The sequence below is a fragment of the Orbicella franksi genome, chromosome 6 (assembly GCF_964199315.1).
Source record: "Orbicella franksi chromosome 6, jaOrbFran1.1, whole genome shotgun sequence".
Lineage (NCBI taxonomy): Eukaryota > Metazoa > Cnidaria > Anthozoa > Scleractinia > Merulinidae > Orbicella > Orbicella franksi.
This window is the reverse complement of record NC_138150.1, coordinates 2446440-2515779: the sequence shown is the minus strand read 5'-3', so window position 1 is coordinate 2515779 and position 69340 is coordinate 2446440. Positions and strand designations below refer to the sequence as shown.

The 69340-nt window shown below is 39.0% G+C and overlaps 9 protein-coding genes and 1 long non-coding RNA gene across 10 annotated transcripts in view; 6 read left to right on the top strand and 4 right to left on the bottom strand.

The window, feature by feature from the left end:
• LOC145489849 (tryptophanase-like) overlaps positions 1-254 on the top strand; it is a 2627-nt gene extending 2373 nt beyond the window's left edge. Inside the window, exon 3 of the mRNA XM_081468908.1 lies at positions 15-254. Coding sequence (XP_081325034.1) covers positions 15-174 — 160 coding nt within the window. The 3' untranslated portion in view covers positions 175-254. The remainder of the gene's footprint in view (positions 1-14) is intronic.
• A 611-nt stretch (positions 255-865) lies between these two features.
• LOC145489837 (tryptophanase-like) lies at positions 866-8273 on the top strand. Its single transcript, XM_081468896.1, has 5 exons — positions 866-3104; positions 3768-3919; positions 5946-7098; positions 7808-7952; positions 8027-8273. The coding sequence occupies exons 2-5, from the start codon at positions 3842-3844 to the stop codon at positions 8262-8264; spliced, it is 1614 nt and encodes a 537-aa protein (XP_081325022.1). The 5' UTR covers positions 866-3104; positions 3768-3841; the 3' UTR covers positions 8265-8273.
• Positions 8274-9159: 886 nt separating this feature from the next.
• Positions 9160-18486, bottom strand: LOC145489838 (tryptophanase-like). The gene is made up of 3 exons (XM_081468897.1): positions 16797-18486; positions 13237-14595; positions 9160-11365 (listed from the first exon to the last, which is right to left on the bottom strand). The coding sequence occupies exons 2-3, from the start codon at positions 14568-14570 to the stop codon at positions 11131-11133; spliced, it is 1569 nt and encodes a 522-aa protein (XP_081325023.1). The 5' UTR covers positions 14571-14595; positions 16797-18486; the 3' UTR covers positions 9160-11130.
• On the top strand, positions 14794-16803 carry LOC145489848 (uncharacterized). The gene is made up of 2 exons (XR_014049633.1): positions 14794-15568; positions 16136-16803. It is a non-coding gene; the product is annotated as an uncharacterized LOC145489848 (long non-coding RNA).
• Positions 18487-21368: 2882 nt separating the features above from the next.
• On the bottom strand, positions 21369-31355 carry LOC145489839 (protein kinase C and casein kinase substrate in neurons protein 2-like). The gene is made up of 4 exons (XM_081468898.1): positions 29949-31355; positions 27249-27369; positions 22916-23049; positions 21369-22680 (listed from the first exon to the last, which is right to left on the bottom strand). The coding sequence occupies exons 1-4, from the start codon at positions 30749-30751 to the stop codon at positions 22407-22409; spliced, it is 1332 nt and encodes a 443-aa protein (XP_081325024.1). The 5' UTR covers positions 30752-31355; the 3' UTR covers positions 21369-22406.
• Positions 31356-31931: 576 nt separating this feature from the next.
• On the top strand, positions 31932-36210 carry LOC145489833 (uncharacterized). Its single transcript, XM_081468888.1, has one exon. The coding sequence runs from the start codon at positions 32183-32185 to the stop codon at positions 35000-35002; it is 2820 nt and encodes a 939-aa protein (XP_081325014.1). The 5' UTR covers positions 31932-32182; the 3' UTR covers positions 35003-36210.
• Positions 36211-38784: 2574 nt separating this feature from the next.
• LOC145489830 (apoptotic protease-activating factor 1-like) lies at positions 38785-54944 on the top strand. The gene is made up of 21 exons (XM_081468886.1): positions 38785-39208; positions 40261-40584; positions 41684-42570; positions 43064-43256; positions 43731-43924; positions 44322-44506; positions 44601-44730; positions 45016-45141; positions 45742-45867; positions 46021-46146; positions 47050-47175; positions 47568-47690; positions 47801-47926; positions 48808-48927; positions 49115-49240; positions 49753-49878; positions 50449-50577; positions 50740-50868; positions 51709-51834; positions 51947-52066; positions 52462-54944. The coding sequence occupies exons 1-21, from the start codon at positions 38887-38889 to the stop codon at positions 52612-52614; spliced, it is 4017 nt and encodes a 1338-aa protein (XP_081325012.1). The 5' UTR covers positions 38785-38886; the 3' UTR covers positions 52615-54944.
• Positions 54945-55724: 780 nt separating this feature from the next.
• Positions 55725-58447, bottom strand: LOC145489844 (small ribosomal subunit protein eS10-like). Its single transcript, XM_081468903.1, has 6 exons — positions 58386-58447; positions 57941-58085; positions 57245-57317; positions 56907-57008; positions 56251-56372; positions 55725-55854 (listed from the first exon to the last, which is right to left on the bottom strand). The coding sequence occupies exons 2-6, from the start codon at positions 58082-58084 to the stop codon at positions 55777-55779; spliced, it is 519 nt and encodes a 172-aa protein (XP_081325029.1). The 5' UTR covers position 58085; positions 58386-58447; the 3' UTR covers positions 55725-55776.
• Positions 58448-58541: 94 nt separating this feature from the next.
• Positions 58542-60870, bottom strand: LOC145489843 (ARL14 effector protein-like). Its single transcript, XM_081468901.1, has one exon. It carries the CDS (start codon positions 60724-60726, stop codon positions 60166-60168), a length of 561 nt encoding a protein of 186 aa, XP_081325027.1. The 5' UTR covers positions 60727-60870; the 3' UTR covers positions 58542-60165.
• Positions 60871-68302: 7432 nt separating this feature from the next.
• The window catches only part of LOC145489846 (uncharacterized), a 1051-nt gene continuing 13 nt past the window's right edge, over positions 68303-69340 (top strand). Inside the window, exons 1-3 of the mRNA XM_081468905.1 lie at positions 68303-68400; positions 68500-68556; positions 68691-69340. The exon at positions 68691-69340 is cut by the window's right edge and continues 13 nt beyond it. Coding sequence (XP_081325031.1) covers positions 68365-68400; positions 68500-68556; positions 68691-68945 — 348 coding nt within the window. The 5' untranslated portion in view covers positions 68303-68364 and the 3' untranslated portion in view covers positions 68946-69340. The remainder of the gene's footprint in view (positions 68401-68499; positions 68557-68690) is intronic.

The following is a 69340-nucleotide window of genomic DNA, read 5'->3' as shown; positions in this document are numbered from 1 at the left end:
CTATTATTTCATAGGTACGTCGCCGAAGTGTTGGAATACGTTAACAGATACAAAAAGGCGGTCAGCGGATATAGAATCACGTGGGCCCCTGCTGTGTTACGTCATTTTAGCGCTCACCTGGAGCCCGTTCTCCCACTGCAAAGGAGGGGTAAAAGGAGACTGGAGGAGGATTAGATGACGTAGAGGAATTCTTATAGAGCCTGCGCGAGAGATTGTACATACATACTTTATTTGATCAGTAGGTCGAACTTATAAAGCCGATGTGGACCTACTATAGCTAAATAATAAGTAAACAGTAATAAGTACGATAATAATAATAATAACAATAACAATGATAAAGAATATAATAATTAATAACATATGATTAAATTTCTTTAGGTCTTCGTCAGAATTAGCCGTTTAATTACTGCTTCGTTATCTGTACATATATCAGCCTTGTGTGTCGAGAAGCTGTCGCCTGTCATCCTGTACAAATTTGTTTAGTATAATACATTTCCTCAGATCGAGACAGCACCTTGAGTTCAGCCCGCTAAAATAACACAAAGATCAGTTTGGTTGAATATTTAGCTGTGATCGCCAAGCATTCTGTCATGTGATGGGTAAATAAAAATTAAACAACCTACATTAAAAAGGGTCTTCGTCTATAAATGTGTTGTAACTTAAAATAAACTTGAAAGTGCCAAAATTATCCTTTAACGAATGCTTCTCCAGCTCTTCCAACATCCTCGTGTGCCCGAGCCCTCTGCAGACCACAGAAATGCGTTCTCCATTGCTTTTGTAAACCTTAAAGATAACTCAACATCATCTTGTCACTGGTGCAATTTGCCCACGGAATTTGTCAGTTCACTCAGTATCAACTTAAGGATAACTAAAGAATGTATTGCACAGCACGTGAAGCTGGTAACAATTCTTGCGCTTCAAAAAGAAGATCCTTTCCTTTGAGTGAAGCGGGAGGGGAGGGGAGAACAGGGATGTGATCCGAACTTCCCGTACCCTTTGTGAACAAACCTTGAAGTTGTTGCACTGGTAACAATGCTCGTGCTCCACTTGAATTAGAAGATACCGTTGTTCCTTTGAACGAGGAGGGTGGGGAGGGGGGGAAAGTGATGTCCTTTCCTTCGTGACGGCTACTGCCTCTTTCTGCGCTGTTTCTGTGGCAACGCCTTGTTGCAAAATGTGTTCCAATCTCTCCATGTTCCCAACAACCACGTGCACACCACGTTAAATCCCGTTTCTCGCCAGGAGCAATTTAATTTTTTTCCCAGCCTTTCGGGGATCTCCTTTCTTCCGAGCCGCTTTCCGCATGTCTCCTATTCTTCTGAGTTTCCTCATCCCCCCTCCCTTCCCTCCCTGTTTCCACTTTGTCCTCAGTCTGTTAATAACCTGGGTACTGGGTACTGGGTACTGGGTACATAAAAAGCACGTCCCAATGTAAAATTCTCATTGTACCTGAAGAAGGCTGGTTTGGCCAGCCGAAATATAGTAAACCTTCAAAAAATCATCCTACGTTGTGTCGGTTTTTGCTTTTGTATTCTTCATTTTATATGTGAAGCCGATGAGATCACTATTGATCCAACGTATACCAGCAGGATCATCGTTCAGGTTTATAAACCTGAACGTATACCATTTATAACTACCTTCAATCCATCACTTCCTCACATCTCTAACATCATCAAAAAAACATTACAATTTGTTGCTCTCTTCTAACCGCTGCAAAAACGTTTTTCAGCATTTGCCTGTTGTAGCCTTCAGACGCTCCCCTAGCCTTCGTGACTTACTAGTTACAGCTAAACTCTCTTCTAATTCTTCTAATCCCCAACTCCCTTCTGGTTCTTTCTGTTGTGGCAAAAACCGTGCTACTTGTCCCTACATTTCTCACGGACTTACTACATATACCTTTTCTACCGGGGGAACGCGCCCCATCTTGAAAATCTAACCTGACCTGTGACACTAAAAACCTCATCTACATGATTCAATGTAATCACTGTAATTTACAATACATAGGAGAGACGAAACGAAAATTAAAAGAACGATTTAATGAACACCGCCGTACCATAGATAACCCCAACAACAAATCTAAACCTACTACAGCCGCCGAACATTTTCTGTTCTCCTCTAACCACACTGCTAACGACATGCAATTAATTCTCATCGAAGAAATCTTTTCGAACCGAGACTCTATTCGTGTAAGGCCAGGGAAGCTTTTTAATTCAAAAAGGCAGAACAATTGAGCCTGATGGTCTTAACATCGGTGAGGAAACATATTAATTGTTTCCATTTGTTTTCTTTTATTGTGTTCTTTTATTATGTTCTTTTATTTTACCGTATGCTTATCTTTAATTTACACTGTCGGTTAGTTTTACGTATTTCCGGTATTACGAAAATATCGGCTACATAAAAAACACGTCCCAAAGTAAAATTCTCATTGTACCTGAAGAAGGCTGATTTGGCCAGCCGAAATATAGTACACCTTCAAAAAAATCATCCTACGTTGTGTCGCTTTTTGCGTTTGTATTCTCCACTAATTTTAGGATGTACGTTACACAGTAAAAGAGATGTATGCTCTTTCTCTTAAAAAGGAGTCGGTTTGTTTTTTGTTCTTAATATTAAGTTCTAAATAGCTTTAATTTGTCTTCCTTTGATTCGAAATTCCTAGAAAGTTCTTGGACAGTGAGAGATTTATGAGAAGCACTCTGTAATTAATTTACTACTTGACTTGAATTGGAATAAACCAAAGACGAGGCGTGCTTTAAAAACTTCCTTTTGACAGTCTAAGAAAACTTCCGCCGCTCTGCTGGACCCGCAAACGTTTCTTGAGCTTTCAAGTTGAGCAATTGCAATGAAAAGCAAATAAATGACAAAAGACTTCGTCTTAGGTGTTGTGCAAACGCAAACAGAAAAATTAACGTGTCGTGTGTACCTTTCCCTGGCGGTGATCTTACGCAAGCTTCCTGTTTGAGTGTTGAGTAATATTTTGACAAGGGAAACGCTCTATTGTCAAGAGAAGTGTTTAAAATTGCTACAACAAGGCGCGGTGGATTCTTAGTGACAACGTCGTGGTGTTCAGTTGGTTCTTGGTTGTCAGGAAAACGCACTTACAACAGGTACTAACTGAAAATGTTCTTTTACCTTAAAATAAGTTGCAAATTCGACATGAAGGATTATGCTCGCTCAAGTTTAAGAGTGAGCTACCTTAAAGTCGTGGATGTTAAATAACCTAACTTGAGTGACAGATTGTAGTTTTTAAGCTATCTGCAACATACAGTGATTGAAAATGGAAACTTACGCGCCCTCAAAAGCTTCCTTTTCTAAGAAACACCAAAGTATTAGTTTGCATTTTGTCTTCCGGATAAAGTTATTCTGAAGCAAAATGAGTCGCGTTGCATGCATGCAATGTATAAATATTTCTCTCAAACCACTTTGCTTAGAGTTTCTCTTGATCTATGAGAATGAAGTGTGAAGTAAAAATATCGCGTTAACATTTCACCGAAATTAACATGATTTGTTGCGCAGTGTAAAAGTTGGTGTATTAGCGTAATATTTGTAAAACGTTCATTCAAAATCGTCTTGAAATCGCTAATAATTACATGAAAGTTGTTACGTAATCTTTTAGAGCTTTTTAAACCTCGCTGAACGCACCTGGTGCAAAACTTTATTATTACCGTGAAAATAACAAATAAGTTATGAAATATCCCTGTGACAATCTCGTTCATTTTTCCGTCTATTAGTGAATTTAAAGAACAACATTAATTATTTTCCCTTAACAGAATTCTTCCGGTGTTTAACTAAGGCTGGGACAGAGCTGCAAGCAAATATATTGACAACCAGCAGAAAAAAAAAAATGCGAGAACTCATTTTGCAGGGTGGAGACGTATTGAAGTTTGAGGAGGAAAATCGCAGCGGAAAAACAGATACAGAGGTAAGCGATGCTTTTCAGTTACATGGCGTTAAAGTTTACCGTTTACAATCTTTTCTGTTATGTAAGAATATTGTTTTCCCTGCCCAAGCTGAATATTCTTAATATTCTTATCTTTCTGCCAATTTTAGGCTGAAAATATTCTTGTGAATAACCTTAGATTATAGCGTATGACATTTTCGTTTATCTTTCCTATCATGGCTTTGCAGAGACGCACATAACTTCTTGCAGAAATGTTATTAGCATTGAACATAGGGGTAGTGCTGCTGTCGTTCTGTTTTTTCTGTTTTGCCGTTTAGAGAAAAGAATATTATTATGCGGTTTAGTTAAAAAAATATAATTGTATTGTATTTACAAATTTTCAACACACAAAATTACATTCTGTTCTAAATCTCAGCCTTAGGTTTACTGATATTTCTTAAAGTATTCATAACATTTCACAAATTTCAGTCTCGTTATTCATATAACATATATTCCTATAAAAAAGAGTATGTAATGCGTAGAGTCCAAAGAGATTAATGTCTTCCTGCACTCTCTGACAGGCTAAGCACCTTTTTTGAACTTGGTGATATTCTGTTATTCAATGATTTGTAAATCACTTCAGAATTGTCTTCCTTCCTTTCCAGTTTCCAGTTGCGCTTCACTTTACTAAAAGAAATACACTTTTTTGCTCTAGCTTTTTCACTGCTGTAAAACGGTAATCATGGTGGGCAAAAAAGCGGATTGCTTTGATGAATAATTGCAAAATGTTTCAAAGTTTCCTCTATTTGGCTGAGAACAAACATTTACGTAATTCAAACGAAAACGAAGACCTTAGAAATTTGGGTTAGGGCCAATCCGTTAGTGCAACTTAAAGTTTAAGTTCTGCTGTTTTTTTTTTCCAATGACAATTGGGTCTACCATTTGCATTGGTCTTCCAGACGTTTTTTTTTTGTGCGTGTCAAATGAATTTATCCGAAATATACACATAGTTATTTTTCTTTAGGAAAACCAACATGACCAACATCGACGTTACTAAAAAGACTTTGCAAAGTTGAGCTTAATTTGAACCAGCTACTTAAATTGTAAGGCCCCGGGATTTTAGGAGAAAAAAATTCCACAAAAGGTATATGTTGTCGATCAGTCTTCACTTTTCTTCACTGCCCTAAATCACTGTTCGGTTTCAATCTAAGTTTGCCTACATGTGATTACCTAAATGTGCCAATAATTTGTAAAATCATTTTTTGTTTACTTGGCTTTGCATTTTATTTGACTTTTTTATTGGTTAGAAAAACTCGTGCAACGTGCTGCCAATCAATTCCAAGATGTCCAAGTTGTTGCCTCTCCGGCCCTGAAACAGGTGCAAAACTCGTGCAAAACTAGATCTGTATGAAGCAGCAACTAGGATGTTTCAATTCTTCTCGCGTCTGCCACCGGCCACACAGTTCCCGCGCTATTTTTCAGGTACATGTTTACCCGCACCTTCCGCTTTCCCGCGCTTTCCAACTCTTAATCGTTTTCCCATGAAAGAGATTGGTCGTTTGGCCACACGCGCGCGTGCCTAACTGGTTGCACGTTATCCCGCACGTGTCGCCGCTTGCACGTTTCTCTATTTACCAAGGTAGCGTCCACACGACGCCGGAGAAACTTGAAAACGCAGCTTTATTTCAACGACTAGGCCTACCGTCCACACTAATCCGTCACGAAAACGGAGCCTTACGAAAGTGCTTTTCAAACCGGAGAAATTCGAAAACGCCGTCTTTGCGTTTTAATGTGGACAGAAAACATTTTGAATAGGAAACTTTTCGAAAACGACTGGGCTACGATAACTGGGATATTTTCCTGTCCGGGTTTTCCTCAAACACAGATCCAAAATGAGCGGTGATTGTTGCGTTCTTAAATTCCTCCGTCGTAGTGTGTGTGGAAAACATTTGATGCGTTTTCAGAGTGAAACCTCAGTTTTCAAATTCCTCCGGCGTAGTGTGGACGAGGTCTCACACCAAATCATCCCCTGTTAAAATTAATACCTCGGTTTTTATGTACCTGATAGAATTCATTACCGATGGAGTTAAAAGAGCACAGCTTCAAAACGTTTTTTGAGCCATTCAGAATCAAAGCCGTTGAGAGGATACAACACACAACTAGAGCACAACGTATCCAACGTCTTCAAGAAGCAAACTACAATCCGTTTATGTTGAACTCCGAAGACATCATCATTGACTTGTTGACAGATTCTGGCACCGGCGCCATGAGCTCTGACCAGTGGGCCGCCATTATGATCGGTGACGAGTCATATGCTGGCTCGCCAAGCTACCGGAAGTTGGAGAGAGTCGTAAAGGATATCTTCGGCTTCCGGCACGTGATTCCCACGCACCAAGGCCGTGCTGCAGAGCGCATTTTATTTCAGTGCAGCCTAAAAGAAGGTGACTTGGTGCCAAACAACGCACACTTTGACACAACTCAAGCAAACGTGGAAAAATGTGGAGCAAAAGCGGTGAATTTTCCAGTTCCTGAAGCTCTGGATCCTAGCAAAAGGGTTCCATTCAGGGGAAACATGGATGTTAATAAACTGAAAGAGCTGCTGTTGAGCGAACGAAAAGACAATGTTACCATGGTTATGATCACGATAACAAATAACGCCATTGGAGGAGAGCCTGTCAGTATGGAGAACATTAAAATGGTCTCCAAGCTTTGCCATCATCATGGAATTCCGCTTTTCCTTGATGCCTGCCGTTTTGCGGAGAACGCGTGGTTTATCAAAACGCGCGAGGAAGGCTACGCGCATCGCACGCCGCTCCAAATCGCGCGCGAGATGTTTTCCTACGCCGACGGCTGTACTATGTCTGCCAAGAAAGATGGTCTCGTGAATATTGGCGGATTCCTGGCCATGAACGACGAAGATCTCGCAGATAAGTGCCGTCGGGAGTTGATCATATCCGAGGGGTTTCTCACTTACGGTGGGTTGGCCGGGAGAGATCTGGAGGCGATGGCAGTGGGATTGCGCGAGGTTTTAGAGGAAGACTATCTCCGATATCAAGTGGGGTTTGTCAAAATGCTTGCAGATTTGCTGAGGGAGCACCGCATTCCTGCTTTAACTCCTCCAGGTGGGCATGCAGTGTACATTGATGCAGCCGCCATGTTGCCGCACATTCCCAAGGAGCAGTTCCCTGCATGGGCTCTTGGTTGTGCCCTTTATGTAGAAGGTAAGATGATAAAGACTGTGGTGTAAAGGCTTGATCATGAGCTGTACAATTTCTTTAAATGTTGAGTGGTAAAACTGAGGCCTTCTTTCTTCCTCTTACACCTTACCTTACTTCGTGAGCGCGTCATGTTATAATTGATTTTTTCGAACAATTTCTTTTCCTCCTGAAGATATATCAATTCTAAAAAGACAAAAGTTTCGGTGATCTTGTAAAAATCACATTCGCAAAATGTGTACATTTGAACTTGCAAAAGTTTAAGTGTTCTGCGTTTTTTTAGTTGCTATTTACATTAAGCACTTAATGACTGGCCCCAAGGGAAACAGTGGGTTTTGTTTCCCTGAGACCCTCAATATTCCCCGCGGCGAAGCCCGCTGACACACAAATTTGGCGCGGTTTCAAGGAGCACGACCTGGTCACGTGCGAATCGTAAGTCTAAGTTGTTGTTTCCCTAGGGTGTTAGTGAGTTTTGACCAAAGGCACGTGACACGTTCTCCTCCGATCGAAAAACGTATTTGAGTTGCGAGGTACAACAACAGAAATTGTTACCTACCTCTGAAAACATAACTTTGAAGACGACATTATGACACTTGAAAAGAAAAGTAATTTCAATGCGCGCATATTGCTACCAGCGTCGGTAGAACATTTTCTGAAATACTTATGAAATTAATGATAATTTTTCTAGCAAAATATGCTGTTACTTCTTTTCCAGGTGGAATCCGCTGTGGTGAGTTGGGGGGTGTGATGCACGGCAAAGACCCTCAGAATCTGGAAGACGACAACGAATTTGAAGATGAAAACGGAGAGCTTCTTCGCCTTGCAATTCCACGAAGGACATATACTGAATCACACATGAAGTAGGTACTTCATAAGCCAATCCAAGTATCCTTGGTATATGTCAATCAGCTGACCATCATGTCTTTTTTCACAGGTACGTTGCCGAAGTTTTGGAGTACGTTTACAGGCACAAAAAGAAGGTCAGCGGATATAGGATCACGTGGGCCCCTGCTGTGTTACGTCATTTCAGCGCTCATCTGGAACCCATTCCCCTGAGTGAAACCAAAGAGGAGGTGGGACGAGAAGACGAGGACGAGATCGACGACATGGAAGACTTCATTTCGCGCGTGCGTGGAATGTCGTTCCGTCGGCAGTCATTTCAGTTTCTTTGACATTATAAGAAAGCGTGTATATAATACAGGGATTACTGCCAACATATACAACAATCAGTAAAAAACACTCTCGAGTGTAGCCTTCAAACAATTCAGTGCGAGGCTAGTAGTAGAAAAGTGACTTGTGCACATCAGTCACCGCAGTTTACTTTAATCTTTCTTTGCTTTGAGCTGTACGTAAACGCTCAAATTAAACAACAAACTACTTATTTAATAAACCTCTTACGTTTCATTCGCGTCACACTGAATAATATCTTTGAAATAACTTGACGGGTTGGGGCAAGTCGTTTAATTGGTTCCCTACTGGTGTATGTATCGAATCAGTAGAGCCAAGTGAAATCCAATCTTTGTAATAACTTGACGGGTTGAGGTGAGTCGCTTGATTGGGTCCCTGCTGGTGTATGAATCGAATCAGTAGGACCAAGTGAAATACGATCTCCTCTGCTTATCGTCAGCACCGCCCATGCCCTGGGTCGTAAGGTTTTGTCAAGTCAGTAAATATTGTTGTGCTCGTTAGCGACGGGACAACCGAAGAAACTCGCCGATTTACGACAATGCTTTATCAAACTTTTTAAGTAGTATTTACGCGAACTACGATTGGTTTGCAAACCAAATAGAATTTGTCTCTCTTTAGCACAGGCTTTTCGCTTCTATATATACCGTTACCTAGAAAGTTCCCGCGAGGTTAGAGTGGAAAAAAGGCACTCCCATAGAAGTTTCGGGGGATTCTGGCCGCAAATTTGATAGAACCCCTAACTGGTTGCACAATTATGTTTTTTTGTGGGTGTGTATTGAAGACTGCTGACCAAGCAAAGACCCTACGACCCGAGCCCTGCGATGTGTCCAAAATGTTGCAACTGCAAACACTTGAAATGGAAGAGCCAAAACGGTATCAAAACAGGATGTTTGATCCCTAAAAGGTTCCACAAGCGTCCTTGTTTCTGTGATATAGAGAGTTGAACTCTGAGGTACATATATACCGGATCAGTTTCACACTTTCGACATCTTCGTCAAAGCAAATCGTTCTTTACAGTTCAGTCTATAGAGAGGCCCCATTAGGGGCTTGAGGACCCGAGCATCCCACATCCCGTTATTTTCATTATTTTTTTAAATTTTTTTTGGCCTAAATATCCCTAAATATTCATTAAAGATGATTTCCAGTCCCTATTGCGCACTGTCGAGAATTTGTTTACGTTTTTTTGTTTTGTTTCACGTATGACGTCACAAAATGTGAACATTTCGCAACTACTTACATGAAGTAAATTCAAAGTTTCTAACTTAATATCCCATTTTATCCTGGTTTTATCTGATCTAAATATCCCATATTCCATTATTTTTCCCCTAACATCCCGTCTCCCGTCCATTTTTTACCTTAACATTCCGTATCCCGAAGTCCCTAATAGGGCCTCTATAGAATTATCATCCTTCCCAAAGGTTGATGGTTAATTGACATTTCTTGGTAATAGCTTATTCATGGTTCGCTTCCAAATCCAAGTTAAAACAAATCAAATGGAACAATTTTCTTCATTTATAAAAATCATCTTTAAAAATATATTATTTCTAATGTCTTTAATTCTTCTTGGTGTCCTGGCCTTTTCCTTGCATGTTAGCTGCACGAGGATTGCGCTTTTCAGCGTATCATTTTGATCAGTTATGTATGCTACCAAAGCCTGATTTAACCCTTAGGTAGGATGACGCACGTTTAAATAAATCAAAAACGTGCATCGCGTCAGCTCAAAAGTAACGCATTCTCTTACCAAGAACTGACCACCTGTCCTTTTTAGCCGGCGGGGCACTGGCACGAGATAAAGGTGGCTCTGGAGACCCATAATAGGATTGGTTAGATTCTTAGACTAATATTAAAGCTGGTTTCCTTCCTGACAGTATCGCTGCTTGATATATGACTGAAAACGTTTGATCACAGGCTCACAGAACCTTCAGGTACCGTAAAATCCTGGGCTTAGAAAACTTCATAGGGGGTTTTGGGTGGGCTTCTATCTGGGGGCGCATATAAGCGGAATACAAAAAATGTTTCACAACGACGGGATAAAACGTATGTGAGAAACGAATTAAAGCTAACATGCCATTACATTTAGAGCTATTACCCTATTACCCTATAACTTTCGATTAAAAATCTTGATGTTCGTAAAGAAAACGCAAAAGGAACGCAGGGGGTCTTATATCCGGAATAATATCTTTGTTAACAAATACAAGGGCTTATATCCGGGGGGGGCTTGTGACCAGGGGGGGCTTTAACGTGGGATTTTACGGTAGTTTAAAACCGGTTTTCGAGGAGTATTTTTTTTTAGTAAAGTTCAATAAAGGCAATCACACTTCCGGCCAAAATTTTAATTCTTCTTAAAATTCCGTTTATCGAAATGGTAGGAAGGTGCTGTAATAAAACAGTTTTGATTAGAGACCAACCATTTGATAAGTTCGGCAAAGAAACCAGCGTTGAATTAGTGAAAATCTCAGTCCAAAAATGAAGCCAATCAACTTGATGTGTCTCCAGAGTAACCTTTTCCTCGTGCCAAAGCCTTGGCAGCTAACAGCTCGTGCCAAGGCCTTTTCGGCTAACAGGGACAGGGGGACCCTGGGGAAGAGAATGAAGAGTAACCATTTTCATGACTGCTAGCAAAAGTTATTCACAGTCAAAACATCGATCTCATCTTTCTCTTTGTTTCCTTTCGCAGCGGTTATTCTTTTCCTCAGAACTGTTGCTAACAGAACTATTCAAATAACAGCAACGGAGACGACACTTTATCTGGCACGGTTTTCTTTTGGACTTTAACCGAGCTTATACACAACAACGTAAGAAAAAGATGACAGCCTAGGACTCTTTTGTAATTGATTCCTCTTAAATTAATTAACTAAATTGCATTGCAGAGTTTTTTCTACTGCGTAACACCTGACCGCTGGATACCTTTACAGCTGACGGATGGCGTTCTCGATTCGCTTCCTCCACGGAAGGCCTTGACGGGGTAGGAATGGGCTCCAGATGAGCAGTGAAGTGACGTAGCATGGCCGGTTCCCACGTGATTTGATAACCACAAACTTTTGACCGGTTCTTGTACAAATGCGCACAGACTTCCGCAACGTACCTAAAAATAGTATACAATAATTATTTTTAATTTTGACTGGAATAGATGTACCAAATTTTGGTCAGAGATTGAGGGGCGAAAGTAATGAAGAGATTACTTTGGTTTTGGTTTAGGTTTTGGCTTTGCCACGGTTTGAGATTGGCTGAGTAGTCTAGTTGGTAAGTAGAGCGGTTTTAAGTTAAGTGTGGTAAAACCAATACCAAACTAATCACTCTAGCCAATCACAAAGGACATAGAAAATACAGTGAACCAATCAAAGCTCGAAGTAATTATATGTAGCTAATGCAAAGCGCGGGAAAACGTGTGTGAGCGAGTTACCATTGATTTTGGTTTTACTTCTGATTAGATGAAAAAGTGGCGCGAGTTTTTTAAGCCAATCGTGTAGCGCAGTAAAGGACGGTGCCTACTAACTACAAAGGTTTTTGCGCCAGGTTAGGACCACGCGGGAAAAGTAGATCTTTGCAAGGGCTATTGGAATCCACAAAGAAAAAAGGGGGTAGCCACACTTTTTTTCGAGATAATTAGCCTTGAATCTCAACAAAAATGCTGACATTAGCATTTTCTGAAAAAAAGATGGAAAGGATATTTCTTCACAGATTTCCTTTGAATTCGCCTTTACAAACAGAAAAGCAAACACGTTTATCAAGATCTTAAACCTGCATGGTAAATGGTAACATAAAAACCATTTTTGGTTTGTTTTTAATAACAAAATCGTTGCAACAGCGCTTTTAGCGTCTCTGACAGCCTTCCTCTGGTTCAGCCAAAATACAGTCTAAATACCTTTTGCTCACAACCGGAAACTAATCACGTGTTGAACAGGCTTGCCACTTCCATTTCATAACATAAAATGTGGGGGTAACCACGCGTTTTTTAAAGTTATTGATCTTTTTTGAAAACTTTTACGGTGCCCGCTACATTTTTTCCTGTCACCTCCCCTGTAAGTAAAACATTTGCGTTTTTCGCACTTGTTTTGTGCGCGCACTACGCCATCTGCAGGTACATGTTTACAGTTGGATTTCAGTGTAATTTTCGACAGATTACAGATAGGTTTTCAGCTGGAAGACGTTAACATTTAGTGGTTTGCGATATGCTGCTATCTTGGTGTTCCTGGTCACGGTAGAAAAAATTTTGCTTTCTAAACTATTACTTTTCGACACTCAGATGAAAACCGCTCTAATTGGTTTGGTTTTGGTTTTACGACACTCAATTGAAGTTAAATTAAATCTTAGAATAAAATACATATAGTCGAACCCGAGGCCTTGGCACTATCGAAAGACTAGCAACCAGAAACAGTGGGTATTTTTTTAGAATATATGCTGATTTTCAAAACAGTTACTGGAAATTAACCATTTCATATATGCCCTGTGGAATAGATTGCGCTGCAGTTTTAGAGTTTGCTTTATGATACACAAAAGAACGTCCCACAAAAAAGAAAACCTTTTCGGTCAATCACCTATCCGCCAGTCTGAAAGCACAGTCGAGCAATTTTTAACGTCTAATTCGATTACGTGGTTTACAACTGTATATTGCGTTGTTTTATATCTATTTCATAGTGAATAACTTGCTACATTTATCGATTACTAGTGTTACGTTGCATCCCAATTGTTAAAATAAGATCCCCCAAAACACACAAACTGAAATCGTCAATCCATAAAATTAAACCCCCGCAAAAACTATTTTGTACCACGCCAAAGAAAATACAGTGGAAACACAATAAATGCGACACACGCGTGGCGCACGATATAAAGGTTGGGTGTAATACCATCGAATATACAACGGCTTTCCTGTATTCTGATTGGCCGTATTTTCTATGGCATGGTATAAATCACAGTATGTTGAGAGCAGATTACTCAGTGTTCACTGCAACTAACCTCATGTGAGATTCAGTGTAGGTACGACGAGGAATAGCCAAGCGAAACAACTCCTCATGTTCCTCTTCTTCAGATTCAAACACCTCATCATTCTCAACAGTATCATCTTCGTTTTCTGCATTTTCTCCCTCAGAGGAGGTCCCCACGCCATTTCCGGGCCTTCCTAACATCACCCCACCAACTTCCGCCCCTCGAATGCCACCCTCGACATAAAGAGCGCAGCCGAGAGCCCACGCGGGAAACTTTTCCCGGGGTATGTGAGGAAGCATCGCGCCAGCGTCGATGTACACCGCGTGACCGCCGGGTGGCGTGACAATTGGGACTTGGTTCTGCACGAGTAAGTCCGCCAAAAATTTGACGAATCCGACTTGATACCTTAAGTACTCCTCTTCTACGACCTCGTTCAATCCGACGGCGATCGCTTCAAGATCCCTCCCGGCAAGCCCGCCATAAGTTGTAAACCCCTCGGTGATCAAGAGTTCCTTGCGGCATTTCGCGGCGAGTTCGCCGTCGTTCATTGCCAAAAATCCCCCGATGTTAGCCAGCCCGTCTTTTTTAGCTGACATGGTGCAGCCGTCACCGTAGGAGAAAATTTCTCGCGCAATCTCTTTAGGCGTGCGATTGGCGTATCCCTCTTCTTTGATCTTGATGAACCAGGCGTTTTCAGCAAAACGGCAAGCATCGAAGAAAAGTGGAATTCCATGAGCTCGGCAGAGTTTTGAAACCGCTTTGATGTTCTCCATGCTCACGGGCTCGCCTCCCACCATGTTATTTGTTATGGTGATCATGACCAGCGGAATCCTGGCTCGACAAGTGGACAGTTTTTCCTCAAGCTTCTCGACATTCATGTTCCCTTTAAATGGAACATCTTTACTTGGCTCCATTGCTTCAGGTGTCAAAAAATTGATTGCCTTGCCTCCTTGCGCTTCAATGTTGGCCAAAGTGGTGGCAAAATGGGCGTTGTTAGGCACCATATCTCCTTCTGCCACAGAGCACCGGAAAAGAATGCGCTCAGCGGCGCGACCCTGGTGTGTAGGGATCACGTGACGGTATCCAAAGATCTCCTTGACAACTTGCTCAAACTTCCGGTAACTCGGGGAGCCTGCATACGATTCGTCCCCAAGCATGACGGCGGCCCATTGTTGCGAACTCATCGCCCCAGTCCCCGAATCTGTTAGCAGGTCAATCATGATGTTCTCCGAGTCCAAGAGGTACAAGTTGTAGTTGGCTTGTTTCAGGCACTTGATTCTCTCGTCTCGCGTTGTTTGTTTGATTTTCTCCACAGATTTGATCCTGAACGGCTCGTAAAACGTCGTAAATTTGTGCTCTTGCATGATGCTGAAGGATGCTTTCTTCAAACTGAAACAAAATAAATAATAAACTGCTTAAATTGTGTGTATAACTGCGATGATCAATCACGTCTTAATGAAAATAAATAAAATTACATACAGTCAAACCTCCCGGAAGCGACCACCCAAAATGTCAAGCTTAGGTGGTCGCTTAGGAGAGATGGTCGCTTACGAGAGCTTAGACCATTTTGGCACAAAATTTTGCCTCATTAGCATATGGTAACTGCAGAGACTTACCATATGTTTTAAACGTTTTAATTCACATGAAAAGTCAATTTCAAGAAAAACATTTGATACTTTCCATTGCGAAATTTCCGTCTCCTGTACTTTCTAGGAATGCGATAATGTTACAACACTTTAAATCCAATTTCCACTCTATTATCTGTCAAGGGGTCGCTTACAGGACGTTAAAAACAAAAGACCATTTCAAACTTTTAGTTCTGAAAGTGGTCGCAGTCGCTTACGAGAGGGGTCGCTTACAAGAGGTTCCAAATATAGTGATTTGACTTGAAAACTTTTGTTATTTTGGAAAACTGGTCGCTGAGGAGAGGTGGTCGCTTACGAGAGGTGGTCGCAACCGGAGGTTGGACTGTATGGATCGATCTTCACTGATATTGAAATGTCAGTGCTTTGTGACTACAGTGCCAGCCTGTTAGGTTTTCAATGATTCCAAACTAGCTTTCGAAAACCTCACAAAATTAAGTCGTGACGTCACTGTTAACGATAGAGTCCAGGCTACCCTTCCACGCCAGAGAACGCTTAGGGTCCAAGTTGAAATGTTCTCAGTCTTAGAGAAAAGAGACTATGATCACAGTTTCTTGTTAGAGCTAAGACTGACGAAGTTGAAGAATGGATTGTGGCACCGAACCGAGGCTTGAGCGTAATGTTAGTTAATGTTCTTTACGACAGGCATTTCCCTCACTCTACTGGTTGAACATGCGCAGAAAAGATGGCGTGAACTTTGTCGGTCCAGAATGCAAGAGGTAATAAATAATTATGTTATTTGGCTCCTATTTTGACCATTCAGTGACACGTACTCTATAACTCGGTAGTTTTGTATTTGGTCTATCTTGTTTACATTGTCTCGTGTAATTTCATGAAAGATTTTTTGAACTGTTTCCTTTTTGAATACTGAACGAGGTAAAGCTTCGCGCCTCAACGAGGGTAGAGTGGGTGAAGCGAGGGTAGGGTGGGTGAAACGAACACTAGTACAAGAGGTAAACAGGTTTATTTCGTCAAAAGCTTCATAATATAGCTGATTAATACTGCTTTTTATCTATAGATATTTGGTTTTTTACTGCTTTTACTAGACTCCATTTAAGAAGAGGTATGCAAACAAACAAACAAAAAACAAGAAACTCAACTCAAACCCTGGACTGAAACCAAACAAAACAAATTTTAAAAAAAATTTCACAGTGAGTTGGTCATTTTGGGGTTAAGCATTTGAAGTATTTGCTGGAGGTCAAGAATTATTACCGAATCTGCTTATACAGCTTATCGAATGGCATCCTTTTATCAGAAAATCTTTTTCTTTTGCATTTTACCTGCAGAATTCTCAGAACGAAAGCTAAACAAGAGTCATTTCAAAAGAACGGAAGTGCTTCAAACGGAAGTAGACCTATCCCAGTTGGGATCCAATTAGAGACAATGGCATACCATGCATTTATGTCTTTATAATGATTGTCATTTGTGAGGGTTAAAGCAAACAATGGCTCTTGTTGCCGATGAAAAGCACACCGCCGCTGTTTTTTCAACTTTCACTTACCGGTAGCTTTTACGACATTGCGCAATAATTACTGGATAGTTTCGAACGTTATTGTTTAAAAAACATGACACTGGCAAGTTCTTTGTCTCTCTTCAAAGAGTGATCCACTGTTGAAATATTGGGAAGGTTTACAAACCGGGACCGAAGAAGATGTCTACTTCATCGAACTCCCGGGATTCAACTCTATATGTTGTCTTTCTGAACTGATTTTTGCGTCTTCATAGAAACCCTTCATAGTTACAGTATTACGTCATCTATATGTCAAATTGGAAGGAGCAGTAAAGCTTATAATGTTTCAGCTGCATTGATAGAATGGTGTTTATATAAAAAGGACAAACAAGCAAATACAACAGTATATATGAACGTAAAAGGCATATACCGTGTTTCGGGGGGTCGTCGATCTCAGCGGAGGACAATCAAAATTATGATATTAGAAGTTTTCCTACCTTAGTACAAGCTACAACGCTAGCTTTACCTTCAATGACCTGGCTAGTTTCTTTCCAAACCGGAATCTCTTTCACAATACCGCTTGTCTGTAAATTGAGCGCGCATTGAGTGTATTTATAAATATCACATGTGGCTCACATGACGAAAACCAGTCTTCTGGGAATACCCTTCATTCATCATACTGTTGCCATTACGTCGACAGAGTCACGCACGAGTAGTACGAGTAACCACAGGGTGAAATTTCAGGGGTAGTTGTGACTCGCTTTCCCTGAGGGATACTCCTTTATATGGGCTATATTTGGGTGTGTGGGACCCCAAAGGATACGGTTAATCTTTTGAGCTTTTTTTAGTCAGAAAAAGGGCCTAGATTTTGATGTTTTTCACTCTAGCCTGGCATTGGGTGTGTTGTCTACAAGGAACTATTTTTTCCGCGTCAACATTGGCAAATTTGTAGCCCTTCTCAAATGTTACGCTAATGAAAGCCAGTTCTGGTTAGCAGCGGTCTTGCACAAGAGCAGCGTTGTAGTTTTAAAGTTCTAAAATTGGGTATTAATTTTTTTGCTCAGGTCTCAAATAGGGTACGTGCTTCAAGGTTTGGGCCGCACACCGTGGTCCAACAAAACTTTGGGAAGTACTCTCTCCCCCCTGAACGAAGTATGATTTTCTTTACCCCGAAAAATTCCTCTACTAAGCCTTTGTCCAGGAGGCTTTTTTAGTAACCTTATTTTCGATTCAAAAGTATATGGGTTCCCTTACCTGCAAAAGTCTGGCGCTCGTTGAGCGAGGGGAGAATCGCGGGAAAGGCTGACTACGTTTTTATTATCTACACGAGCATAAACTATCTTCCGAGCATAACTTTCTTAAGACCCTCTTAGCAAAGCTGGCTGGCATTAATAGCTATATTTAAATATATTTATCAGGAACATAACTTGTCCAAGCGCCCGACGATCGGTAATGACGAGAGCAAGGAGTCCATTAGTTTGTGGACTCCACTCCTGCAAGAGAGCAGTCCTTGGCTGGCACCTAACGTACGACGCAGGCAAACAAGGTCATATGAAAAGAAGAGCGATTCGTCGTCGCTGTGTTTTCACGTTGAGTCTTCAACCAAGAGCCTGAACACACAGTGATCCAACAGACAATGCTCCTTACCTCATACTCAAGGCAAAAACAGGCAGAGGCGTGAAGAGGGTTTGCAAAAGCCCATACCCTCGCACCCCGTATCCTACCGCGTAACGAGGTTCCCAATAGGTCCTAATAGGGAGTTAAGAAACCAGGACGCGACACCGACGACAACGTCGATTGAAAATGATATTATATTTTATAATTACCTACGAATCTCGCGATACTCTAAAGTCATTTTCCATCACGATATTGAATCTCGGACAGGGCGAAACATTTGAAATAAAAATTAAAAAATTAGCCTTCGCGGTTCACATTCTCTGGACAACGAAGAATTTGGTCATTTCACCAGGTTGTTGTTTTGTAGAGGACGGTAAAGAAATGTACCAAGAATTATAACGCACGGGCACAGCCATTGTTCATCATTAAACCTTTTGTTTAGCGACGTTCCCGTTGCCGTTGCCGTTACCGTCGTGGTTTTCGTAAACTCCCTATTAATAAACTCTACCTAGAGTAAATTTGCCAGCCGCAAAGTAACGGAATCCCCAATATTTGATACGCCCAACAATTTGCACCGCCCTGCTGTTTTATTCTTGTGTAGCTCCTTATTGTGAGAAGAGAAAAACTTCGGAAGTGTCTTTGCTAAAACTCGACATTAACACTCCTATACTAATACTTACACTATAAGTATTCTGGAGTATCAAGCCATTAGTACAAGCAGGTCTACTTCACTACGAAATCTTTGTACAATTTTGTGTATCATTTTGAGTATTATTAGTATTTTTTTCACTTCTTTCCAGCAATGATCAGCCACCAACACCATGTATTTTTCAAGAGGACACATATTACTTCACTTAAAGGACGTTCGCGCGGAAACTTTCCAGTCGATAGATTTTTTTTTGAATTTTTACTGCAGTCAGTCAAAAATTGGGGGTCACCAACTTCGGGTCAGACGGAGATAAAGCTTGTGGAGAACTTCCCTGATTTTGAAAAATTGTTGCATGTAATTCAGCATGGTCTATAGGGGTTTATACTTAAAAATATCGAAGGTGAGTCAACTGAGGGAAACTATCTTACTCATATTTTGTAGAAGTGGGTCTGTTTCGTAAATAATTCCAAACGATGCCAACGTTTCCACAAAACTTAACCCTTCAAGAGAAATTTGAAACCGCCGCACAGATAAACGAAGAGCTAAAAATAACGGAATTCGATGGAGCATTTTGCAAAAAATTCAAACGTCTAATCCATAGATTTTCTTCATTTTTTCGCTAAACGTAGAAAATCGGTAGAGAAAATGATCCATCAAAAGAAAAATAGGGGTCACCGAACGTCCAAGATCGTTAAATCCAGGTAAAGCTATAGAAATGGCCATCTGCCCTAGCGTTGTTGATTTGACTTTTTTTTAATACAAGGCTGCTATTGGAAAGCTTGCTTAAGTATCCACTAGAAATGTTAATTTTAGCTGCAGAACTTGTAATAATGTGTCAAATCATTATGTTTAGAACAGACAAACAAACAAACAAGTCCAATTAGTTTTTGGAATGAAAGATTCTCTCTCATCATAACGACACCCTAATCTTGCACCCAGAACTCACTTTGTTTGATGCTTGGCTGCGCATCTTGTAGTGCGATTTTGATCATTGAATGTTAAAAAGCGCAATATAAATTAATAAATTATTATCATTGTTATTACTATTATTAGTATTATTATTTTTTATTATCAACAGCGAAGCGCATCGTTCGAATTCTCCTCAATTCTCCATTCCGTTTCTCGTCTAAAAATCTTGTGATTTTCAGTATCTTATTTTTCGGCAGTCAAGTGCAGTCAGACCTGTATTAAGCGGACACCTTCGGGAATAATTATAATAATTGATGTAATGATAATTAATATTAGTATAAATCTACTAGCGTTCTATCACGAATGTCGTTCTCCGATTGGCTAGGCTACTCTCTATCTATTCTGTGATAGATAGTGAGTAGCATCGCAGTGTACCCTTGTTAACAAAATGACGGCCGCTTCTCGGCGTTTTCGAAATGTTTGTGAATAGGATTTAGATAAAGTTTTGCACGGCTAGTAGATTTATAATGGTAATTGAACTGAGTGAAGTGCACATACGAGAGATTTCAAAATCGCTACGACTGCGAAAGCATTATACTTTGGTCAGCGGATTCACAGTCTAGCTCTCATCCCAGTCCATCCCAGTGAGTAAACTACGAGTGGTCCCTCTTTCGCTTAGTCCGTCGTGCGTGACGCGAAAGAAAACCGCGAGAAAAAATTGACCGCATGAAATCCTGGGGCGAGACGTGCTTCTCGCTTCCAGGAGTTCGCCCGGCCACTTTTTTTATTGCAGTTTTCTTTCGTGTCACGCACGACGGACTAAACGAAAGAGAGTGAGGGACTCCCATATAAAAAGAACATGGGTGCTCGTGAATTTTAAAACGAACCCCTTAGAGGTACCAAGGTCCTGTTTAGTGGGCGTGGCCTGACATATTTTTGTCCACCCCTAAGAGGAAGGTCTTTTATCGATGAGTTTTGGATTCGCGGTGTAAATGAGACACATTATGACTCAGCTGATTGTCAAATATCTCCCGTCATAGCTTTTTCGTCTCAGGTACAGCGAAAGTCCCGCTGTGGAAATTTTGGGGCTGAACACCCTAAGGGATACCAAAAATGCTTTTTTAATCCTAAAAGATACGGCAAGCACCCCTGTCCTTTTTTATGGGAGTTCCCTTGGTTTCTCATCCCTCATCCATAACTACAACTTGGATTTTCCAATTTAAAAAGAAACCAATCAAAGAATATCAGTGCAGGACTTGTTATTCTACGGTACTCAATAACCAGTACATGATTTACATTTCAGAAGCTTGTTCATGTGGGGTTCCAAATCACAAATAAACAAATTACAGAAAAATCACATTTTCAGCATAGCCCATTAAACTCTAATCCACACCAAATGTATTACAAGTTTCTTACAAGCTTCTATGCTGCAGCTATAGTCTCTTTTAAATTTCATTTCACTTGAATAGTGTAACATGGTGCTGCTCAAAACAACACAGTTGTATAAAAAACTATATTTCTATAATACTGTATATATATTTATGTATTGATCCATCTAGTGGAGCAAAAATAACAGAGGACACTTGGTTAATTATCAACTTGAAGCTGTCAAAGGAGGTCATTCCAAAAAGCTTACTTTTTTGTCTTCGCCTAAAGCAAGTTAACATTAAGCTTTTCCACTCACCGCAGTTTCAGCCTCTGAAGTGCCACTATCCTGAAGAAATTCGTGTCGAAAGAAGCCATTTTGGAGACCGCCATTTTGAACTGTGCTTGGCAGCCAGGCTGTGTTTATGTGACGTCATTCCATCCTACTCGAAATTGGCAGGAAGGAGAAAAACCTGCAAATGGCTTTGCATCCCTCTCAAGGTCAGAAAAACGTATTTTTTTACTATCTTCACTGCTATCATTTTCGGAGTTGGAGCACGTTTGGCTCAAAATAATACGGATCAAGAGCAGCCATAATCCAGAGTGGTAGTTAAAAGGCTTGTCGGAGGCCATTTGGACAAAATCTGTTGGACAGAATGACGTCACGAAAACGCAGCCTGGCTGCAGAGTACTGTTCAAAATGGCGGCAACAATGTCGAAATTTGCGCTCCTTTGGAGACGTATTTCATAAGGAAACCTGCACTTTAGAGGCTGAAACTTTGGTGAGTGGCTAAACTTAGTGTGAGGTTTTTATCAGCGTTGACAAAACCTATACGGTTTTTGGAGTGACCTTTTCCTTTAAAGGTATGTTAACTACCATAGTGAATTTGAAAAAATTTGCAAAAACTTTTGCTTCATAGACACCCAAAACTTCAGCTTTATAATTCATTACCATAATAATTATTAATTTACCTTTATCAATTTCAAGTTGTAAATAATATACGTGACCAAAGTATTTCACTTGCCCTCTACCGAAACACAACAATTTCACCAGAAACCAACATTGTCTCAGGGCTCTGCTGATGCATAACCCTACACATGGAGTGAATTTTGAAATATTGGCAGAATTTTCCCTTATGCTCCTGGAAACAAGACTGTTCCTTAACTTAGTTCCCCAAAATGGAGGATTGTTTTGAATCTCTTATTTGTAATCTAGATTTCTAACATAGAACCTAATAATATTTACAAGCTAGCAAATTCGTTCTTGCACCCAAATTAATTTCAAATATGTTCCTTTTCATATGACCACTACAGTGTACATTGGTCATATAGATTTATCGACTATTCACTACGATTTGTCCAATCAATCAAGTTTTTCTGATTCCGTCAGAGACTTGATACTTAAACTGTATACACCTTAACTAAATTAATGGCTTTGACCTACGCTACCAGGATTACATCATTGAAGGGTGGAATCACTTGGTCATCAGCCAAGACTAAGCTTACAAGCTAAGTTAAACTTCAGCCTTGGAGAACAAGACCACAGTGCCAGCAAAAGAACTGCTTTCTATAGTGGTTCCACATACGACCCTGGAAAATGTCCAACTCTACCCTGAAATCTTCCCTGACACCACCCTTGGTCATCCTGCGAAGATAACTGCGTGAGAACGTCCCCTTCTTTGAAGTTGAGTTCATCCTCTTCCACTCCCTGAAAGTCGTACAAAGCCCTGACAGGAATGCCAGCATCCTCAATTGGAGGAGGCTCAATATCCCACTCATCTTTTGCCGATGGATCACTAAAGTCTTCACTTGTTGTTGTAGTGTAATTGTTGAATGGATTACTATAAATGAAAACAGAGACAATGACAATGAAAAGTTGTGCTGCTCAATGAAGCTTTGTAAACAAACATCTTATCTCTCTCATCTTGATCTAACAGTGGAGTTTACTTTGATTCTACAGAAAGTTATTTGTAAAGAGTTGCAAGCCCTTTCTAGGCATCTTTTTAATAACGATAATGTGTATTTCATCATAAACTTAAGTTGGATTATTGGTAGGTTCTGTTTAAATAAACTTACATCTCATTTTGATGAGAGTAGTCAGTGTTGTCGTCAACATGATTCTGATTAGCTGGATAACTGGGTGGTGCTGATGCTTGCTCATGGCTGCGTGAGGACAATGTCCGTTTGACAGGTGGAATCTCATTGTACTCCTGAAAAACAGGTTAAATTGTTGCAATTAATGTGTATCATGTAAGACATTGGGAGCATCATAAATGATAATGGTTAGAATTGTTTTAAACCAACTCTAGCAAACAAACAAACACACAAACAAGCAGGCAGGCATACAAACACAAACATAGTATTACTTCAACATGGCAGGGTTATAAAGTCCTGTACAGGAAATACCCAGGGGCAAACTTCAGAATGATGGTTGAAAAGAACAGCTAAGTTTAAACTACCAGGACAGGCAGGTTTGAAAAATGACCAGTTTTGAATGTGCAATGCATTTATCATTATTTTCTTGATTAAATGTTTGGTCTCCAAGAAGAAGCTGAAAATGGTCGTCTCAAATATGTATTTAATGCATAATAAGCTGAAGGCAATAACACCAGGGTGTATGGCTGCCAACAATAAACATAGGCACACAAGACGTGCAAGAGTTATTTTTTTCTGTGAAGTTTTGTAGATAGAAGCATTCATGGTACAGTAATGATTTGGTTAATTTGACAAGTTTTTTTGGTTGCGATGTTACATCGGTCATGGTAAGATAACTAAATAGTAAGCCATAAAATGTTTGACTGAACAAACTACAGTAATCTGACATGTCTCCAGATCAATGTAGTTATCATCTTATTTTCTAACGGGCAATTTGATTCGCTCTTTGATACAACCCGCACTGTGATTGCTGTGACACCCGCACATGCATAACTCCCTCGCTCACCGATCACATAACCCTTCCAACCCCCAAGAGAAATTTTTGCTCAAAAATACTCAAGTTAATTTAGAGACTTTTTCGCATTTTACACAAGTCGTAAGTTTACCTTTTTACACAACACAACACAACACAATTTCACCGAAAAAAGAAAGAAAGAGAAAAAAAAATCTCTGACACGTTGAAAGTCTGATTTAATTAAATGCACTTTAACTTGGTGCCACGCAGTCTTCAAAGAACATTTGAACAGTTGTCATACTTTTTCCCTTAAAAAATATCGGGCTGAAATGAATGTCATCAAATAAAACTATTAAACCGCTACTGCAGAGACGTAAAAACCGTCCAGAAACAAAACCTTCTTTTTTGTTTAATATCCTGGAAACAGTAGCCGATAACTTGTCAGCTCTAATTGAATTTACTCCCATATAAAAAACAAAAGTGTTAAGTTACCATTTGTTACTAAAGATAGCAAACATCTCGTGGGAAAGAGTGATGACGATTCGTCCGCTCTAATTGAATTTACTCCCTTGTGAAAAACAAGAGTGTCACATTACACTTTGCAACTAAAAACCAAAAATGTCTCGTTATATTTGCATGCAACAAGAACAAAACAATTGTTACCCGCACTTACTATTGTAAACGTTAGAACTGTTTCAAATCTAAAGTCTCGTCCCCTCTAAAGCAAGTCCTAAGAACTAGACGCGACGATTCGTGACCTCTAATTGAATTTACTCCTTGTGAAAAACAAAAGTATCAAGTTACCTTTGTAACTAAAAATAAAAATATCTCGTTGCATTTGCATACTACTAACTCACGAACTGTTTCAAACCTCAAGGCTCATCTCGTTCATTTAACTAAAATCCTCAGCCTAACCCACAGAAAATGTCGAAGTAAACCCAATATATGAATACTTCCTCCTCTTTTATAGAAGAATAAATATGGCCGTTCTGAACTCTATTGGGATCAAATCTTCTCACATACCATTTACCTTTACAACAAGAAATTTGATTGGCTGTTTATAGTAGATCCAATCTGATTGGTGTGACATACATACATCTCTCACTCACTCACTTACTCACTCACTCACTCACCCATTGACCCGTCCATAACATACCCGACGCGCCGACTAAGAGGTATTTTTTTTACAAAAAAATAACTCAATAAATGAAAACCCTCGCTTAACAAAATTCGGTGCTTAAATAGGTCCTGCAAAAGTCAAATAAATGCGAGGTCCACCTGACTGAGTTTTAAATCTATGCAAGGAGCATTTAACGGATAAGACAAGTAAGGGAGGTTCCCTGCAGGACCACGAGAAATTCTGTTGCAAAGTGGTAGAAGTCAACTTATCCAGTGACAATAACACTGTCAGTGGTTTCAGTGAGAGCCAGGCACCATGAAAATGGACTGCCTGTAAGGATGATTTTGCCTACCTGGGGCTCCTTTCTCGAAAGCCCCAGAAACTTTTTGGGTGCGCAAAGCCATTTTTGTTAATCCATATTTAAAGACAGAGAGGTGTATATACCTGAAACTTCTTGTATGAAGAGAACCTCTGTTCATATTAAGAATATGTGCATAAAACAGCTCTGAAGACATGAGGTTTGAGATTTTGCCAAGGCTTTTCAGGTGCGAAAACTTTTCGGGACCTTCGAGAAACAGGCCCCTTGTTTGACCATCTAGAGAAAGGTTTTTCTTGAAAAGAAGTTCAGTTCAAAAAGGTTTCCCTGCCTGTGAAAACCAGTTGCCTTCCCTCTAAAATCATTTATGACACGCCTTCACTATCAGTAATGAATAAAATTTAACCTAATCTAAAAGCATGCACTTCCTTCTCCCTAATTTACTGTAGTAAACTTACTCTACCAGTCTCTCACCTGGCCTAACTCTGTGTGCCTGCTATTCTCCACTTTACCAAATTCTAACACTCCATTACTCTGTGAACTCTGGTCTGACAGTTGGTTTTCCTGTGAGCTAAAATCACTAGCTATCTGGTTTCTGACTGACACATCCAGTATTTCATAGTAAACTACCTCTGTGCTACTGTTACTACGTATACTTTCTACAGGTTCCATGGTGGGTGAAAAGTTTCCATCTTGTGGTTGCTCTCCAGTATTCACAACATTGTTAATCCCCGCATTGCAACTAACTCTTGAATCAATGCTATAGTATAAAACTCTTTCATCAAGGCAGTCATCTGGGTTAAAACTAATAAGACTATCAGCATCAGCAGTTTCACTCTTCCTGACAGAGTCATGTTCCACATCAAAATGCACCATTTCTAATTTATTAAATGGTTCTGCAGAGCTTGGCACTCCAGCCAGAAACAATGTGTCAAGTTTTGTTTGTTCTGCTGGACTTTTTCCGAACAGTGCTTTTCTCTTACGTAACTTTTGATTTGCATGTTTCCTTGCCTACACATGGATAAAGCAATAACAATGGTAATCGTTATGGGTAAAGGAATAAGAAAAGTAACAAGCTAATTTTAAAATCTGTAAAGAACTCTTTTAATTTTAAAGTGAGGGGTCTTGGGAAACGTTTGGTCAAAATCTCATCATCTGGCTCAACATTTCAATGGCTCCTACTATGAGGAAGCACTGATAAGTGGCCTATCAAGGCTGTTCCAATAACTTGTCACCAAAGCCTCTTGCATTGAGCTTGCTGACAGCTGGCTTATTTGCTTGTTCAATCTTCCCACTAGGACTGTATTATGATACTAAATACTAATTAACCTCTACATATAACGTCCATGCTACTACAGTCATAAACTGACAACTGCCTGATTTTAAACTAGACTAATTTTAACTTCTAATGTCATGCAAATATAGTGTAATTCAACTTAGTGACATACAATGTCACAACTCTCTCAAACTATCAGCATTAAGATCAGAAGAAACCTAGCATTTCCAAATGGGTTTGTAGTCAATTAAATTTCAAATATCTTAATTCCAACTGCAGTGTCTTGCAGGCTTGATTTGAATCAAAGGATGCCTTGCTGACAGTAGTATAATGAAAATCAATATAATCTATCAATAAGGTGATATTCAGCTGTAACTGCCACTTTAGTCTTAATTCCCATATCAACAGTGCTTTTGGAACAGCAGTGTAAAACCCTTAACAATGCTGTTGAATTGATCATTGCTAAAAATGGCAACAACATGATAAAATAAGTAAGATTGCCCAGTTTGAGACCACTGCTGTCAAACTGGAAAATAATATGTAAATACATTTCTGAATCGTATATCACAAGCCTTGCTATCAAGTTTATTTTTCCTCTACATGTATGCTCTTCCATTTCTGGCATTTCTTTTATTCCATGACCTAATTTTATAATAATTATTGACAAGGTCATGTGACATGTCCGGTTGATTGCAGCTGGTACATTATTCTAAAGCGGTTGAAGATAAAAGTCCAGAATTAAAATGTTGAATTTAAACCTGGAAACAAAGGAAAGGTGATTAGTCAAAATAGAAGACATTCATGTACCTCAAACATAGGCCAATTCTGAGGCATGCCTGTGCCATGGTGACGTGACCACCAGTCCAGATCAGATTGTGCGTCTGCTTTCTGGAATGTTAGGCCCATGCTGACAAAAATACCTGAAAATCTGCAATTTAAGACAAGGGTATTATACCATGACTTATTAACCAAGTGAGAAGGAAAGATGTGAAAATATTTACCACAAGGTCTGATGTGCCTACCAGGGGCAGCAAAGTCCTTGAGCCAAGACAATTCTTGTCCAGAGCGACCTTACTCAGTCAATAAGTAATTTGTCATAAAATCTTTGCTGAGCTTGATCTGGATGGAAGTAGCATTTTTTTGTGAAAATTTTTTGGTGAAGGCTCTGAACTGCAGACACTAAATGAATTTTCAATGTGTACGGGGCTGGGTGGCGTTTCCAGGCCAGCTAATGTCAACCTGTCTGGGCCTATATGCATCAATTCACATAATGTTTTTGTATGAGTTTGTGTGGGTGGGACTGAATGATCACTACTAATAATTCATATAACTCATTTAGCCCAAATAGTAGGTTGAAATCCTCAATGGATATTTGGGTGCTCAACAGTTAGACTACAGCAGTGGATAATAACAGAAGTAAAGAACTGGATTCTAAGTTGCTCAAAAATAAGGATCAACTAACCCAGTTCTTAACTTCTATTATGTTTAAGCCCATATATATGTACAGTACTTTCAGTAAGAACTGGCATCTGGCAGAGCTTTGGCAGGAATTTTGTTACAAATCACAAGGTATATCATGTTTCCAGAATGGTGTTGTGTTCTTTTGTTAACCGCGCGGCCATGGGCTGAGCGCAGTTCATAATCTACCTGTGGTTTATTATTTTTATTTTTTATTTTTTTGTCGGTGACCAGACCCAAGCTCCCTCTCGGCCAAATTTTGAGTCACCCAACGTGTGATGTTTATTTGCTAAAAGCTGTTAAAACATTAATACACGGACAATTTTACGGATATTGTTTTCTTTGTTGTAGGTAAAATATATCTTCTTTTGGTTTTATCGAAGCGTTGGATTCAAACGGAATAATAAATATGCTAAAAAAGGTATTACATCACCCATGGAATGCGTTGATGTTGCAGCTTTCACTTTCGATAGGTGACAAATAAGATTGTGTTTACTTTGCAAGTTTATTTTGCCAGAGGTGACGGTCATTAATTTATTTGCAATTTTGTGAGTATTTCTTGTGGTTTTAGGCAAATGAAGGAAATTCTTTGGCTGTTTCATCACAGAGAGGTCATAAATTGGGAGGAAAATTAAATATTTGCAAGTCAAGTAAAGAACTTGTCAGAACACGCAAGGGTTATGTCATTGGTAGGGAAATAACCACCGTACTAAAGATAGCCGCGGACAAAGCAATTCGTGAATTATGTGACTCGTGTGACTTCTTTGCTAGCCCTTTACTCAAGGGAAAAAACAATTAAATTTAATCGTGACTTTTAAGAAAGAAAGCTGTTGTTAATAGTGTTCGTATCTTCATGGCCATACATATCCCGAAGAAAGTTTCTGATTAAGACTATTACGTCATCGGAGATTTCACAACAGCTACGACTGATGGTGCAATAATACAGTTTGTGTTGATCAAGTGATGTGGTGTCTACAGTAATTAATGAATCATCAAGGATTGCTTTTGAATGTGCACTGCGTTGCGACTGTAGTGCTAAGAAAACAGTTAAATTTAAAAGCGCGGTTATAAGATCTAACAGATCTTCTTGTTTCCACCTGGGCCTTATAACATCCTCACATACATTTCCAATTTTAGGAGCTACCTCCCTTAAAATTATATAATAATTGAGACAGAATGTTCTACAACTGAAAAGGCACTTCAGTAATCTTCAGAACATCTTTGGAGTTCTCCAGGTATAGTTTGGTCTTTCCCTAATGCAGCATTCATCAGAGAGAAAGGAGAGGGCTATAACAGCTTGCTATCTAGAAGGCCAATTTTGAAAAACTGTGAACATTAGGCTGATTTAGCAAGAGAACGGCAACGTCACTTGATGATGGCACGCGCAGTACAAATACCCAAATATGGTCAAATTAGAACAGAATCCAGGTTATTTCGCGCACCCTGCAGTCGTCATCTGACCATATTTGGGTATTTGTACTGCGCGCGCCGTCGTCAAGTGATGTTCCTGTTCTCTTGCTAAATCAGCCTATTATTGAATCGAATACCTGCTGCAACTCTGGGCAGGGGCCAGATTTCAATGAAAGCACTGTGTGTACAGTAATCTGATTGGTCAGTTTTGTTTAAGCGGGCCCAGTTACTGTTGTAGCTACACTGTAATTTCTTCCTAAAGGTTAAATAGAGGAGGGGATTATTAACTAAAGAATTAACCTTATAGATAGTCATTTTTAGCATTTTACTTATCAGCGCTGAATAAACTGTACTTCAATAGATTCATTCATGCAGAAACGCGAAAAAAAAAAATCAAACTTGATGTTTGAAACCTTTTTTGAGCCTCTGCTTTACAGGGGAACATTTGCTAATTGTTTGTACAATAATCAGGTCGTAAAACAGATTAACGACACTTGTAAAACATGTATGAAAATTGAATTAAAAGTACATCATTAATACAAAGCGTGCAGGATCATCCAAACATAACAAATGATCCGACACATTCCTAAAATAAACGAAAATTTGACAATAGGAAATTGCTTTTGTTCAAATACTTACTCAGGGCTTTGCGATATATCCAGGCATCTATGATATTGAACAAGCGTTTCTCTAAAAAACACAAGTCGTTTGTCTTCGTTTTCCTGGCACTTCTCGAACTCTTGGATCATATCCCGTTCATATTGAGGATTGTAACCAGTTATTTCGTCTAGACGTAATTCGTACTTTTCCCTGCATTTCTCCATTTCTCGTTTCGCTTTTTCCGTAGCGTCTTGCAGCTTTTTCAGTTTTTCAGCTATTTTCGGATCTGTGTCGTTATTACTCGCTTCGCTCTCCAACCTCTGAGCCTGTTCTGTGTTTCGCGAGGCATTATGAAATGCCTTTTTCGACCGTTCGACCTTGGCCAGTCGCTTTGCCCAAGGCTTTTGAGCCTTTGCAAATCCTTCTTCAGCCTCTTTCGTTTCCTTCCACTGAAAGATTCCCTTGTGGTAATTTTCATTCTTCCACTTTTTTATGGCCTCGTGCACTTCATCCATGAGTTTATCACGACACAGTATGTGAATCTCTGCTCTTGACTCCGCTTCGGTCACAGTGCCTCGCATGGCAGCTTCCATCGTACCATATTCTGGACCGTTTCTTATACACTCTTCCCATTTCTTGGACCAAGCCTTCAATTTGAACGCGTATTTTGCTTCAATTTCGGCTCTTTCCGTCACAAGTTTCATGAATTCGTCGCATAATTTTGCACCATCGTCTATGCGCTTGACTGTTCGCTTGAAATTTCCCACGTCCCAGAAACTATCACTAGCAGCGCTGTACTGAAGGTTCTCGTCGGAACCTCGAGGAGTTCCTCTCATAGACATAGCAGTCCTTAAAACACGAATTTCACTATCTCGAGCTCACGTATACACTCACATTTTCAGTTTATTCAACGAATAGTTTGTATTTTGAAGGTGTGGAGAAGTGTGATTTGCATCCGCATGGATCCGCATGCGCAAAAGTTTGTTTGTAACGCTGGCAAGGAAACGCGGGCATTTTGGCTATTCAAGCACTTTGAAAATTCCCGGTTCTAAATAAATTTTTGGTTTTACGCCAGCAAGGAGGAATACCTAAAGTAAAAGTGTCAACTGGAAAAACTGGATGATTTTAAGAGAGCGTAGAAATATGGTGGGAAGGGAACTGTGAAGAAGGGGTTGGGGTAAGGGGGGAGGGAGCTTCCTAAGTTATCCAGTGAGAGGACCTATAAAGGTGCTTTATCCCAAGGTTTTGGGGAGATTTCGCTGCATAAATCCAAGCCGATATAAAATGCCGGCAAGATTTTTTCTTCCAATGATTGCCAACACATTTAAGTTTGTGATTTCTATCTTTGATATTGAACCTCATGTCATGACCCGGCCAGTTGGCTATTGGTTCTCACTTTCTGAGGACGCTCACGGCAAGCGGCTTGTGATACCTGATATAACCGCCATCGATAAAACGTTTCCATTCATAACGAAACTCAGATAGAAAACAAAGACAATCAACCGCACTTTAATATGCGTGAACTTTTTATTGAGCCGCCGTAGCCCGAGGGAATCAAGGTTTGGAAATTTCATGCAGTTACAAACGTTCACAGACATTGCTCTGGTCTGCTCTCTGCATTGAGCTTCTGGAAAGAGATATCGCAAAAGATCACGCAAAATCGCATTATCATGATCGAAGTATGTGAACATCCGGTCCGGGCGAGCTGATAACAAATAGTCCGTTACTTCGGGATGTCAAAGCAGTCATCCAAGTGGAAAATATCACGCTCCAACGTCACATAACTTCGGCACGTTTGATTCGCTTACAAGAAATTCGAGCGATCGATGAAAAAGTTATGATTCCTATGACGAGAGAAAACATAAACTTAAAAAAACACTGAGACGACAGCAGGTTTCAAAAAAATATTTTTCATAACCAGTTTTCCTGTTACATTACATTTCTTAGACATGTGACAGAACCACTGCCAGTCAACAAGCCCGTCACACCCGGTATGAAACCGAGGCTCGTCTCTTCCCGAGGTTTCAAAAGTTTGATTGACTGATTCCCAATATGGCCACCTAGACGCCAAAATCGTCTATTTTCAAGTCCTTTGTACTTCGAATTCGCACCCAATAAGCAAACAGCAGTTCTTCAAAGATTTGTCTTTTGATTTGTACGAATAAGAAACGCGTAAGTTTGGTCGAAAGACCTTTAGTTTATCGCGTGACGTAGTCCTGCTTTCTGGCGTGTTTATACTTTGGATGGTTTGATATGCGATATCTTGTGCAAAAATGAATAGCGAAGCTAATGACAGTACGGATGCAACAGTGAGTAACGAGGAGACAGACACACTGGAATCCATCGCAGAAACATCGGGGGAGAGTCGAACTGAAAGAATTCGAAGATTGAACAGAGAAAGACAGCGACGAAGGCGCGAAAAACTAAGGATGTCACGCCAGAGTGAAGCGCCATCGACAACCAGTAACGACGTGGACCCAAGCCATGATCTTGAGTTGCTGTCTGAGGGATGTGCGATTGTAGAAGTGACGCTACCACTAAAAGTCGAGACAGAAATACCAGAAGAATTCGATAGAGAAACTTCCAAGGTAACAAGACCGAAAAGATCAACGCGAACGCGACAAAAATCGAGAAAAGAAGGGGCAGCCGAGCAAATTTCATCGGACACCGTCTCTTCAGCAAACAACGCCATTTCGCCACCATGTCACGACAATGGCTCAAAATTTGATGGCGCTTCAGATGAGAGTAGTGTTCTGGTTGTTGCCAGTGAAGTAGAAGTGGTCGATGAAAAACCCCAAGAAAACGGTACCGTAGAGCCAACAGAAACTACAGAAAACAAGGCAGAGGGAAAGAAGCGCCGAACTCGAGACTCGAAGAGACAAACTGACAAATCACCCGAAGACGTCGCGACAAAGCGAGTATTTAGAGAGCGTGAAAAGAAGAAAATGCACGGTTCTAACGATGAGGTCACGGCGAGAAGAGAAAAACAACGGGAGTTGAAAAGAAAGCAAAAAGAACGGATGAGTAGCGATCAAATTGAAGCACTGAGGGCGAGATATCGCGAATGGAGACGAAAACGAAAGGAAACCATGACAAACGAGCAACTGGAGATAATTCGTAAAGGAAATCGTGAACGACAGCGAAGACGGCGTGAGCGATTAGGTATCAGAAAGCGGTCAACAACCCCTCAGGCGAAAGGAGTAAGCGAAGCGGTTATACAAGGCATTAAAAACAAGCAAGCACAAGTTTTAAAACCTTTGGAATCGAGTCTAAGTCCAGAAGCGAGCCTTGTAGCTGCCGTGAATCAGGTCGCATCGCTAAACAGTGTTGAAGCAGCCGCAGCGGCCGCCGCTCTTATGCCAAATAGTTCTCGCATCGAAGGTCCAGTTGCTGTCACAGTGGAAGTGAATCCAGCCGCTTCTGGAATGGCACCAAGTGCTATCCAAAACACACAGACCCTGGTGCAGCCGTCATCTTCGACACCTCAGCTCGTAAGTCTTCCTGTCACATCAACAAATGTAACACAAGGGTCTTTGCCTCCCGGAATGCCTGTCCTTGGCCCTCAGGGAACTATTCTTCAAGGACTGCCTCCAGGATCTGGTACACTGTACAGCATGACAATGCCAGGAATTCAAGGTGCTTTACTTCCCGGGATTCCTGTAACTGCTGGCCAAACTTTACCTGGGGTACAAGGAAACCCTGTCGGTGGAATGCCTTTCTCTGGCATGCAGGGACTCATGCCTGGCATGTCTCCTCAGGGTGCATTTTTGTCAGCATCCCAAGCTGGGGTCCTTCCTGGGATGCAGACGTTTAGTAGCATGGCTCCTACTATGACCAAGGACGGCCAGATCTTACACAGCATTTCAACCCTTCTTCCCATTGCGCCAATGCAAGGTATTCAGGGAACAGGCCAGGGTGTAGCATTCCTTGCACCCATGCCTATGACAGGGCCAGCTGGTCAAGTTCAAGCCTTTCCAGATATGAGGGGTGCAGTGGCCACTCCAGTTAGAGCACCAAGTCCTGGCGTCAGTACAGTGGTAGCTTCAGTTCCAATAGCAGAAAGTGTGACGGCCGAAACAGTTGCTGTTGTTTCCCCTGGGGATGGAAGTGATGCAAGTGGTGCTGACTCCAAAGGTAAAAATGCAGCTTCACCTAAACCTAGAGGAAGAAGAGGGCGGAAAAGAACTACCTCTGCTGCTGAAATGCTAGCAAACCTCAGCAACCTTCCTCCAACCAGCACCCCTATGTCTTCCATGCTATCAGCATTGGCTTCCCAGGTCAGAGGTAATGCAGAGAAGGAGGGAGAGCCACCTGCCAAGAGAGCAACAGTAGAAGTAACTCAGGTTGCTACAGTGCAGAGAGCACCGGCTCCACAAGATTCAAATCAAATAACAGTTGTTGCTGGGGGCGAGGCCACTGTCAGACCTAATGTAGTCAGCCATCCAGAAATGCTGCCAACAGCTCCTGCTTCAAACTCCAGTGCTAAGATTCCGCACATGAGTACCTTCCTCAATACCATGGGTGGCAGTCCAATTCCTAGCATGAGCATGCCGTTTGCAACTGCTGCAGGTTTAGCAAGGCCTATGAACACATTTCCTCCTGGTCTACAAGCAGTGCCTGGTCAGTTCTTCCCACCTAGGGTTTCGGTTGGTGTGGAAACAGAGGAGATTAGGAAAACAACAGTCGGCACAAACACTGAAAACAACCAGCAGATACCAGCTGGTTGTACTGACCAGTCTGCAGTGATGTCGTCAGTAGGCACTATGACTGACTCCTTGTACAAAGTGTCTGTTGGTACTGGAACTGCTGGGACAGCGCAGCAGAGTGATGGACAATCACATGACGTCAGTGCAACAGATGGAACTACTGCAAGTGTTGTGGAAGAAAGTGTAACATTACAGATGGAAATAAGCCAGGAGAAAGCGAGTCAAGAAGCGGCAGATGTGCAAGAAATCAACCCAGTGGAAATAATACAAGAGGCATTAAACCAGGAGCAGATAGAGCCAACTGTGGTAATACAGGAAGAAGTTGTAGAAGAAGTGGTCGGAGTAACTGAAGTTGCGAAGATTACACCTATAGGAGATGGTATATAATCTTGACATAAACTTAGCTCTTAAGGAACGATAGTTAAGACTTCATCGTAAACAAGTTTAATATGTATAATACTTACGTAAGCATGGTTTTCCCTTTAAAATAGGGCTTGCATCTATGTGAGAATAGAAAACACCCTGACAAATCACTAGAAATTCTTGAAACCCCAGGTCTAGGGTTGTTTCCTTTGAAAAAGACTGTTGCAGGCAATGAAGTTGTTCCCAAGCTTTTGGAAGTTACTGGTTGGGCCCCTCCCCCCAAAAAGAGAAACCTTGTATAATAGTAGAACTACACAGCTGTTTTCCTTATCCATTCACTCTTATGAGTCCCGTCATTCCATGCACTGTTTGTTATCTCGAGTAACTGTTCTTGCACTAATCTTTCATTAACATTTCTTTATCTCTTACCTAATAGCTATTTGCTGTTGAGGCCTTCTCGACCTTGCTTTCATTAATATAATGTTATATTATGGACTATGACTTAACAAATACCAGAAAACAAGCATGATGAATTTAAGAACATGGCAATGTTTGAGGCCCCGGGCTTCAAGAGTGAAATTTTATGGTGGGTTGAATGTTTGGGCAATGTTTTACAAATTCTCATGACCATCTTGGTTATCTCATCTTGGTCTTTCTATTTTCTCAAAGTTGTGGTCTATGAAGTAAATAAAAAATTTACAACAACATTGATAGAAAATAAGTGAACAGTGACGTGACCTCAAGCTGTAAAGAGCGTACTGTACTTTCTTAAAAAACAGGTGAAAAATGTCATATAAGTATTGTTGAATGTAAATTTGGGACTCAGAGAGACAGATAGAGTCTAGATTTTTCCTAACCTAAAAAACAGCAGGAAGTTATTTTCACTGTTACAACTTCTTATTAGTAATGAACTTGTTCAAGTTGCCCGACTCAAAGAGGTGGAACACTAGCTGTTTCTGTAAGTTAGAGAACTTACTTTAATTTTCCTATTATGTAGTGAGCACTTTTAAAATTCGTTACCCGGAGGTATAAAACGTACATGTCTGCAAAAATATATGTTTTACTTTCAAAATCTAGTGGCATAGGGTTTTCAACAATAAGCATGTTGTAACAGAGCTCAAAATCTGATACTGTATGCTGTTCCATCTTCAAAGAACATATTAAGCGATAATGATAATTTTATTATGTTATTTGCCTACCTTCATTAAGGCTTCAATGATATTGATGAGTTAGCAAAGAATTATGTTGTGTTAGGCTAAAGTATCTGATTTAGAAAAAAATAGTCAACACTGAAAAGTTTTAAGAAACAAATTAAAATACCTGTATGAATCAGGTTGTGGAAAGCAAAGTACCAGTGTTACAGGTTATGTGCCAAAAAAAAAACTTTGTCTTGGTTAAGGCAACCAACTACAAGTCAGTCTATGATTGGTTCTCTGTCATTTAATGCATGTTTTGCAAGAAGACAGAAAGGTTTTCTTTGCTATCATAAAGTGTTCTTAATTGAAGCCTTTTTCATTGCTGCCATCTACTGTATCGATATATACATATATGTAGCTTGCGATAAGCATACTTAGATTCTATTTCGTGTTCATATATCCAGATTTTTTAAAAAACCTTTATTAGTCATAACTTGGGTTGATTGGAGTAGTTTTATAGCTCACTACTGTTGTGGTCACAAGATCTAAGGGGATATTTGTATATTTTATTGTGTAACTATGGTAACCTACAGTGACATCATTAATCTTATAGGTTTGGTAGCGTGAAGATCAAACACTGATCAAGTTTTAAAGCTTCTTTAATCATTACTAAGTAAGGTGATTTCTCGTGGCAAGGTGTTATAACACATTTTGAAGTGCAATGAAACAGAAAGAAAGTCAAAAGGTTTTATTTTGGTACAGGCAAAGCCACATATAGTTGATATTATCTTTAATCAGGAATTTAAACAAGTTGATCGTGCATGGTTGTAATTATTATAATTATTATTACTAATGATTGTAGTGCTTTTATTAGGTAGTTGGTACATACAGAGAACAGCCTGACAACTGGAAAACGCTATGATGCTTTTGTTATAGTTTAACTATCATCGTTTGCATCAGTTATATTCAGTGGGATATTTTAAAACAGTTTGCTGGTTCTTAATACAATAGTTTTAAATTTCTTTGAGAAATCGAAGGAAGTTTTTTAACCATGGCTTTCATTTAAATAACATACAAATTGCCGTAATTTATTAGAATTAAGTTGCCAGTTGCACTATTGTTGATGTCATAATAGCCTGTTTAGCTGGCAGTCTTTGTTGTGTGATTCAAGGAGGTGTTGGAAAAAAAAAATCGGCCATAATTTATTTCAAGCCATTCATGGCTGTCCTTGTTCATTTTCGGTTTATTACATGTAGTATACAAATTGGTGTTTTGTACCTTAGAGAACGGTTAGAAGTTTGAAGTTTTAATCAATTTGAAATTAATTTCAAACATTAGAAAAGTGACAAATTATCATAACTAATTTCCTGAAAGTACTGATTGCAAAGCTGTTGGAATATACAGTGAGGGGAACAGCGAGGGAGAACGAATGTGCTGTTTCCTTTTTAATTCTTCCATTGACTGCCAGTTACACAAGCTATCATATGGCCTAATTCAATGTTCTTGATGCCTTTATAGTGGTATAAAAAGGACTTAAAACAAAACATATTGCTTTCTAGTATGACGGTTGCAGAAGACGTGGACAGGATTGTTTGTCTGACATTATGTGATTTATTTTAGACACGCCTATGATTTAAGTAAACAAAATAATATTAAATGCTGGTGTTTTCTCTGTGTGTAAATGTGGGGATTTATGCAATGTAGTTGCACCTGGAGCTGCTGTAGAGAGATGGCCATTGCAGGGAGATTTTGAGAAGTTAACTTATTGGTAGGCTGTTAGGATGAAGAAACCTTGACCATCACAGTCTTTCACCCGGAGCTATTGCTGTTTTGGTCAGTGGTGACCAAGTGCTCTATGATATGCCCTGGGTAGAATAAGAAAGTCCTGCTCGCAGTTTTATTGTGCTCTTGTGAATAGTGCTCTCTCATCTTTTGATTCTGTCTAGAGATCTGTGACTCTTGGTGCTGACCAACAGGGTCATGACCTCTGACTGGGGGGTTGTACTCCAAGAAAAAGTAGGGGGATGTGCGGCCCGCTTCTATAAACCCTTACCCTTAGGCTAGCAAGTGTGATGGAACTATTTTGGAACCAGTCTATCCGGAGCTGAGTGCCACTTCGACTCCATGCTGTGCTACTAGGCTAATTTTGATATGTTAAAATTCTAACTTGTCTTGGAGGCTTGGATGGGGGAATAAAACAAAAGAAGTTAATTATTCATTCCTTGACCTCGGTGTAATTTGTTTTGTCTTTTTCCCCCAATCCTTGGTGCCAAGTCAGAATTTTAATATATCAATGGTCTATTGGGACACTATAAATAGAGGAATTAACTGTTTGAACTATGTCAGAGGTACCTTCGAACATCTCTGAGTAGCATCCTGTCAATTTTCATGGAATTAGAGCAACTCCCCAGTGATCAACTCCCGTCCTACATCACAGTGGAGTGGGTAACCCCCTTAAAAAGCCCTCAGCACTAATTTTAAGGAACTAACAATACATTGTGACGAAAATAAAACAAAATCATCAGAAATAGAAAATAAAAGTAGAAAATAATATAAAGTTACAGTAGTACTTGAAAAGTATTGAAAGGCGCGCCCGGGGGAGAGCCCGCGCTTTCGGTCGTGGTTTAATTGTCATGCGCCGAATGCGCCATCAAGTGGAAGAATTTCCCGTCAAAATGGCAGGAAGTGAGAACACCAGAGAAGTTAGTTGTTATTTTTGTCAATATTATAGCAATTGGTTTTTAACAAACACGTAAAACTCTTCCTGGCAAGATGCTTGAGAAGCACAGGCATTTGTTGCTGAAGTTTCGTCGCGAAATCGTGGAAGACTTGCTAGTAGATGATGTGGTCGTGTTCTTGCAGAGCAAATTCGTGCTGGACTCCGATGACACCGAGGTCATTCGAAGCGAACAAACTTCCCGTAGACAAGCAGAGATGCTCTTGGACATTCTTCCAAAGAAGGGATACGAATCGTTTGAACACTTTTTCACCGCTCTTAGCGAGAAATACCCTCATCTAGCGCGGCTGTTAGAGAGTGGTGCCAGTGAAGACGGGCACAACAATGTTTTTGAAGGAATCGACTCTCCTTTACAGCGTGAGTACATAATCTTAATGCTAAGTTGATCTGTTATTCTCAAGTTTTGTTTTTCACGCGCTTTCCCTGGAATTTAGAAAGGTGAGATGCAATCGCTATTCAATTCTCTCGTGCAAACTGAGTGAGGCCATCACTTATTCCGTTAAGTATTGTTATGTTTTGGTCCGCCTACTATACAAGGTGACAACTTGTTCTGACTTATTTTGGGCCCATGAATTGATACTGTGCTAAACGGCTTCCAGGGACAAGCTAATGGAGGCATGTCTGCACCCGCTGTTCTCTCGAGATTTAAATCGCATATCTTTCAGCCTTATGGCTCGGCCTAAATAAGTCATATTAAATATGCTATGGTATATTAAACTGATTAATATTACATCAATATAATATACATACTATATCCGAGTCGGTAAATCAAAACATGTAAACATGTTGTAGTGGTGCTTAGCATTTCATGGACTGACGGTTTTATCATTGCTAGAAACTTGGTGACATTTTCCATTTTGGTACAAAACAAATCTCTAATGTTTCTAGTAAAAATTAATGTCATGAATTCTTTTCTGTGTTCAATTAAGATAAATAGGTACAGTGGAACCTCCGCTAATAGCCACCTTTCTGCAACGGCCAATTTGTTGTGTTTTGTTGACAGCCAATACATTTAATCTTAATGTAACCTCTCCACAACAGCAACAGCCTCTAAAATCCGTCCTGACTTCCAAAATATCTTCCTGACAACAGACATTTTAAAATCAATGACTGATAAATGGTGTATACAAAACCCATTTTTTATTGTAATAGGTTACCAAACTTGATCTGTACCACATGTCGTTGGTCTCTGTTTCTTGATGTATTTTGATTGTGTTAAGTATTTATATGCTACATGTAAAAGAAGCATTTTCTAAGAAAAGAAATGTTGTACCCCAGAAAAAAAAAACCAGGTGTTGTGTTACACCTCTAACTACCCTTAACAACCACTTTCCTCTGTTCCAAAGGTAGCGGTTGTAGGGAGGTTCAACTGTAATAATACTTTTGTTTTTTCCTTTTTATACCAACAGTAGAAATGATGACTCCCGAACACAATGATCTCCTAACTGTAAACCGAGTTGAGATTGTCGAAGATCTTCTGGTCGATGATGTTCTAAATTTTCTTCAGAGTAAAATGGTGTTTGATGGCCATGATGCTGAGCTTATAAAAGCTGAGAAAACTTCAAGAAGGCAAGCTGAGAAGCTGCTGGATCTGTTGTCAACTAAGAGTGATGCAGCATTCTATTGTTTCCGTGAGTCACTAGAGGAGCCATACCCTCATCTGGTGGAACTTCTCCAAGAAGATGTAAAGAGTCCAAGGAAGATCTCAGATGCCAAAGATTTGTTAGAAAGAGGTAAATAGGTTATGAAACCAGTTTAGAGTAATGAGGTATAGTGTAAAGGTTAGTAGGGTTTAGGTCCAGAATCTGTTAGGATTTGCTTCTGCAAAGCAGCCAGTCATCTACGGCAATCAAAGGGCAATGTGGCATCTAATACACACAAAACCTGGCTGAAACCCCATAGGGTGCTCCCTGCAGGTTAAGGCAGGGGCCCCTGTCTGTATTTGCTTGAGAGTAACCTTGTTTAAATTAATTTTAGCCACATTTAACACCTGATAGGAATTTGTAGGACTAATGTTTAAAAACTCTAATCTACAGCTGTTTGCATTTTAAGGACGTTTGCACGAAAATTTTCTAACATTGATTTTTTTCTGAGACTTTTACCACTGTAAGATGATGAGTTAGGTATGTCAGAAATGTAAAAAAAATCAGGGGTCAGCGACTTTGTTTTGGAGAGAACATGCGTGGAAGAACACCCTAAATCTGAAAAAATCAGGCTTCATTAGCGAATGAGGCCAGAAAACTTTTACTTAACTTCCCAGATTGATTTTTTGTTCATTTTTGGACAATGTGGAGATAATTGTGAATAAAATCTGTTTCTGGAAAGAAAAGTAGGGGTCACTGAATGTTTAAGATTGTTAAATCCAGGCAAAGTTATAGCAATGGCCATCTGCCCCTACCACTGTTCATTTTATTACTTAGCGCGCGCTCTCATGCATGACGTGGGGTGTGAATTTGCATGCGTGGTAAGGATGGGCAGAAACAGTTAGTGCGAACGTCCTTAATGAAGATGTAATGCAGCAAGGGGTAAACGATCCTTAACTTGGTATTATATAATAACTGTAGATTGTCCATGTCTACTGTAGGATGCTGCATTAATGAATATTGAACTGAATTGTAGTTTCAGAAAATATCCATACCTCCCCCAAGGAAGGGGTTTTTCCATTGATCTTAGAGAACCCCCCACCCCCTGGAAATTCCAATCCTTTCTGAAGGGGAGAGTGTGGATATTTTCTGGAGCTGCACATTGCAGATTGCAGCTCAAATAGCTTAAGGCATTAGGTAAAATTGTCAATCTGATTTCATTACTTAATCTTTTTTTTTCTTTGCATAGTTGAGAATATTCTTCTGGAGGGTGGAGTGCCACAGCGACCAACAGTTTTTGCTCATCGAGGAAAAGATGTTCACAAGATTCATTCTGCCTTGAGATCTCTACAGAAAAAAGACGGTTGGGTCATCCTGCATGGAATGGCTGGCTGTGGCAAGACTGTTTTAGCCTCTGAAGCTCTCAGAAGTGCGGGGCTCTTAAATGAATGCTTTCCTGGTGGTGTGCATTGGATACGAATTGGCCCTGTTGACCAGTCAAAACTTCTAATGCTAATGCAAAATCTTTGTGCTAGGCTTGATCCCGATCACAGCAGACAACCTCCAAGAAATATAGAAGAGGCAAAGGACAGGCTAAGAATGCTCTTTGCACACCAGCACCCACGTTCTTTGCTAGTTTTAGATGATTTGTGGAATTCTAGTGATGTTAAATTCTTTGACATTCGTTGCCGTATTATGGTAACTACTCGTGATGCAGCAATCACAAACTTGGTTGGTGGAGCAAAAGCTAAGGTCCGCATCAGTGAGGGCTTCACGGAAAGTGAATCACTGCAAATTCTTGCTCAGTGGACAAAACAGCCAATAGTACATCTTCCACCAGAAGCCAAAGAAATGTTTCATCTTACAAATGGCTTTCCCTTGGCCATAAGCATGATTGGAGCTCTGCTCCGCAGTCATCCAAAGAGATGGCAGTATTATGTTAGCCAGCTAAAGAAGAAAAACGTCAGCAAGCTAAAAACAAAGTTTGAGTATGAATATCCAACACTTACTGAAGCAATTCGAATGAGCATCAACAACTTGCCTGATGAGCTGAGAGAGATTTACGAAGATTTTGCAGTGTTTCATGAAGAGTCCAAAGTCCCTGCTCAGGTTCTTTGTATCCTCTGGAATGAGGAGGTAGGCTGTGTAGATTAAGATGTCCAGTAGCAATACATACTTTGTAGTTGAATAATGGCAGTTAGTCACTAATAACGTTCAATTGTATGTGTGAGAAAGCATAGTTAGTTAGTCAGCAGGTCAGTACGTCAGTTGGTCAGTCAGGCGGTTGGTCAGGTAGTTGGTGAATCAGTGGGTCAGTGGGTCAGGCAGTCAGCCGGTCAGCCAGTCAGCCAGTCAGCCGGCCAGTCAGCCTGTCAGCTGGCCAGTCGGTCAGTCTGTCAGTCGGTCAGTTGGTTGGTAAATGAAATTAATTTAGATGTTCAGGATAGGAAACATTGTGTAATAATTATATAAGGTTCACACTGATTCCATCAGCACAGAAAAGTCCATTGGGGGAGTAGTCAATTAAGAAATGTTTGTTTATTTATGTATTTATTTATTTATTTATTTATTTTATTTTATTTCTTTTATTTATTTAAAAACCAACGTTGTCATTCATATATTTCTCTAGTTTGAAGTTGTGGAAGACTGGATGGAAGACTTGGTTAATAAATCCTTAGCAAGAAGAACAGTGACATCTGATGACATAACAGGAACCTGGTACAGTGCTCATAACCTGCTACTAACTTTCCTTCAAGAACAAGCTACAGACTTGCAAGCTTTGCACAAGAAACTAGTTGACAGATACCGGAAGGTGTACAGTGGTGAGTCAAGTAAAACCTGGTTTTCAGCCCCTGATCCATTTCAGTTAACTCTAGTTTCTGCAAAAGTATGTCAGTTGCTATATATAACCCATTGGTTGTGATGTTAGTCCATTACAGTTGTACTTAAAGCATTTTGTCAGGTTTTGCTAGCAATTTACAAGAACTTATTTGTACTCAATTCTGGCAAGAGAGGCACTGAGAAGGCTTGGGGGTATCAGGAAAGGCTGGACGAGACGATTGAAGTCGATTTGAATTTGTCCCCCTCCTCTAATAATCTTCATATTTCCATATGATAACCCTCCTTTTTGGCACTCCAAAAAGTATCTCCCAACTTTTTCAACAACAATCCCTGTAACTACGGGGTCCTAATAGGTGGCTTTGAATGTCTGGAGTCTTGTTGTCAGTGCTTGGTGCAAAGTATAATTTCTTGATTTTAAAATGAGCTGCCTGTGTTGTTGCATTCATGGATTTCAGCGAAGTTTGGTGACATGGTTAATGATGGTTATATTCATTGGAATCTTCTGCGACACATGCTCCGGGCTGGTTTGATTGGAGAGGCACAGAAACTCATTACAGATCTTAAGTGGCTCGCAGCCAAACTTGACGTCACTGGTCCTGCTGATCTACTAAATGACTACCTGTCAATCAAAGGGCATGTTGATAGCAAGGTAAATTTATTTGACTATCCAAAGTTATTGGTTTGAATATTGAACAAGACGTATGGAAATTCAGTTACAGTAAATTGTTTAATATTAAGTTTTATTTCCATTGCTTACCATCTAAGAGAGGAAAAGGGAGCTGTCTTCATAGGGACCTTTTGGGAGCAGTAACAAGGGGAGAAGAGGGAGGGGAAACTAGTTCTAGCCATAGGATACCAGTCAAGGGAAAGGGACTATTTTCAGGGGCATCTCTGTGGGGGGATTATTTTGAGGAGGAATTTTCTATAGACTGGAGGGGACTCTCTAGTTAAGAGATTATAGTTATAGTGTAGGACTTGTTTACTAAGCATCATTAGTAGTCAGTCTCATCATGCATAACTTTGACACTACTTTCTGTGTTTTTAAGGATGTAAAGGTCATAGCAGATTTCCATCACTTTGCAAGTGTCAATGCACATCAATTTGTGGAAAAACCACTTCCTGACTTAATCCAGATGGGTCTGAGTGAATCCACAGACTCAGAAGTCTACAAACAAGCACAACAGAAAGCCAGCCAATTGGCAGGTGAAGGGAAGTTGTATCTTGATTGGAGGTGAGAAGTAAGGCCATCAATGTGGTCTACCAATATTAATTAAATGTATTTACAGACTTTAGTGAACATGACTCTGCAATTGTTTGATTGTTAGTAATCAGAGAGAGGAATCAAAAGACACACTACTGATAACAGTGAAAATTCACCAAGGAGCTGTATACTGCTGCCAGTTTTCACAAGATACCAGTAAAGTGGTTTCCTGTGGTGCAGACAAAGCTGTCAAGGTACGGTGTTACTCCTTTGGTACTATTTTATGACAAGGTGACTGACAGAAAGCATGAACATTCGTTCAGTTAACACTCAATGCATGCATCTACATGTACGTTGGTTAATGAGTCATTGTTTGTGGACAGTCTTTATTCAAGTTGGTCTCTGAGTCCCGGAAATCAAATTTAATACTCAGCAAAAAAGTCAAGGAGAAATGTCAGAAAGCTTAACAAAACTTTAGTGAGAGTGTCATTGTGATAAATATGTTCTGCCATTAGATTGTTATTCACATTTCTTTCAAGGTATGGGAGAGTCAGTCTGGCAAGGAGTTGCTGTCTTTGACAGGCCATTCTGATGCAGTGTACTGTTGTGCCTTCTCCAGTAATGATGCTAGAATTGTTTCGTGTTCTGCTGACCACACTGTTAAGGTATGGATTTGTTATTAAAGAGTGGCCAAAGGGATATTTTGCAACTTCTATAAACTGTCACCTTTACAGGACTTGAAAAAAAAAGTGAATTCCAACTTGCCCTTGGGACAAGTAGCTCTAAAATGTTTCTCGTGCTGGGCAAGTCTTTGTTTGCTCTTTTAATGGTTTAGTCAGCAGATAGCTGTCCTGATCCCTTGCCCATCATGTAGGTGAGAATGAAAAGTTTCTTGCCCAGAAGGAAAATCTATTTGTCCAGGACAATGGGACAGCACTTTTTTCAAGCCCTGCTTTATTACCCATAATGTTAGGCTTGACAACCTATTTGTTACTGCTTTGAAATCTCAATTAATGTCTTGAGCTTGGCTTTGACTGTGCTTCTCTCCATCCAGGAGTATGAAATTAATGGTCTCTTGTCAGTATTGTTATTGTGACTTGACACTGTGCAGGGAAATCTGTAACAGATGAGCACCCTATCCAGGGGAAGTTTCAAATTGCTACTAGCTGCTACTGCAATAACATGTTACAGAAACTTGCCCTTTGAGTAACTAGCAACTAATGTATATGTTTACGCATGGCTCTATTCTCATCTATTTTGTTCAGGTTTGGGACAGTGGTAGTGGAAGAGAACTGTTGAGTTTCAAAGGCCATGATCAAGAGGTGTTTTCATGTATGTTTTCACCAGATGACATAAACATTGTCTCCTGTTCTGCTGACAAAACTGTCCAGGTACTTTCTCAAGTTAATGTTGAAATGTGACCCTGCTGGGCAAAAAAGGAGAAAATTAGCCTTTGGCCTTTCAGTAGCCTGTAGCAGATAGGATTTGAGATAAACATTATTTTGTCAATAATTTTATTGTTTTTGATTTCATGGAATTTACAGGTTTGGAATAGTGACAATGGAGCGCTTTGTGTCACCTATACTGGGCATGCTGATATTGTTCGCTGCTGCTGTTATTCACCTGATGGTTTGAGGATTGTGTCTTGCTCTGATGACACTCTTGTCAAGGTAATGCGTCAGACAGGTCTTGCTGAATCTCTGACTACTAAGTGATTTCAGCAAAACCTGTTGACTAGTAGTGTCTAAGGGCAGGCAATGAGGCTTTATGATTTTAATGTCTTGCGTATGAAATCATGGGTATCTACAGCAAATCTGGCAAAGTGCTGGGGGTAAGCCAGGTTGAATTAGCATTAGATTCCACTTATCATACAGTGTAGAAACTGGACTTAAATGTTGGTAGTGTGTGCTACTTGGTCAAGCTACATGCAGACTTGAGAGAAATAGAGAAAGTCTTGACTACCACATTTTATGCCGACTCCTGATTTTACACTTGACTATAGATGTCTGTATAATGAAAACTGCTTTCTAGAAGCTAGAATATGACAAATTTATAAGACTGGAGAGTCTTTAATTATGGATTTTGTTGCCAAAGTGTCTACCCTGTTTTGGTCAGTTCAGGAGCTCAGTCACGGTATTTTGAGTTATTTTGGCCACATGCAAAATTACCTTTAAGTGGTAGGAAACCTGAAAATAACAGTTTAATAAGATAGAAAAACACCAAAGAGATAATGATAAACCATTAAGGAACAACAATGGCTAAGGATGGAGAAGATTGACACAGATTACAACCAACAGAATTGAAAAATTGACGCTAAACTTTTCAATATGCATAAACCGTGACTGAGCCCCTTTAAGCTTATGTATACAGTTTGATTGTGTGAGTCTATTGCAGGACTTGGAAATTATCTACATGACTGTATAAGAAAGTGGCCTGTTTACTGGCACTTATACAAAACATTGTGGTAATGGAGGTTTTCTCTGTAATAAAATAATACAATTCAGCTGGTCTCTAACATTTTGTGTTAAATAATTCACTGACAGCTAATTAATATCTTTTTGCCACCTGACCAGATGTGGGATTCTAGCTCAGGACAAGAGTTGCTTACGCTGGAAGGAGAAACAAACTCTGCTGTAACATTTTGCTGTTTCAAGCCAACTGGATGCAATATAGTTGGTGTCTCTGACACTTTTGTAAAGGTGTGAAGGACATAATACATTTTGATCATTAAATAATACAGTACTAGTTTTGCTCTTTGGTAGATCTTCAAGGCAATTAATGGCCACTGAAAAGCTCAACGATTTGTAGTGTAAACAGTGCAAAAAAGTAAAGGTTTCAAGGGCCTTTTCTCAAGCCTCTTGTGCCTCACTTCAGTTTTGAGGGGAAACCTTGTCACAGAGTGCATGTGGAACTGAAATTACTATATTCACATCTTTATTGGTTGCATATGGAGAGAGAGACAGTTTTTGAAGCCTTATTGCATAAAAAAGTCCATGTTATTTTATTACATAGAAAATACACGTGTACACAACCTCAATACAAGGGCATTTGTCATGGGCTGAAATAGTTAATGATTGTTTTTCTCTTTTAGATCTGGGATTCCAAAACTGGTCAAGAAATAAAGAACATTCATACATCCTCTACAACTCTGTCACTGGCTTACTCACGGGATGACAGTATTTTGGCTGTGGGCCTTTCTGACACTACTATACAGGTACAGTAAGTTCATCTCAGTCTGATTTAACCCATTATTTTGTGTATGTATGTACATAAAGTCAAGAAAAAGAAATGATAGAAAAATGCTTGTTTATTGTTAAATTTCAGCTATGGAATGCTGTTAGTGAAGGCAGCTTAGGTGTGTACAGAGGACACTCGGGTTGGGTGCACTGTGTTGCCTTTTCACAGGATTCCTGCAAGTTGGTATCATCTTCTGATGATGAAACTGTGAAGGTATAGTTAGAGGATGTGTGGATGACTTTCTGAATATTATTCAGGCGGATGGAAGCATGCAGAAAAAGTTGTTATCCTTTTATTCCACAGGGAAATATTTCTTAGATTTGAGCCCATAACGACACCATGTGAAGAAGCTAGTCATAAAAGGGGATAAGTGACGATTTTGGTTGGTTTTTTTTTGCTCCAAATTAGCTGAAATTTTGCATGTGGACTTCATTTCAGCTGAAAGTATTGCCCTGTATTTTTTTTTCGCTGGGTTGCTCTTCGTTTTCGAGAAATAACGCATGCAAAAAAAGACACTTTTCCTAGCGGCATCTTTTTGTCGAACACGAAACAAAAGAAACCTTTTGTTTTGCTGGACAATGAAATCAACGAAAAAAAAAAAAAAAGAGCTGACTTCGTGTTGCACTCAACTCACCAAAATGTCAGAAGCGCTTCCGATTCGCGTAGCGTGTTAATCGCTTGTGCTAACGCAACAACATGAATAATTCAGAGGTTTTTTTATGAATAAAATGCTTGTATCGGCTCGAACAACTAGCGGCTAATGTGATGCTTCGTTGATTTCATTGTCCGACAAAACAAAAGGTTTCTTTTGTTTCGCGTTCAACAAAAAGATGCCGCTAGGAAAAGTGCCTTTTTTTGCATACGTTATTTCTCGAAAACGAAGAGCAACCCAGCGAAAAAAATTACAGGGCAATGTTTTTCAGCTGAAATGAAGTCCACATGCAAAATTTCAGCTAATTTGGAGCAAAAAAAAAAAAACAACCAAAATCGTCACTTATCCCCTTTTATGACTAGCTTCTTCATGTATGACTTCTTATCCTCCCAGACTAGTAATAAAGTTTATTTATGTATGTCAAACGTATCCTTCCATATAGATTTGGGCTGTTGACATGAACAATGTTCAAGAATCAAGCAAGCTGAGAATGGTGTTTGATGTGATGTTCTTGGGGGATTCCTTGACAATTGCCATAACTGACACTTGCAACAGGCTAATGGTAAAGAGCAACTTATATTTTGTTATATGCAAATGTAAGATCATACCCTTTTTTAGTTGACTCTGTGTTCCAAGGAAACATTTCTTTAAATCCAGTGCTCATTATATTGAGAGTCTGAAATACTAGGTCACTCTATGAATAAACATCTGACACAAGGCTTGTAAGAAATCTTGACCTTGTCTTTCAGATATTTGAAGGTGAGGACACCAAGTTATTGTCACAAAGTGAAGGAAACAAGTCTAGAATAACAAGCATTAGTTTTAACAGTGATGGAAGACAGGTTGCCATTGGTTTAGATGATGGTGTGGTTAAGGTACAACATTAGTTAGTGAACAATTCACCTCACTCACACCCGAATAATCATAGGATGCCATGACTCATTCTTAGTGTTCTTGACCAAATGAAGCCAGTGTAGCAATTCTTCTTAGCAACATATCTTTCATGAACCCAAAACCAAAGAAGTCACTTTGGCTAATAGCAAAGGACAGAGACACTGACTCTAGTGAACTAGTCAGGAATCAAGTAGATACGTGTAGCTGACTTGAGGCGTGGGAAAATCTGTGTGTGTAAGGCACAATAATACTTCTGACTGGAGGCAAAACCAAGTCAAATGTGAATTATTGACACTCAGGTGAAAACCAATCATTTTTTCACATCATAATATATAAATTTACTCATATCTTGTATGTAAAACTTTATAAATTTACAGTTTAAAAAGATTTTCTGATTTTTTACTATATGTTTAAGAGATTATTTGGAATGAATTGATAGTTATTTGCTTGTCAGGTCAGACAGTGTATAATCTGCCTTCTGTTGCACCTGCAGATTTTAGAGAGCTCAACTTGTAAAGTGATCCAAGAATTCAAGAGTCATTCAAGCCGTGTCAAGTGGTGCGTTTTCACTAAATGTTCCCAAGTTTTAGTATCAGTCTCGGAGGATTGCACTGCAAAGGTGATAATACTATTATTGTCTTTGTGAATGAATCAGCTTCTATCAGTTTTGTCTTTCTGTGGTACATTCTATTAGCTCACAGGGATCTGGAATTGGGGCCAGGGAGAGGGTATGTTATGAGGGGAGTGGGAACTTGTACAAAAAGGAGATGGGTTGGGAAGACACTGGTGGGACACAGATCTTGTCAGAAGAAGGAGGGAAGGATAAAAGAAAATGGGAAAGATTATGGCATTTTCTGATGCCCCCAGCTGAACCTTTACTGTTGTGTCATTTTGAAACTTCATACTATAGCAGCATGTCACTTGCAGTAGTAGCTTGTTTACATTGCAGGCCTGGGTTGTTTGAAAGGTAGATAATGCTATCCACTTGATGAATCAACATCCAGTGGATAGCACAGTTTTTTTTTGTCAGCACTTATCCACTGAAAAGCAGTTTATCCAGCGGATAGTATTATCCACCTTTCGAACAGCTGGGGCCAGAATTATTGGATGTTTTGAATTTGATAACTTTTGGAACCATATTGAACACGTTTTTATTGAGTAATGCTGTGAAATATTTACTTGTTTAAAGGTTTACCACTGTGTGGACGGCAGATTAATGTTCTCTTTGGAAGGTCACACAGCAAGTATACAAAGATGCATGTTCTTTAACCAGAACCAACATCTATTGCTAATGGCATCCTTAGATGGGACACTGAAGGTACAGTGTATGCTGCTGTTCAAGAATTACTTTAATTCTATTCTGCAAAGTTTGAATATTGGGGATAGTGATCTCCACTGCTGTAAGTAAACAATAAAAGCGATTTAAGCTACATGTAAAGAGATGGCTTTTGCTGAAATCATTTTTGTTGTAATTTTGTAGGTGTGGAATGTACAGAATGGATCGCTTGAGTTGTCTTGCCCTCACAGCAGTAGTGAGTATGTTCTGTCATGTGATGTTTCTCAAGACGACAAGAGACTGCTTTCAGCCTCAGTGGACAGACATGCCAAGGTAACCAAGAAAACTGCAAACTTTTCAACAAATAGCTATTCTGAATAATATGAAATATTTGTTAAAAAAACCCACTTCTTTTAATTTAGCACTGAAGGAAACCATCTTTCTTGATTGCTATTTCACATTTTTTACATTTTTTTCTAACAAAAACTCCATAGGAAATTAACTTGATGTTAGTCATAGTGATGATGTTGTGCTTGAGCTAACTGTAATTACAGTATGTCAAATGATACACCAAATGGCCTCATGTCATGGGGGTGGATTTAATTTCATGACTGTAAAGGGCTGGGTGCTAATACAAGGGATGGTGCTTATTATTATTTATCGCAGACGTTCGTTGAAATTACTTTTTTTTCAGGCCAGCGCATGCACTGTTGATTTCATTCACGGAATTAAAAAAGTGATCATGTGATGACAAATGTCATGATCATGTGATGAGGGAATCTCTTGTCGTCGGAGAAAGTGCTTCACAGTTTGTTTGTAAGTTTGTTGAGTTTAGCACTTTCTAACAAGGTACAATTCAAGATATGCTGCAGAGAAGAGTTTGAATGATCTAAAATCTATTGCATGGACAAGATTTGCCTCAAACTTGATACTTTTGAGGAATTTGCAACAGCTATGCATCAAACTGTAGTGGAGAGATGGTTGTCATCACTTGTTCAAACCAACGGTGTGTGAAACGGCCTATAAAAGAAAAAGCCATTTCAACAGACGTCTGGGATCAATAGTAAGCGTGTCTCGGCAAGTTCCCTTTCATATTGGTTTTGCATTTGTATACTGTGAATTGTTTAAAATGTTCTTTGAATCACTCCTTTTGCTATAATTTGATAATTTTAGGTCTGGGATTCTTCTACTGGAAGTCTTTGTTACTCCCTTGGGCCTCACCCTGATGTTGTGAGATCTGCATCATTCTCACAAGACAACAAATTTATCTGTACTGGCTGTGATGACGGAACAGTGCGCGTGAGTATTGCTTGGAATCATAGGACTGTGATGTTAAATCAAGCAGCTGTTTTTGAAGTTTGAAAAATGGTAAATATTAGTAAACTTAATCTTGGTGTAATTCTTACCGTAGGTGTGGAACATGGCTGATGGAAGGGAACTTGCAGTCTGTAGTAAACATGATGGTTGGGTTGCCAGCTGCTGGTTCTCAAGTGACAGTGACATGCTGGTCTCTGTCAGCAACAACATTAAGGTACATGTATACACCATGTATACACCTTATTGTACTTAGTCCAAATTAAGGACATTATATAAAAAGAGTAATCCCATTCAGAATTTTTAAAACCACCTTTTTGAGTTTAGGGCAGGGCTGGGGGAGGGGAAGTTGGTTGCAGGGAGTGGCGCGGGAAGGTATTGACAAATTCTCCTTTGTGTTGCCAATTTTTTTCAATGTCATTTCTGGGAATTAGTAGAACAGCATGGTATCTATTAACTGGATTCAGTTTTACAAATGAAATATTTGGCACAAGGGGTCCAATAATTTTCACAAATGTTGCTACATTAAGAACTGATGCAGATTGAAAAATCGTATTCTTCCATGATCATAAAATTAAATGATGTTAATTTTTTTTTTCTGTTGCTACACAGTGGTGGAAAAGAGATGGCACATTGTGCCAACAATTTAACCTGAAGGGAGTCCAAGCAAAAAGCATCCATATCTCACCAGATTTCAAGACGTTTGTATCAGTGGACAATGTAGGCACAATTTATGTCCTGAAGAGAATCAACGGGGTAACATAAAAGTCACTGGAGTGCCTGTAGTGATGATAAATTTACCATTGTAGTCTTAGGCTGTGTTCACATTAAATAGTGCTTGAAGACTGGTACAAAATAGTGTTACGTGCACACGCTGGGTACTCCAAGTACCCAAGTACCATTTAGTACCCAAGTACAAGGTTGAGACTTGCACCCAGGCACAGGCACTGTACCTTAATTCTGGTGTGCATACTTGGAGAAAAGGTGTGTTCACATTAGTTCCCAGAGAGAATTGTGCTCTGGCAGCATGCTTGGACACCAAGTTTGAACATAGCCTTAGTAATCACATAGGGTCAAGTGGAATGAAGCAAATTTCATGCATGTTTTCTTAAGGTGTATGCCGTTGAAGGCAAATCTTTAGGAGTACTTGGATTATCTTCAGAAATTTTTTTAATAGAATTCTGAAGTAAATTGTTTTGCCGTGGGAGTGATGACCAGAGAAAGGCTAACACTAAGGAGTTTAATAAAATGAAGAAACTTGATTTTGCTAGGCATCAGAAAGCTACTATGTTAGAGAAAGAAAAATATCTTCATTGGAAATTGGATCTCTGTGTTAGATGTAACTGCAAAACAAAAAAAATCAACTAAAATTTTTGAAAGCTTTATTAAATACAGTATGAAAGGATCAATTGGAATCTAGAAATACAAAGTACAAAACAAATCGTATCTAGATAGTTAGTATCTATATTTTTGTATTAGAAAATAAGACATCATGTAGTTATGAACCTTTTTTCTTCCTGAAGTTTGATCATTGTTCTATAAAATTTCTCAAACTCATTAATAACTTGTTAAATCATGACCGTGATGGTGTTTGGATATGTGATCTTAATTAACATAGATATTTATAATTTTATTTCTCTGTTTTCTCCTTAGTTTTAGTATCGATTGAGAAGATAATTATATCAAACACTCAAGACAGTGTTTGACCACATTTCCAAACATTTCTAAGTTTTCTCGATGTTTGGAAATGTGGTCAAACACAGTCTTGAGTGTTTGATATTATTACATTCACACCCCAATCTCAAAAATGCTTTTCTTTCTAATTCCCTGTCTTTCTCAGTTACCCCTTGCTCTCTCCTCCCCAACCAGAAATATAAAATATATTAATAAATAGGACAGGAGTTTTGGAAAATTTTGAAATAGTGTTTGTTTTTCTTGCAACCATGACACAGCCTGACACCCAGATTAAGGTCAACCTTTCTGGCACCCTGCGACTACAGAGCATATGTCATACAGTGAGAAAAGGTTCTGCTTGCAGGGTGCCTTTTTGGCATTTAGGTTACACAACAAAGCACAAAGAATAATATATGTTTTCAAACTTGCTGATGAGTTATTGTGAGACTAATGAAATAAAAAAAATAATTTAACCCTTTTCAGTTCAATGGTCTTTAAATTGTCTTTACTGGACATTATACTTCCTTTATGTTAGGTGAGGATAATCTTTGTTTTAATTACCTGTTTACTTGATAATCTTATGGATATTGCAAGGAGAAAGATCCCTGTTGAGAATTTCAGGTTTAAGTCTTGTTAGGTTTTCTACAAAGTTTATATACCATAGAATTCAGGATGAAAATAACTTGCCAATACAAATCACAAAGAATACTATATCAGCAGGGTTTAAATTTTGTGAATGTGTTATAAAAAAATGTGACCAATTGAGTATCAAAATAATATAAAGTGATTTTTCATTAGAAACATGAAGTTTGGTGGATTATGACGCAAACTTTCACATGCAAAGAACCACTTTATTGAGTTGAATTTTAAAATGTTTTCAATAAATAAGTTTCTTTGTCCAAGGAAATCCTGATTTGAAGTTTTGTCTGTACTTATACATTGAAAACATTAAGTATTTGCTCCTCTTCTAACCTGCTACCAGAAGCTCTTTTTGTTAGTTTGCGTTAAACTTTACATTGGTCTAACTGCTTATTAAGAGACCTTGTTGTATTGACTGAGCAAAAGTGAGGTCAATAAAGCAAGGCTAAGGTTTGAGATTTTCCCGGAAGGACTGGATGTTTGAGGTTAATAAGATGTTTATTATATGGCTTTTTGCTTTGTTGTTGCAGGCCTGCAATTGGCCCATGGGCATTATGGCAGAATAATGCCCTAGAATTAGCCAATCAGAGAGCACATCATCGGCTACAAACAAAAGCCATATAATAATGCTAGTCAATGCTTTGCATTGTGCAGCAGTTTTAAAACAATTTATTACAAGCTAAAGCAATTATTAAGATATAGCAGTGTGAACGATTATAATTATTTAGAGTTCAGTACCAAAGAAAACAAGTTAGACTTGAAATAAAAATAATTTCTTATGATGCAAAGGTGTTACTGGTGTTCAAACATTCCCAGCCTATCCCATGATTTTGTAGCTGTATGGAAATCAAGAGCAAAATGTGTTTCCCTGCTTTAGTAAACAAGCAACTTGACTTGGTTTCTTGAAGTCTCAAAGCAACTTAAAGTGGACGATATTCAGGTGTTCAAGCGGGTAAATAAAATTAATGCAGGGTCTCATGGAATGTTCTTTCCAGTATTGAACAGGTGTGCAAAATTAGTTTTCAAACTGATTGATAATTCATTTTGTTTAAACAAAGAAACTCATGCCTGTGATGTGTTTGGAAGCCTGATCTTAATTTGGATACATTTTCAAGATTTCCATTTCTCTGCTTCTGTTTAGTTTTAGTTGGAATTGAGAAATTATATCAAACACGAGACAGTGCTTGACAACATTTCCAAATACCTTAAAGTTTATCAAAAAATGGTGTGCTACATTACTTCATGTGTTTTCAACTTTCTTCCGGAAGTTTGGTAATGTGCTTAGACACAGTCTTCTGCGTCATAGTCATGTAGTTAGATCAAAAACTTGGTTTTCAACTATGTTACCAATCCTCGGACTCGTCTTGTGTAAGTTATATTCGAAACTGTCGAATGGTGCTGGATTGACAGTCTTCTGTGTTTTTGTTTTGTACTCAAAGATATTGAATACTCCAATAAGTAGCCAGCGATTTTGCTTGCACTTGTGGCCCAGATGTGACCAAGCTACTCATTTTAAAATGTTTGAAGAATGCTTTATCAAGAAGTGATGGCTACAACAAAGATTTATTTCACTGATGTTTATTTTTCATGCTATTAACGATATTGTTCACTGGTTCACTGTGAAGGGGGAGCTCCAAATCCACCTCCGCCTCCACCACCACCACCGCCTCGACCACGACCAAAACCAGCTCTCTGCAGAACACAAACAACAAAATAAACCAAATTAACTTCAGGAAATTGCACAGAATGACAGTTCTACTGAATATATGCACTCAGGTAGAGGGTAAATTAAATAGAATTACTAAACAAGGTTGAAAATTTATTCTGTTTTGTATAAATGTCAACCTGTTTAGAGCCATGTCTTCAGTTGATTCAACTTTCAGTAACACTCTGCTCTTGCTACTATTCTACCAGTGTGTGATGCTGTGAAATGTTAAATGTGCTTTGATTTAACAAGGAAACCATTAATTTCCAGTTTAAATCACTAACTTTATGGCTAAATTTCATTTCAATGACTAGTACAAACACATTTCATTCTGTGAATCTTGCAGAGTATCATTACAGATCAACAAGACATGTAAGACTTACAAATTCAGGTCTGAAGTCTGATCCTGCTCCACCTTTAGGCTCCATGCCTGGTGCAGGTCCACGTCTGTATGCCTCACGGTCAGCCGAGTCTCCAGAGGGAGGGCCACGAGGTTGGTCAGGACCTAAACATGTATAGTAATTAAGTTATGGAGTGGGGTTGTAGTGCCTTTTTCCTTGGGGAAAGTGGGGGCGACTTCTAATCTACAACCTTGGTTATAAGGGTTGGAAAAATTCATTCTAAATGCATTTTGCCCCTCCCCATCCCTGTGCAATGTAGACAAAACACTTTCCTCTAACACAAGTTTGCATTTTACTGTTTCCAACCACAAAAAGGAGAATGAGGGTACTGACACTTTATCTGTAAGTGTTACAGTATTACAATTTCATGTTCTTGCACATTTTCCAACACAATTTGTCCACGGTAGTAGGTTACAGCAACAACCGAAAATGAAAAACCAGTCCCAGAAGACTTCTGACCAAGGCCTGTCAGACTAAAATACAACAATACCGTTGTAGAATGAATTATTGAGACTGCTAAATGAATGATCACTCCAAGATCCATTTTTAGTAAATTGTTTAAGAAATCACATTTTGCATGTGATAAATGAGTAACTTTTTTGACACAAATTACAGGGGCAGTCCTGCTCTGCACCTACCTTTAGGCCGTGGTCTAGCTGTCTCAGTCCTGGCCTGCCGGCGAAGGGTGGCTGGAACAATTTCAGGAGGAAGGTGAAGGAAATCTCTGAGATATGTTATACCTGAAAAGCACACCAACTCAAACATTAGTTTTATAAATACAGAATGTTAACATTTGGGAACTTAAGCACTTGTAGATGTTTAAGGGAGTTGGAGGTGAACTGGAAGTCAAATTTTCTCCTCCCTTGCACATAGTTATAACTGTGCTCTGAATACCTTCACCATATGTAACCTAACGTCATTCCAAAACTAGAGCTCTTTAGTGATATATATATATAAAAAAGAAAACAAGAATTACCTTCATTTGTGAGGTAGTAGTAATGGTGCTTCCATGCAAACTTTTCTTTGATGTATCCACGAGACTTCAAAGACTTCAAGAAAAAGTAAAATAAATGACAAATAGGAAAATAAAAAGCACTATTGCTGTCAATCACTCAAAGGCATGTGCTGTGTAGGCATTACTAGTAAGATATGAGTGAGCCAAAGAGGGTGAGAAAAACTAATCCACTACAACTATCTAATACAGTTGAACCTACTGTAAGTGGACACCCATGCCACGAGAAAGTGTCCACTCAAGAGGTGTCTACTTATGGGAACAATGTAGCGTCTGTATGTGGCTGGGACCATTACTAAGTGTCCACTTACACGAGGTGTCTATTAGCGAAAGTTTGACTATATTACATCCCCGTGAACATCTAAAAACAACAACATTTTCACAGACAAATTCTATAAAGGAACCACACTTGAGATGTGACATCCTTAAACAATTAGTACCTGAGCAAAAGTTCTTAACACTAATTAAACCCAGTCCACATGTAAATTCAACAAGTATCTTATTATATCCTATTTGTAAGTCACTTGATTACCTCTTACTTATTACTCATTGTTAACTGCATGAAAGACTAGTTACGTTGGAAATGAAGCACAGAACCTGTACGTTGTAAAGATTACATTCTATTAAGTGTAAGTATCCTCTGGGGTTGCTATTACACACCTGTGCGGCTTTGACAACTTGCAGATTTGGAACTCCCTCAATACTAAGATGTTTTGGGGCATTGTCATCCTTCTTAGCCACCATGACTCCCTCTTTGAAGAGGTACTCGTAGATGGCTATCCGATTTTTCTTGGGAATCAACATCCTAAAAACGAACACATGGCGAGAGTGATTTTTCGACTCATAAAATATAGAAATCACCGCAATAGTGATTGCCGAATGTTTTGCTTCATGGCTACTGTTTCACAGGAAAGCAAGCATCACAATCGTATCGCGTTGATACCATTTATTTACGATCTTTCTTCACTCATTTCCTTTGGTCTTTCTGAAAAAATGTAAACAACTATCAGTTGTCTGGTATTTTTGCTTTATCATTTTTTCAAAAGATTGTGGAATGACCGAGCGATGGTTTAGAAATTCGGAGGATTGTATGAACATTACTCACTTAAATTCTTCAAGATGGCGACCGCAGCAAAAGAGAACGGAAAAGGCATGCGTGACGTCTGATATACTTCGTAACCAGGCCTTATTTTTGAAACGCAAAGAGCTGGGCTGGTGAAAAGAGAGACCTGGATTTGTTCAGTAGATGTCCTTGCAGGTGATGATCTCAAAATTATCGATAATTTAGAGTCATCAAAATGGAAAAACAACATATAAAATTTAGAGACGAACTGCAATTACTATAAGTAAGTAAGTAAGTAAGTAAGACTTTATTTTACGAGGGTAACATTTGACAGTAATAAAACTGATAACCTAATGGCCCTCAAAAATTAAAATTTGAAAAAGAAAGAAATAGTAACAATCGTAACAATATTAAAAATAATGAAAATAAAATAATTAAGCCTATATACATTTTTCCATGTCTACATAGCCTCATCTAAACAGTTGGGGGTTAGGAGAATCCTCGAAAGTTATTACATAGTATAACTGTCTCAAATTCTCTGAACTCCCCTCATGTTTTGATGAGGCTATATAACATGAAAAAGTGCTTTAGTGCTTAAATATCCATTACATGGTTTTATTGGTAAATTTCTTAGACAAGTAGGGGAAAATAATTCAGTTCTGGCCCTCTCTCTGTCAAGCAACACTGTGCCCTTGAGGGACCCTCTTCCAAGGGGTGAGCGAGACAGGGCCAGATATGGACCAGGGCATAAACTGCACCTATCAATGCTAAGCTGCACTTTCTAACATTTTTTTCAATCTTTAGTGACAGTCTTTTGGCTATCTATGAAATAAAGCAAAAACTTCTTAAAAAGTTGTTCTTCAGTTTATTTTTGAAACTTTCAACAGACTGAGTATTCCCTTTCTTAATAATGTGGTATCAAGTTCCATAATTTTGGTGCGGCAAAAGAAAAGGCTCTCCATCTATGCCTGGTCCCCCCCTGATAAAGCATTGTTAGACGCATAATGTTCTGCAATTTTCTAAAACTACTCAGCTGTCTAGGTTCCAATTAAACCACTAGGGTGCCACTAGGTGCCAACTAACTAAACAGCTTCATTTCAGGGGTTTCTCTTCTCTTGTTGGTGGTAATAAAATTAACAAGAAAGACCCTTGGAAAATATAATAATTACGTGCATATTATGTTCTTGACACAACAATAAACCACATTTTACTGGTTTAACCAAACTTATATTCAAAATTATTGTTAAGTATCAAGATAACATAATTTCACAACTCTTCTTAAGACCTGAAAATATACAGTTGAATCTTGTTTGATAAAACTTGGTTCATTGTGAACTTCCTGCTAGTTTAAACTTAAATAATTATATTATTTTCCCTTGGATACTTAATTTTTTTTGGCAATGAACTTATATTGGCTTTCTTAAACCGCTGCCATCTCATACTTTTTTCATATCCCATGAGAGTTTGGCATAGTGGAGTTCAGCTATAAGATATTTTCTAACATATTTTCATGAACAGACAACTATTATTGCTATACCCTACAAATTAAATGTATTTTTTTCATTCTAAACTGGAGACGAAATTCTATAAATACACTCTATTTATGCCACATTTACCGGAATGATTTAAAAATAAAAGAGGATGATCTTTCTCACTTGTAGCGTGTAAACATTCGTTTGTTTTGTTTCCTCGACATTTCTGAATCTGCACCTGTTTCCTTTGCTGGTTTAATACTTATTACATGAACTTATTTAAGTTTAACAGTTCCGGTTTCAATATTAAAAGCCAAGCTTTTAGCCTGTCTTGGGCTTAGTCTTGGATTTTATCGATTTCCCAATCTCCGAGATACACTCGGTAGGGGATTCTCAATTTCCACATCTTTCAAATAAGTCCATTGTCGATCACAACGACATTCAACACCGCACTTTTCCGATCCACAAGATGGACAAGGAAAATGGCAACCGGGACAGTTAGTGTCTTGACAGTCACACACATCTCTTCCATCGGACATTCGAACTCCCGAACGGTCGTGAAATATTTGTTTTTGCGGTCTTCTTCTCTGTCTTTGTCTCCTTTTATTTCGATTGGCAGGGTCCTTCTGTGCGAGTCTTTTCAACTTCCGCATTTCACGGCGACTTGTGTCAGGATTAAACTCCTCTAACATTGGCCCGGGATTCTTAAACTTTAGTGCATTCCTCAGTTTCTCTGTCCTAGAGCTTTCGGAGCTAGTAGACCCCGTCCGACTGACTTTTGCAGGGTCATTCAAAGAAAATCCGCAAAGTAAGGGAACTTCGTCCGTAACAGTCGCTTCTCCGACGGTCGGAAAAATTGGAAACTTGATAATTTTTTTCTCACTTTCTCTTTGTGAGTCAACAGAAGACATAGCAGGATCAACTTTGAAACTTTGAAGAGCTAGATTCGTCCCATAAATAAGCCAGAATTTGACAAAAAGTCCGCCCAAAAAGTAACAAATAATTCCACCATCTTTGATACAATGACTCTTTTCCAGTCCCACTGCGATGTTCAGAATTACATATCATTACATGTAACTTTTATTTCCGGTGAGAGAGTTCAATCAACTTCCGGTACAAGCAAAACATTTTCACGAGGAGCTGCATAAAGATTCTGAGGTTAAAAAAATTGCCTAGAGAAAGAAAAATAGAAAAAAAAAGAAGCCTATTATTACATAGCGGTGTGATCATAATTTTTTATAATGCTCTCCCTCACAATTCCGCGGTCTTCTTTCGGATATTTTTTATTTGCTATTAAAACAGGGGCGGGGGAGAACACTCTGCGACGCCTGGCACTTTTTGTGTATCTGAATCATCCAACAAAAAATGACGTCACATCCGGTAAAAAAGAGCGCTGAGCGGCAAAATCAAATTAGAACATGGCATAATCGTTCTCTCAGTAAGTAAAATGGCAATATTTTGCAATCGGCCGGATATTTTTAACGTTTTATTTGGCCATGATAAACAAAATTTTGTCTTCTTCCTCGTCGTATCAGTTTGTTTGAAGGACAGGGTAATTATTTATTCAAAAACATACTGTTTTGAAGGCGTGTTTTTTACGAAATGTCGCCATTTCTTCCTCGCTGAATTCCACAGGAGTCATCGTTTGTGTGGAAATAATGAATTCTAGGTAAGTTGCACTCAATTCAAATATCCTATTCTCTTAGGTAGGCATCACACTAAGAAAAATGCACAATGACAGGTTTCTAGACATGGGGGAACCTTATTAACAGAAGCGCATTTTTTTAAAATTTACTGTTGCCAAACACTCGAGAGTACTTGAGTGCTGTTAATCGTATCACTGCAAGAACAGACCCACACACATAACGCGCTTTGCAGAACTTTCTTGCCGATCGACACTAACACAAACTCGTGTGTTTGCTCATGACTCAAACTGATGCCATAAATTATGTTACGATTGGTTAAGAACCTTAAACAAGATATGTTTTCCCTAAGCAATCCCTTAATTGATAAACGCTTGGTTACAGGCAGGCCGTGAACCCCTTAAAAAAAGCAAGGGGATTAGTTTTAACGGCGATTGAGTAATTTGGACATGCCGTGGTTTTTTCTCATTTATAATCAAATTTATTTTTCCGTTTCAACAGTGTTAGACGTCAGCAGTGCTAAGTTCCAATACCCTCCCCCCCCCCCCCACTGAGGTCAAGCATGCACCTTTAATTTCTTCAAACCCTCCCATTTGCCCTGTTTGCAGACCAAGTTCCTCATCTATTAATCCCTGTCATATTGGCAACCCATTTTGAAAGGTTACTAAAAAATTGTGCATTATATTTCAGTGTGCTTTCTCTTTGTAACCTTACATCAAGATATTTCAATCCCTGAGGAAATGAGAGAACACTAGCAATACTGACAATTTTCAGTAATTCATCACTTTCAATATGCCATCTAAACAAATTGTTCGTAAACAGTAGTGAAATTTCATGCCCCTACACCTAGCCATAAAAGGAAGTCTGGGAACAGGCAATAGCAACAGTGACACTGCCAGGGTGGTGAATTTTACAAGCTAATGAGCTCATGTCTAACAATGATGAGTGATGATGAAGCATGGTGCAGTGAAACTGAAGAATCAGACTGTGAGTGACATTGATAGAGTCAGTGTCGTGAGAGTGATGCTAGTGTCTGTGAACTTGGACCAGATCAGCAAAGAAAAGGTTTTGTACTAGAAATTGACAGAGAGCAACAAGTTTGTGCTAAAAAACTGAGGAAGCTGGCTCAGACCAGTCTTAAAGCCAGCATCTACTTACAGTACTTGTCAAGAGTTCCTGACTTGTGTATGTGGTAAGGCTCTCTGTAATGACCTATATGGGGAGGCTCAGCTCACGATGAGTACCTTTTTCAGGCTTCAGGTATAAACTTAATGATAGGGATTTCACAAGTTGAGGTGTATGAAAGGGTAGGAAAATCTGTCATTTAGGGATTCCATTCTCATGGTTCTAAAATGTCGTTGAAAAGCTCTCATTTACTCTCCTCAGCCAGAATGAAGAGATTCTATAATATTATTTATTAACTTCTTTCCAAGGGAATAGAAAAGGGATGCAGTATTCTTAAATAGGTTTGTTAAAGGGGTACATTTACCCTTTTGCAATGTAAGGTCGACAAAAGAGGTGCCATTTTTATCAAAATGGTACAAATGTATACAAAAGGGTAAGGGGTAATGGACCTTGATATAAGGCCTTTCCATTTAAAACTTTGTAGAATACCCCTTCCCACCCCCCCCCTCCCAGCTTGTGAAACAAAGATGTTCAAATTATTGTTTTGTGAAAAAAGGCAATTATTAAAAAAACAAAACAGTGTCAAGAGATTAAGTGATTGTCAATGCAAGTTTCCATTTGTATTTGGGATTAAAATGGGTATAACATGATCCTCAAGTATACTATGCAGCTTCACAGAGAGGCCCAAACTGATAATGAAAACATATGTTTTAACACTTAAAATTCTATTTTTGCCTCTTCCCTTGTACCTTGTGATCTTTGTAGGGAAATTCTGAAAAGATCCCCACTCCCCCACCCCCCCCCCCCCGAAAAAAAATTCAAATTTTATATACAAATCTCTTTTTTATCTTGAAAATGGTCTCAGAGACAACAAAACATTTTTATGGCTAGCTAAACTACTTATTAGGAAAATAAAAATGTTCAAGGAAAAAATGATCAGGAAGAAACAACAACAAATTTAAAACCATTTTTTTTTTCAGAAGAGCTACTACTTGTATATTTTTTTAACTTACATGTAGGTCAACATAATTTGTTTTCACAATTTACCACAAAAGAAAACACCACAGAAAGGAGAACTTTAGTTGTGGCATCTGAGCTACATTTTAAAATGGAAACATTTCCCATAAAAAATTTCCAAATTATATTCTTACCAGTACAACAACATACCAACTATATTTTGCAGAGAAGTATACTTAATTAATAAAATTGATGTAGTGAAATTTTCTATTTAATTTTTGTACACCTGATCTTACAGAGTGCAACCTTTGGTTTAACTGGTTCACTTTACCGTTAAGGAATAATTAAATAAATCACACCAGAGTGGCTTTGTATCTTTATTACAATTCTCATTTTCAGTAGAGAAATCACACTTGTACACTGGTCCACTGATCAATACTCTTACGTGTATGTTAAACATGGGAAAGCAGGTTGCATCATCTAAATCATAGCATTGTATGCCTGTGTGGGGTGTATATGCCAGGAGGTAACCACCTAAGAAAAGACAAACATAAATTATGTCATTGTTTCAATGACTCACCCTAAGTGGGTATTATGCTCATTACCACCTTAATAAACAAGATATATTAAAGTATAATTTTTACCTCCGCTTTAAACTTTTCAAACCTACATTTTGTTTTCACTTTCAGAGAGGTTCTTAAATTCACAAGCACACCACCCACCCCCCTCAGCCCCGATTCCTACTCTCCCATAGCCAGGATCCCATTTCAACCCTCCAATAAATCAGTAATTTTTTTTCTAATTTTGGTCTGACTTAGATTCATCTCCACTCAGCCATGAAAGCAATGGTGGTAGATTTCTGTATATTTGTTGGTCTAGTTCACTATTGTTCTCAGATTCCCACCTCCCTTTTGACAGAATTAAATTCCGTTAAAAAATAAACTACAGTAGTTTAATCAAATTAATGCAGAGGAAAACATTGAACCAGAAAAATTACTATAATTTTGGTATGAACGATACCAAAGTATAACTTACATAATTAATATCACATCTTTTCTATTGTAATTTAAGACAGTGCAACTACTAACAGATTGACCACAAAAACCTAAAAACATGACTTTAGAAACACAGGTAAGTGAGAATATTGCCAGTTTTGCTTTTGCCATCAACCACTCTGCTTTTAAAAAAAAAATACATGGAAGATAATGACAAAGCAGTAACAAAACCAGCCAACCAACCTCTGGCAATTCAATAAACACACCAAATTCCCCTCCAAAATTCTCTTCAACACCTTAGAGTACATGTAAATGTCAGCAGCATAAATTCAATTCAATGATTTGGCATGCTACTATCATCACATTTTTACTCCTTGATTCAGAATTTTTAGGAGTATCAAATAGAATTCCACTACTCCATTACCTTTGCAAATATCTGCATTAACTCTGGAGATATTTAAGTTTAAAATGTGTAAAATATATGCAAATGAGAGGACTAATGATGTCATACACCAAACCCAATATTACATCAAGTGCAGACCATATATACAGCAGAGATCTTTGAAACTTGGTAGCCTTATAGTTCTACAGGCAACACACTAATATGGCTATAAAAATATGTTCCCAATTGGCAACTCAATCTTTTCCAGTCCCCTCTAACCCAATTTCAATAATGCAGTGATTTTCAGCTTGAAAAACATTAATCAAGGCCATGAGGTGGCCAGAAAAGCCTAGAATATCAGGGAAGGTCTGAAATGCAGCCTGCTGCTATGGTAACAAAACTGTTAAGCTCATATTATGTAGCACATCTGCAAATTGCATCATAATAGCACTGTCCCCACTGGAGCCCATGGTTCAGTAGTTTACTTGGAAAATAAATTTCATAACTTTCCTGGGGGACTGGATGATCTAAATGGTATGTGGGCGACTCCCAGAATATTTGCAAGAATGTATGACTATCTCTTCACAGGTATTCATAAATAAATAAATAAATAAATAAATAGACACTAACACTACTAACATGATTGAGTTTGGAAAATATATATATTTTTACTTTATGATACTTTGAAAAATTCCCCTCTCCCATCTAACATGCTGATCTTCTTTAATTTGGTACTTGAAATTGATAACAAGGACGCTACACCTTGGCAACTCGTTGGCCAGGATATATTGCACAGTCTTCACATCAGATAATGGGTCTGTACATATTATTTATGTATTTATTAAACAGAGATCTCCCCATCCCATCCCTATGGAAATTCCAATTTTTATTCATACTTTTCTTTAAAAAGACCCTCCCCATCCCTGGAATTTCCAATAATCTCCTTGGGGTGGGTATGGACATTTTCTAGAACCACACACTAAAACAAATAAGCAAACTTTAAGTTAGACTGTTAAAGTATAAGTCAGTGGGACATATATACATTGATCAACTTATAAAGACATGACTGATCATTGCAATGTACTATACACAACTTAAGCAAAGGTGAAATTATAGCCTGAAAAAAAAATTAGGTGTGAACTGGATTCTAACCCATGACCTCTGTGATACCGGTGCGATAACTTAATTAATTAAAGTTCTACGCTACAACATACCAAACTGCTAATTTATTATGAAGTGACACAGCTAAAGGAGAGTTGTCAAGAAATCAACTTTTTTGTGAATTCTAAGATCAATATGAGTCTTCTAAATTTAAGATTATTATACCTAACAAAAGACATACAGCAGGGCACTGCACTGTGTGCTCTCTCTACACACTCTTCCAGGCAGGATAGTAATACATATACATGTACTTTTTTTTTTGTTTGGAATATACTGTTACTGCATGGTCATACAAGAGGTACTAGTTGCTGCTGAGTAGTCTTAAAATAAGTGAACTAAGTGTGACAAAATATAATGTATATTAAATCTGCACCACTTCAGTACAATTTAAGACCAAATTTCAATCAGCCACAAAAAAAATTGTTAGCACCTGATATTACATGTACTTTGTGAAGGCTTCTGGAGGGGTTATACTTTTATAAAGTACCTGGCAGCAAGTACTATTTTGATTTACTAAAGCAAGACTGTAGTAACTGCTAAGAAAATGTGTTTGGTACATCCCAGAAAAATTGGGTGGGGGTCAGTGCGGCCCTCTTCACAAAAGTTAAACCCTTAACCTATTTATGACCATAATCTGTGATTTTCCCTACCCCATTTATGACTGTTGCGACTGCTACAGTTGCCCTAAACATAAGTTTTGAAGGACTTTTGTTTATGGTCTTATCAATAATGATGAAAATTGAGGTAGCTTATTCTAAAAAACATAACAATTAAAGACTAGAGGGCAAAAGCCTTACCCTAAAGTATTTATGACCAAAACAGCTGAATAACCATACCCTTTGGGGCTGCACATAGCTATATATAGCACATAGAGGAGAGTTCCCCCCCCCTGCCGCTGGAGCAGGAATCAAAATATTATAATTGCCTTGATGACATAATAAAGATAAAATCTCAAAATAATCAAGAGTTACATATATGCATGGGACTTCACTAACAAAATGATGCTTGTTGCTTGCTGTAAATTGTACGTAAATTACTCCTACGATGTGCCAGAATTCTGTTAATCTGGTCACCAACAGGTCACAAAAATCTGATACACTTGATAAAGTTGCCTCAGGGGAAGGGTTATCTCGGGTACCCGAGACCATATAAATGGGACCTGTGTTGCCTCAAAGAACACCCCCACGATTTTCAAAGGGGAAGGTCCATAAACAGGACCTTAACTTAGGGCAGCTTCAATGGCAGATTCCCTCTGATGGCTTGGATTTGAACAATTGATTTAATTACTTTTAAAGAGGACTAGAACTTAAAAATGTTGCTCGAATTTCGATCCAGCGAGGCATAAGCTTCCATGCCGTGAATCAAGTTTTTACTGGGCGTTTTAAAAGCACTCACCAAAGAGAAAGAGACTGATGACCCCAAACTACCAATACATATGTACTGTATCTTACTGAAAACAACAATCTTCAACGAGAGATGTAGGAATGTGGGATACTGACCTTCAGCATGCGATCCAGCTTGTCTCTTCTACCAATACACGTGAGCAAAGAGCAACAAAAACTCTGGTGACAGCGACTTTCCGAGCTAAACGGCTTCTGTTAATTATGTTCCCGTAGTACACAGTGCAAACTATGGCCAGCAATACTTCATCCAGGTTGTTGTTAACAGTATAGGCTATTGCACTTATTGTTATCACTAAATCACGAACAACAAGAACCAAAAGTCGGAACAACACCAGTTTTGCAAATGTGTAAAATTCGCCAGACGATGACGGAAGGCTCTCCGTTATTTTGCTTCAAAACAATAATAAACTTTTCTCTTTTCCCGAAATTTTTGCTTCAAAAGTCGAAGTAATGTGTCTGCAAGTATGCAAGATCCTTCCATACTCAATATAAAATGACACGAAACTGATGGTTTACAAATAGAGGGAAATCATGAGTAATTGAAACGCCATTTTCTCGCTTTGTGAAACGAGCCGCGGAGCGCTGTTTAAACCGGATGTGACGTCATTTTTGTTGGATGATGCCTATACGAAAATTTCAGGAGTCTTCTGCCCCGCCCCTGTATTAAAATAACAAATAATGCGGTTATTTTTTTATTTTTTTGCGGTTAAAAAATTCATGATTCATTTAACAGAAAGTGAAAGACCGGGATTTCTCGTTCGAAGTTTAAAAGAGCCACGATTGGCCGGATTGTCTGGCAAACAATGGCTACCTTGTTACAACTCATTTCCGGAATATTGTTGCCTAGTTGTGAAGAAACTCGTTTGTTAAAAATTTATTTCCAATGGTGTCCGACGATAACACCCAACAGCAAAGCGTGGTACGGTGAACTCCTTTGTGTTTACTTTTGGACATTACTACGTCAGGCCCTTCTTGAATAATTTTAAATTTGTGTAAATCCACGTTTCTTGTTTTGCAGGTTCGGCGCACGAACTCGTCATCAGACAGTGGCGATAAAAACCACGCCATGAAAGAGGTTCGTTGTTTATCGTCTAAATGGTTTTTATGGCATCTTTATCAGCCATTAATTCGTTTAGTAGTGGCTCTTATAATGTGCGGCGCTGTGGTTAAGTTGCTCTTATCAAGTCGTGTTGTCTTTTCTGTGTTTAGAGAGACGAAAATCTGAAGGAAATGGACGTGAAAGGGGATACCGTTAAAGAAGAAACGCCACAAGTACCAGCGGAACAACAACCGGGCTTTTTGTCGAAAATATCAGGTGGTGTGTACAGCAAGGCAGCGACAGTTGTTGGAGGAGTTGGTTGGGTAGCAGGGACAGCCTTATCAACTACTTACACGGCGGTCTCAGCTGTCGGAGGAGTTGCGTTGAATCCATTCAGGAAATCCCAAAAAGACAAGTCCGATTGAAAGACATGTGTTTGCTTGTCCCTTGACAAGAAACTTAAAATTTTCTAACCCAAAGTGACTAATGGCCTGCTATTAGATATGTTATCGACGAAGGCCTTTAATACTTTCATGGACAGGAAAATGAGGTAACATTTTATTGTATCTTGTTGATGTAAAGGACACTTATCGCCAAATGGAATGGGATACAAACAACCTACGCAAGTTCATCGGATACATTTGCCATTTCAATGTTTCCTTTTCACGCGAAAGCCGTCTTTCAGCCTTAATCTGTTTCTTTTTCTCGTATAGAAGTATAAATATACAAAATATACTTGAAAAGAACAGAGTAGTAATCTTAGTAATGAATTAACATTTAGCGTTTCAAATTTTTGCTAGTTCAGCTGTTTGTCCCAAAT

Bases quoted from the DNA above. Each gene is read 5' to 3' on its own strand.
- LOC145489837 (XM_081468896.1), top strand. From the start codon at position 3,842: ATGCGAGAACTCATTTTGCAGGGTGGAGACGTATTGAAGTTTGAGGAG. The intron at 3,920-5,945 runs GTAAGCGATGCT...TGTACCTGATAG, and splicing joins GCGGAAAAACAGATACAGAG to AATTCATTACCGATGGAGTT. The intron at 7,099-7,807 runs GTAAGATGATAA...CTTCTTTTCCAG, and splicing joins TTGTGCCCTTTATGTAGAAG to GTGGAATCCGCTGTGGTGAG.
- LOC145489838 (XM_081468897.1), bottom strand. From the start codon at position 14,570: ATGCAAGAGCACAAATTTACGACGTTTTACGAGCCGTTCAGGATCAAA. The intron at 11,366-13,236 runs GTTAGTTGCAGT...TACTATTTTTAG, and splicing joins TACACTGAATCTCACATGAG to GTACGTTGCGGAAGTCTGTG.
- LOC145489839 (XM_081468898.1), bottom strand. From the start codon at position 30,751: ATGTCTATGAGAGGAACTCCTCGAGGTTCCGACGAGAACCTTCAGTAC. The intron at 27,370-29,948 runs GTAAGTATTTGA...CTTAAATTGCAG, and splicing joins GATATATCGCAAAGCCCTGA to ATTTTCAGGTATTTTTGTCA. The intron at 23,050-27,248 runs GTACATGAATGT...CCTGTTTTTCAG, and splicing joins AGAATTGGCCTATGTTTGAG to GAGTACAATGAGATTCCACC.
- LOC145489833 (XM_081468888.1), top strand. From the start codon at position 32,183: ATGAATAGCGAAGCTAATGACAGTACGGATGCAACAGTGAGTAACGAG.
- LOC145489830 (XM_081468886.1), top strand. From the start codon at position 38,887: ATGCTTGAGAAGCACAGGCATTTGTTGCTGAAGTTTCGTCGCGAAATC. The intron at 43,257-43,730 runs GTGAGTCAAGTA...CATGGATTTCAG, and splicing joins ATACCGGAAGGTGTACAGTG to CGAAGTTTGGTGACATGGTT. The intron at 44,507-44,600 runs GTGAGAAGTAAG...TTTGATTGTTAG, and splicing joins AAGTTGTATCTTGATTGGAG to TAATCAGAGAGAGGAATCAA.
- LOC145489844 (XM_081468903.1), bottom strand. From the start codon at position 58,084: ATGTTGATTCCCAAGAAAAATCGGATAGCCATCTACGAGTACCTCTTC. The intron at 57,318-57,940 runs GTGTGTAATAGC...TTTTTCTTGAAG, and splicing joins AAGTTGTCAAAGCCGCACAG to TCTTTGAAGTCTCGTGGATA. The intron at 56,373-56,906 runs GTAGGTGCAGAG...ATACATGTTTAG, and splicing joins AGCTAGACCACGGCCTAAAG to GTCCTGACCAACCTCGTGGC.
- LOC145489843 (XM_081468901.1), bottom strand. From the start codon at position 60,726: ATGTCTTCTGTTGACTCACAAAGAGAAAGTGAGAAAAAAATTATCAAG.